The sequence below is a fragment of the Pelmatolapia mariae genome, linkage group LG7 (genome assembly GCF_036321145.2).
Source record: "Pelmatolapia mariae isolate MD_Pm_ZW linkage group LG7, Pm_UMD_F_2, whole genome shotgun sequence".
NCBI lineage: Eukaryota > Metazoa > Chordata > Actinopteri > Cichliformes > Cichlidae > Pelmatolapia > Pelmatolapia mariae.
This window is the reverse complement of record NC_086233.1, coordinates 35,476,268-35,546,964: the sequence shown is the minus strand read 5'-3', so window position 1 is coordinate 35,546,964 and position 70,697 is coordinate 35,476,268. Positions and strand designations below refer to the sequence as shown.

Here is a 70,697-nt window from a genome sequence, read left to right as displayed (position 1 = left end):
TACTTTCTGGCTCTTTCTGTGGCTCCTTAATGAGCATCATAACTTACAAAATGATCATTTTGTTTTCTTTAAAACTCGACGACAGCGTTTAGGAAAATGTTCACTACCATCATAAATCAAGAGACCTGTAGGTTCATTTTCTCATATTCTCCTGTACATTCTGATGTTTAATGGCCTCCTGAGTTAGAAATATGGGATTAATGTCAATACCATCCTTCCAGCCCTCTCACCTGGATGCTGTTAGTCTCCTAAAATGAGACTGTTATCTCTTAGTGGCCAATACTGCTGCATCCTTCCATGAAAAATGGGGATTCAAGTAAACAGTGCATGTATCATCAAATTTTAAGAGCAACTTTAACTAATGATAGAAGTCATGTATATGTATAACCATGTATAATTTCTGCTGCATGAAGTAGTTCTGAAGTTTGAAGGATTCTTAAAGTGGATATGCAACATTTCAAAATGAAAAACTTTGATTAATATTCAACACATCCAGAACACAAACACATTCATATTCATCCTTGCCTGACATTTCCTCATTTTATTTAATTGCCTCTGCTGTATATTGTTACAAATGTCTTTCCTCCTCAGCTTACAACCACTTACAAGACATTGCAGAAGAGCATGCACAGATTGAATTAACTGGCTTTTAGAATGGAGACCGTGACCCCACGAGCAGACTTGGATGCAGAAATGACTAAAGATACAGCTCACACAAGGTCTCGGTTTTCACCCCAGCAGGCAGAGAGCAACAAACAACCATCAACTAAAACAGCTTCCCTTTACAAACTAATGTTGAATTATAAATGAGAGGTTGGTTGGGAAAAACATATTGAAATATTGAAGAAAAATTCACCTTGTTAATGTGGCCATTAAGATCACCATAGAAACAAGATGTTAGATGTCAGATGTTACCCTTGTGCCAATGGGGCTTTTTAATCTGTGCTAAGTTCATCCACTGGGGAAGAGCACTAATAAATTAGTTAACAGTTGAGCGATTGCATTGTTAAACATACGGTTTAATAATCATGTTTGAATTTGTTACAGTTAAAGGCTTATATTACTAAATGAAGCAAAAGCCTATGATACAGTAAGCGAGAGACAGAGAGAGAGAGAGAGAGAGAGAAAGAGAGAGAGGGGGGGGAAACACTTGGATGCAAAGAATGGTGTGAAACAGGGAGGGACGCTGCCATGAAAACCCAGCTCAGGAAATACCTCCCAACTGAGGAAACAATGAGCTCTGCTACTGCAACAACTCAGTAAAAATGGTTAAGATAAACAGGTTAGGAGTGCTATGTTTCCAATCTGGCAGTAGTTTATTTATTACAAACCACTTGAGTTTTGCATTGTGGAGGGCACCCTGAAGTAATTAAGTGCATGTTGTTATTCATGCAAAGTAAGAAGATATGTCAAAAGTTGTCAGTATTCCAGTTATCGGCATAAAAACTAGACTGAAAATGAGTGAAAAAGCAACCAGTGCCCCCAAAAAGCTTTGAAAGATCATGAAAAAGCCAAGAGACAGACATAATTGTTCTTTTCAAACTGCTCAGTCTAGCTGTAACTTAGCTGCACAAATCTAGTGATAGTTCAAATCTCAGCGCAGGGAAATTTGATTAATGAGGCAAACTGACCTCTACAGGCAATATTTGATGCTGGTGTGTTTTGTTGCTTACAGTGAATTTCCTGTTTGGCCAGATAAAGCTTTCTGCTTAGCCAGCATTAGCTTAAGTAATAAAGTGGACAACTTGGCATTCGTTGTAGCAGCTAGCTGGCTAACATTATCTCTAGAAAAATGCTGTCTCTAGCCACAACAATCTTCATTGTCCTTAGTTAGTGATCAATGGACTCCATAAGCTATCATAAACTACTGCTGCTCAATGATGAAAATGCAAACAGATGTGATTTTCTTTAAAAAAAACAGAAAAGAAAAAAGTAGGGAACAAATAAAAAACAAGCAAGCAAACAAAAATAGCTAAGAGGCTGTTAGAGGAAACTGTATGTCAGTGTGATACAAGCCAATTTAAATGCTCCCATTTTCATATTAACATTCACATCAGAGTTATTAGTAGTGAAATACTGAAGTACTCCTATTCGTTAAGTTAATCACTGAATAGCATATTACTTGTGCTACAAACCACTGGATTAAAAACATATAAACTATTAGGAGGTAGATGAGGGGAGCACCTTCTGTCTGAGGAACGAAACAGCTTGTTTAGGAATAGATCAATTTTAATTACATGTACACCGATCAGCTCAGCAGCCACAACTGATCCCTAGAAGGTCAGCTGAATTGATTATCTCTACACTGGATTTAAGGGAACCTTATGAGATTAGGTAAGATCACAATCTTATTTCCTGCAAGAATTTCTTTCCCAAAAGGTAACATGGGTAGCACAAGTGCATGTTCTTCTGCAAGGTGGCATATTTTGTAGAAATATGTGACTATATAGCTAATGAATGTTGTCTCTTGGTGTGTGTTTTTTTTGACAAGAAATGTTTAGATAGAATGAAAGATAGATAGTTAATGAATATAATTCATATAGACTGTCATGGGCCTTTGACCCAACATTTTGAGTTTTGGAATGTTTTGAGTTTTCTGTGAGCTCATGAGCTCTATATCTAATTCTTTCAACATTACAGTGTCTCCCTTTGGTTCCAGTCTGCGTTCCTCATTAGGTTATGCAGTCTTTAGTTATAATCTTTTGTGATCCCTTTCTGTTCTCCCAGTCAGTCATGTCTCCATGTTTGTTCATCCCCTGTCACTGTGTCACGTTCACGTGTTTCAGTCGTGGGTTCAGTCTTTGTTACTTCCTGTTTTATTTTAATAGTCTCTTGTCCCGTGTGCATTATGTTCAGTCCTGCGTCCTCTTGTCTCGTTAGTCAGATTCCATCCAGCTGTGTTTCCTATCGTCCTGATTACCTGGCGTGTATACACTGTCTGAGTGTCCACTTTGGTCTTTGTTGTGTTGTTGTGTAATCCCTCGCACAATGTTTTTTCATTGTTTTTTGTCTTATTTTTGTACTTTTAGTTAATATAACCACCTTTTAGTTTAGCCCTTGTGTTTCTTATCAACTTTTTGTGCCAAAATCTAACATAAAACAACAAAAAAAACCAACATTAAAAATGTGAAATCAGTGTCGTGTATGATTTAAACTTAGATCTCTGATATATGTGGTAAAGAGTCATCAACCTATCCAATCTCCCAATGTCCACTTTTCTTTGCATTTTAAAAGTGGAAAATAGTTATTCTGTGAACATGAATGCGAATCATTACATATTAGATTAAATATATTTAGGCAAAAAAGGTTTTGACTATTTGAGTTATGAAGTAATGTTATTATGGCATGTTCTCATCAGAGGTGATGTGAGCTGTAAGGGAACTAAAAACACGTGTGAAAAACAATTACCTAATTACTGTCACTGGCATCATTAGCCACATCTATTGTATTCTATTGTCTATGTATCCTGTTCATGGGGTCTGTAGGTTTTCACTCTTTTAAATAAAAAAAGAGAAAAATATTCAATATACTTCAGATATTATTTATGATAATTATTATCTATAACAGTGAGTAAAAGTGTTCTAAATCTTGCTTGGCTGTGTCTGACTGGTAGGAACAGTGTTTGCAGTGCTAAATAAAATGAAATACAGTTTCTGTCCCTACTTAACTCATGTAACTGTGTATCAGATAAAGGATCATTACTTACTGTGTCATAGTCGCCATTTGCTGGAACGAGTGTGACGACCATCACACAGTCCAGTGACCAGGTATCGATGACTTCACACATCATGCACTACAATTTTAATGCCTTGAGTTTAACAGATTGGACATCCCTATCTTGTTTTTGTAAACCAGATGGCACGAGAGAGGATGTTTATAACTTACACTTTCATACCAAAAGACTACAGATGGGTTTTTAGGTCAGTACAGCTAGTTTTGAATTCTGTGCCACACAGTTTATTGAAAGTAATAAAAAATATCAAAAATTAAAGACCTTATCCTTTCCTAAAAGCTGGATGCTGTATTTTTGTTATCGCCTAAGAACAAACGTGGTGTTAAACAATGAGGAAATGCTGAAAGGTAAATCTCAGTTACCGCTGGAATCACACAGTCAAATTCCAGAGAAGATTGCTGTCAGCTGTCTGCAATAAAAACAGACTTCCACCTTCACAATGTTTATATGTGTCCCAAAACATCCATACAGGCAGATTTAAGAGGCAGATGGAAAATGTCATGGATTGATCCATCCTTAATAACACAGGATGAGGACGCGTGGAAATTGCTTTCCCAAGCGACATAGACAATATTGTGCTTTGAACATTGAGAGAAATTTTCCATTCCTCTGAAGGAAAACAAAAAGGCTGTGCTATGACTCTGACGTTTTCGTCTTCCTTTCATTGTTTACAAATGAACCAGAATGCATGGACAAAACTACAGTTGGAGAAATGACGACTGCTTTTTTAAAATTAGTGACTAAATGCAAAAATCTTTGTGGAATCTATTTTTCCTTTGAATTCAGTTTATTTTTAATTTTTCCATATTCTTTTCTTTATAATTATCAATATTCACCATTTCAATTGCTGTAGCAAAGAACTTCAGAAATCCTTAATAACTTAGTTATTTCTTATCTTATAATCACCTCATTTGGTTGATGATTAAGCTTTTCTTTAAATGAGATTTTACTTGCCTGGGTCCACACTATAGACTGTATATTAAAGATGGATGAATCCACTGTAAAGTTTGCCCTAATGTTCGGGTTTTAGTCACCAGTTTTTTGAAACTTGATCAGATCAGCCAATGCCAGCAAACTTTATCAGCAAACTGCATCTAAAGCTTTCAATACAATGTCAAAAATAGCTGCTAACTAAGAAACTAATAATGTAAAAACATAGTAGCAATAGTAGGACAGCAAATCAGGGAAAAGTTGACTTAAAAGGATGAGAACAGGAGCTTAAACTGTAGGCCATGTCCCTCAGGGTGTCCTGTGGAAGTTCCTTTGGGAGTTGGCTGTTGGACTGCCAGTGCTGCTTATTGTCGCTGATTTGGTTCATAAATAAAGAGAGGAGGACTCTGTGTCTTCAGGATCTTGTAACTGCTTTTTGCAAACGATGCAGTCCTATTGGCTTTATCAAGTGGGGACCTCCTGCTTTAATTTGGCAACTTTGCAACCGAGTGCAAGGCAGCTAGTATAAGGAGGAACAGCTCCAAGTCTGAGGCCGTGGTTCTCAGTCAGAAAAAAGGTGGCGTATCCGCTCCAGTTTGGGAATGAGTTGCTGCCCCAATTGTATAAGCTAAAGTAGCTTGGGGACTTGATAACAGATGAGGGAAGGATGGAGCAGAAGAGTAACAACAGACTGGAGCAGGATGCTGAACTGATGTGTTATGGTGAGGAGAGAGCTTGGCATGAAAGAAAAAAGAGAAATTTATCAGTTGATCTACATCCCCACCCTCATCTATGGCAAGGAGCTGTGGGTAGTGATCAGATGAATGAGATTGCCGATACAGCAGTGGAATTAGCTTCCTCCGTAGGTGTATGGGCTCTCCCATGGCGATAAGGTGATTAACTCAGTCATTCAAGAGGAGCTCAGAGTAGATCAGCTACCACTTCACATCAAAAATAACCAGTTTTGGGTGGTTCTAACTGGGATGCTTCCTGGATGAGACGTTTCAGGCATATTCAGATGAGCCCCACACTGGAAAAAAAGAACGTGTTCTATTTATTTAATTCAATAGTTGCACACAGATGTTTTGCTTTGACAGCAACTTGAACAACTGAGATAAATTAACACTTAATTTTAAAACATTAGGTAATTTCTGTTTAATACACCCAAGATGCTGACAGAAATCCAAGAGATGGCCAATCTCCTTTTTTCAGTGCACCTCAAAATTCCTCGAAGTCCCCCCAGAAGAGCTGAAGCAGGTGGCTGGGGAGAGTTAGGAATGACGGATTGATGGATGGATATTCCGATTGCCAAGGATTTGGATTAGGGTTATGGTTAGGGCTCGAGTTGTCACACAACTTAGATCTCAGAGGGTTAAAAAATGTGGAAACATGTTAATAACACAGTCTGGACCCATTACAGGGAACTCAAGATCAAGAGGTTGAGAAAAAAAGGTCATCACATACAACTCTGCACATTCTTACTCCTTTTCCTTTATACACATGATAGTTACTCTTAACATCTTGTGCTCAATCTGCTGGAGATGAGATTGAACACCTGCTGAAGGTATCAAACAGCAAGACAACAAAGAAAGAGCTTCTGTTTGATGTCAAACTTAAAATGACGCCTGTGAAACCAAACAAAGTCACAGCGCTGACACCTGCTGCAGGTTCAGGAGGGTCAGACTGAGGCTCTAAGATTTATGAAAGGATTGAAGAGAGAGAGGAGCGAGCAGTGTCTGATTCAACAAAATGCAGAATAATACAGTGGTTTGGGCCTAATAATAGTTACAGACCATAATATCTCTTAAATCACTACTTGTTACACATTTTGTTTTCTATGCTGAATACTGGAAAATTTAATCTTCAACAGCCTGCTAAGATTTGATAAATCAGGTTAAGATATTAGATATGATACTGAGGATTTATCCTTTGCTTCAGTTCAGTTCAAATGCAGGATCGGAGCACTTAAATTCATTAAAACTTTGCTCCGGCCTCCAGTTGGCAAAGTTAATTTAATAAAGATGTACTCATAATGAGTCTTGACTTCATTACTTTTAGAGGAGCCCTGAGCTGCACACCGAACCATCACGACTTCACAGCAGAGGCTTCATTTGTTTACTTGCGCCTCCAGAAGAGACACTCGTGCATGACCAGGAATGTGTGTTTCACATGAACCCATCAACAGAAGCTTGATCACCAATGAAAGAACAGCTACACGTTCAGAACTCTGTAACTACACAGTGTGCTGCGATAAAAGAAGCAGGAGAGTATTATTTCTTACATTGCACACTCCAAAAAAAACTAAGGATTCTTCACACTCAAATAAAAATTATATAGTAAATTTGGTTAATTTATTTAAATAATTAAGGAAAATGTGCAATAAATGTGTATTAACTGAATGTATACCAAAGTAAATTTAATTTGACCATATTTAATTAAATGTAAGATTTTACATTGTACACACACAAACACACACACTATCATTATTATTATTATATACAAATATACAAAGCTTAAAGATAGAGTACATGAAATTACTGCATCATCCACTTCCTCCATATGATGTATAAATGTGTATGTGCTTCCCCCACAGGGACAGGATGATGAAGTTATAATTTTTTTAAAAAGCAGTTGAGAACTTCACCTTGATGAGAGGAAAGCATCTTTAATTCAGTTTAAAGATAGCCCTTGGATGAGGAGTGAAGACATGTTAAATATGCCTTCCCTACCCAAGATGACAGCTTTATTTATTATTAGACCTTGGTTAGCTAATGTTTTGGACCTCAGCCTGATTGAAATGCTTGGGCGGGGCCTGAAGAGAGCGATGTATATACGAATCCCCGCAAACTTCAATGAAATAAAGCAATTTTGTAAAGAAGAGTGGGCTGAAACTCTACACAAGTAGAGGGAAGACTTATAAACTCATACACAACAGTTGCTTCACATTTTACTGTGTGTAAATGCCTTTGACCTGCCAGGGTGGCAGATTACAATTGGTTTGGTAAAATCTTATGCATTTGCATGTTTGTTGTGCATTTGTCCCTTTTTGAATAAGATCAATATTAAATTTATGATTAAAGGAAGCAACATAGACTGAATTAATTTGGATGTTTTCCAAAGAAAATGTCATCCCATCAAAAAGTGCAAAAGCTGCTACACAACACATCTCATTAAATATAGTTTATGTACTTGCTCTTTATGAGTGAAACTCATAACAGAAAATTGAAGATTTGCAACAATGCTTTAAAAGTGTCAGTTCCTAGAAACAACCCTGAAAAAGATGAAGATTTATTTCCTATATAATATATCTTTAAAAATCTACTGTGAGCCCTGTTCTGAGTTTAATGCCTCGTTTTCTGAGCTGAACTCGTTAACAACAGTTTCAAGAAAGGAAAATTCAATAGACGAGGAGGCTTTATTTCGCCTTTGCTTCCCGTGAGGTTGTGAAAACCCATAACGTAATTCCTTTGACAGCAGAACGCCACAGGCAGCCCAGCAGGGGAAACACGACGGAACAGTTCAAGAGTGTATGGATGAAATTTAATCCACACTCTTCACCTCCTCCAGTATGCAGGCTGATTTACAGCCAAGTGCACTTGGCTGCAGTCTCTGGAGGTAGTGCAGTAAACCAAGCTGGAGAACACACTAGCATCCAAACAGTGTTTCAGTGGATGCTAACAGTGTTAAGGACAGAAGCACATTTTGTGCAGGACAAAATGTGCTTCTGTCCTGCACATTTTTAAGTGACCACTCAGGGAAAAGTTTAATGCTTTGCTCAGCAGGTTTTGCTGCTGGTGTTTTGAGAAATAACCTCTAAGAGATGATGACAAATGTGACTAATATGTTCATTCAGAGGGGGAAACCTTGAGCAATCAGCCGTCAGGGGAAAAAAAACACCTATTTTTGTTGGAGTTAAGATGACAAAGTTTGAAAGTTATTAGGACACACAAATTGGATGCCTCACTGTGAAGAGAAAAGATCATTAAGCATTATGAAAGACTAAAAATACTTCTTTATTTTTGATTCCCCCGTTGCTGTATATTTATGAATTAAGTAGGTACTTTATAGAACTTTGGATTTGTTTCTTAGGGAACTGCCTAAAGGAGTGATTCCTACTTCCCGTTATGCATCTCAATAGCATTTTTCTCTTCATTACTACCTACTAAAAACCCACATCAATCAAACTCTGTGAGTCTGTCCTAGTTTTAAAACATTTCTGCAACACTTCCAGGATATATCTTTAGATTTATGTAGTTTTATGTTAAAATATTTCAAAGTAAGACTGTTAAAATCACAAGTTTTAAAACTTTTCCAACTTCACTATACCAGCAAACATCCTGTCACCTGTCAATCTGCTGGGCACACCTAGGAGTCTTTAAACTCCACCCTTTTGACCTGCTAGGCCTTTTACCACTGTACTCCATATATAATGTAAAAGGCTATTCTGTCACTTGAATGTATGTTTGTGTTACATTACACCATGTATTCCTATCTTTAAAGAAATGTTAATACTAAGATGGTGGATGCATTAGTGACATAAGTTGATGTTATCCTAAATTAGTGAATCCTGTCAGTAGCATGATTGTATTGTAATATGAACAGTATTTAAAAAAACCACACAAAAATATGTAACTCCTTTTTTGTTTTTTTTTGTTTTTTTTCCTTTTTGTGCAATTTCTTCCATTTCTCTGTATTTTACTGGTATGCAAAGTCCTCTGCTTTAGCCAAAGTGTAATCTATCAGAATCCATGGGGATTCTGGAGGCTCTGTTGTGGCAAGCTAAAATAAATAGTAATAATCATTAATTTAAAAAATATATATGATGACAAATATATTTTGGGTATTCATATGGAAAAATAGAAAAGCCAATCTTTGTCTCAGTTTAGATATTCTTCATTGGACACAGATGGAATTATAACATGATCTCCCCAGATATTTAAACTGTGGCACAGAGAAAAAGCCACAAAGGCACATTAATTTTTGGCTCACTGTGTGAGAGAGCATCATTTCTTGTAATTAGTTTTTCAGGCCAGAAAAGAAATTTGACATGTAAACTTGTGAAGAGTTATAAAATATTCTGCATCATCCAAACTCATCATGAGAATTGTCTTGAAAACGTCCTTTGAGGAACTGAGCCAGAAAAAATGTAAATCTCAACAGTACTGTGCAAATGTTTTAGGCAGGTGAGAAAAATGCTGTAAACAAAGAATTCTTTGAAAAATGAAAGTGTTAATCATTTATTTTCATCAATCAACAAAATGCAGCGAATGAACAAAAGAGAAATCGAAATCAAATCAATATTTGGTGTGGCCACCCTTTGCCTTCAAAACAGCATCAGTTCTTCTAGGTACACTTGCACACAGTTTTTGAAGGAACTCGGCTGGCAGGTTGTTCCAAACATCTTGGAGCACTAACCACAGATCTTCTGTGGATGTAGGCATCCTCACATCCTTCTGTCTCCTCATGTAATCCCAGACACACTTGATGATGTTGAGATCAGGGCTCTGTGGGGTCCATGCCATCACTTCCAATACTTCTTGTTCTTCTTTATGCTGAAGATAGTTCCAAATGACTTTAGCTGTATGTTTGGGGTCGTTGTCCTGCTCCAGAATACATTTGGGCCCAATAAACAATCATTTATATTTCTCAAAGCATTCTTTGTTTACAGCATTTTTTCTCAGCTGCCTAAAACCTTTGCATTGTATTGTATATCTGAGACGTTTTGTTAAAACAAATACAATGACTGGCCACTCTGTTAGGTACACCTGTTTAGCTGCTCCTTAACCTAGATGTAATCAGCTGAGCATGGCTGAAACTAATTGCATTTAGGCATGTAGACATGGCCAAGATGACTTACTAGGGTTGAATCAGAGTAACAGAATTGTGGTGAAAATGTTACTTTGAATGTAGAGTTGTTGTGGGCTGGTCTGAGTGTTTCAGAAAATGCTGATCTGCTGGGATTTTCCTTCACATTTACCTGTAGGGTTTTTAGAGAATGGTCCAAAAAAACAGAAAATATCTAATGAGCGGCCATTCTCTGGGTAAAAAGCTTTTTTGATGACAGAGGAGAACGGCCAGACTGCTTCAAGCAAATAAGAAGGCAACAGTAACTCAAACAACCACTCATTACAACCAGGCTATGCAGAAGATCATCTCTGATTGTACAACACATCAAACCTTGAAGCACATGGGCTACAGAGGCAGAAGACCACACCAGGCACCACTCCAATCAGCTAAAATAATGAACAATAGATGATCTGAAAAAAAAACATTGTCTGGACTGAGTATGGATTTCTGCTGTTACGTTCACGTTGTTGGGTCACAATTTGGTGTAAACAACACGAAAGTGTGGATCCCTTCCATCGTGTAGCACCAGTTTAGGCTGGTGGTGCACTGTTTAAACGCCACAGCTTGGTGTTGTTTCTGACCATCTCGATGTCTTCATGACCACACTGTACCCATCTCCTGGAGTCTACTTCCTGCAGGATAACACACCATGTTACAGAGGTCAAATCATCTCAAACTGGTTTCTTGAACATGACAATGAGTTCAGTGAAGCAGTTTGAAATGGCCTCCACAGCCAAAACATCTCAATCAAACAGAGCAACAGGAGATTCAGGATGTGCAGCCACATAAAATCTATCATGTCAATATGAATCAAACTCACTGAAGAATGTTTCCAGCACCTCGTTGAACTGCAACGAAGAATTGTCAGTGGGTGTATATGTGGCTCTGTCTGTTTATAGAGAAAAAACAGTTAAGTTCAAATAAAAGTTAAATAGGATTTAAAGCATCTTCAGTTTCTATTCTTGAGCTCTTCCCTCTTTTTATTTTCTATTAAACTGAGCTTCTTCTTTAATGTCATTTTTTTTTTCATTTTCAGAGTTTGTTCATTCTGAGTAATTGTTTTCATTATATTGAAATATGCCACTTTTCATGTTTTAGCTGCCATAATTATGATTTCCCAACTTTTATTTGTTTTGGGGTTTTTTTGTTTAGATATGAGGAAGATTTCTGGAACTCTTATTGCTAGAAGACCACTTTTCAGCACCAGCCAATAAATAAATAAAATAAAATAATACACCTGCTTATTGTGTGAGGCAGCAGGCAGCTGTGGGCCCCTCATACACACCTCCGTGTTCCTGTGTCGCAGCAGGCCTTTGATCAGGTAATTGCCCCTCGGCCCCGGAGTTTGCATCCCCCATATGTCTCTATGGCGACCACCTCTTCAGCATCCATCTGCGAGCCGCCTTCACACCCCTTTTAAGATGGACTTATATGTTATGAAGCCACAAGTGAAGTAGCACCTTTTCCACTTAAGCTGCAACCTATTTGTGAAATCTCACATATGTGTGTGTTTATTTTTTGTCCCCTCTTTCCATGGGTTTGTCCATACATCCGGCACATGCAAAAAGCTCACACACACACACACCTCAGTGGAATGATGAAATGCATTTTTTCAGACTGCAATAAGGAAGCTTTTGTTTCACTCTGAATGCTTTGATGTAACACCCATACATGCATGACACGACATGATCAGAATGCAGGTGGCGCTCATAAGGAACCATTTCAGGACTCAGGAGTCTGTGTGAAGATGCTGTGCGGAGGGTGACATGTTTCAAATGGAAGGGATTAGATCCTGTAAGGAAGTGAGGTGCTTTTTTGACAGATTTAAATGCACAGCTGCCCCTTTAAATGTTCATTTTTAAGACCACTTTCCTCTTTAATGTCTGCAAGACCACATTTCAGTTTAATTCATTCCTGCTCTTGTAGAAAGAAATTCTCTAATTAGAGACACTCTTTCATCCATTTAAATATTCTCATTATATTTAGCATTAATTTATGGCCACATTTCCCAGAAATTCAGTTTCATCTATCTAATTTTCTCTGGGATTGATGTTAATACAGTATTCTGATTCTGATTTAAGATTATTTTTTTTTATTTAATAAACACCAAAATGGCATGACTCTGTAATGAGTCGGCCTCCAACAGGTCAGCAGTGGATGGAGAGGTAATTTAGTCATATTCAGACAGACGGATTAAAAAAAAAATCAAATCCACATGTGGAAGCTGCACAGTCACATCCTTAACTGTTGACAGCTTCTGCTGGGAAAAGTGTCTCATTATGCACCTTGCTTGAGGGCACTGCAGTAGATATTTAATGCCATCATTTGCATGCGCATGCATTGGTAGTTTATAGAAGCTGGGTGACAGTTATCATCAGAGACAATGAAAATCCTTCAGAAGTTGAAGGTTATGTTATTGTGACTAAATCCCTTTCTGTTTTGCTAATTGCCACATTATTGCATCCATTATTATTGCATCCATTATTAAAGTATGTAATAACTTACGGTGTAGCAGAGCGACATCATAGATACATGTCATTGTCCATAATTTAATGTCCAAAAAATTGTCGTCTTAGTTTGTTTTTTTTTAATTTTCTGTTGTTGTTTTTTAATTCAATTAACAGACCCCACAAAATGCTTCATATTCTTCTTCTTTCTTATTTTTTATACAGTAACATATTACAACAACCATCGCCTCAATGTTGTAATGTAAACCATCGGATTAAAATAACCCTAAAATTTTGACTGGCACCTGAGGAAAGCATCAAATTTCTAAAAGCTGGAAACACTATATTATTGATTTTTTGCCTAGTTAAAATGTTATTTGTTAATTTTAAATATCCACAGCTTAGCTACTGGAAACGTGGATTCACAGTTTCAATTCAATAAATTCTTCCTGACGCAGAATTTAAAAGTGTTAAAATAATGACTTCAGGGGAAAAAAGTATTACAAAGTTGTTTTTTTATTGGACATCAAAGAACAGGATGAGCAACACGGAGCTTGAATCAAACGATCACAGCTTTATCTATGCATAGGCTATAGACATCTCTGGAGATATTTAACGATGGTGATGAGCGGCAATAATCATTGTGAGCCCTCAGTTCTTGTTTCAGAACAATCTGGTCGCAGACTGTTGGTCTCTTTTTCACCTGGATGTCTCCAGATCAGCCCTCAGTGATCCGGTGAGTCTTGGTGGTGTCCCGGGCGCACACGCACGCGCCAACTTGAACCATCACGGTCTGCAAAAGTGACACTTGATGATTTTCTTGAAAGCGCTCTGAAAATCTTTGTTGAAGTACGCGTAAATGATGGGGTTCAGTAAAGAGTTGGAGTAGCCCAGCCAGTTAATGACATCCTCTAGCCAGCGGGGCATGTAGCACGACTCCTGGCAGAAAGGCATGACCAGGGCGACGATGAAGAAAGGCAGCCAGCAGAGGATGAAGGTGCCCATGATGATGCCCAAAGTCTTCACCGTTTTGCGCTCCCGTGCCAGCGCGATCTTCCTCTTCGCCTCCGTCGCTTTCTCGTGCCTGCTCTCGAAGAGCGGCACGGAGCTCGGGGTGTTGGGCAGCGGCAGGTTGCCTTTGGAGTTGCTGTGAACTTCGATGATCTCCAGAGACTCGCCGTCTTCGGCGTGTCTCACCGCGCCGTTGACACTCGGCAGCGGCCTGGGCTCCACGCTCCTTTTCCAGCTCTTGCCTTGTGCGTCTCCTTGGATCTTTTTATGGAAGAGCGCGGGAGAGAGCGCCAGGCAGGAGTCGGACACTTTCTTCTTCTCCGTTTTACGCACCGTCCTCCTGATGCGGAACCGGGCCGCTTTGAATATCCGCCCGTATAAAACCAGCATCAGAGTTAGCGGGATGTAAAAAGCCCCGAAAGTTGAGTATATTGTGTACCAGGGGTCTTGCCTTATCTTACACTGCTTGGGGTTCGCCCTGTCCTCTGCCATGCTGCTGGGCTGGGAGCGCATGATCAGCATAGGCGGCACGGAGATGGAGAACCCCACTAGCCAAGTGACGCTGATGAGGACCGCGGCTCTCCTCGGGGTCCTCTTCTTCATATAGTCTATGGGCTCGGTTATGGCCCAGTATCTGTCCAGAGCGATGGCGCACAGGTGCAGGATGGACGACGTGCAGCATAGCACATCCAGAGAGATGAAGATGTCGCACGGAATCTGCCCGAGAGTCCACCGATTCAAAACCTGGTAGAGCGCCGCCATGGGCAGCACCAGCACCGACACCATCAGGTCCGTGACGGCAAGAGAGCCGATCAGATAGTTGGCGACATTCTGGAGAGAGCGCTCCAGCGCGATGGCTGCAACCACGCACGCGTTCCCAAATATTGCGCACAGGATGAGCGCGCCGAGCAGGAAGGATGTGACCACTTGATAGCTGAGTTTCACCTCCTCGTCTTCTGGTTTTGGAGCTTTGTTTGAAGAGTTGTCGAGTTGAAGCCAGGCGGTCGTGTTGTTTGTGCCCTCCATCGTTGGGCCACTTCGATGCGACTGGAGAGGTTCTACTCTGCAGAGCGCATGGCACGGGAACACCGTGAAGAGCGCATAGCGGTCAGCTGGTCTAAGCTTGTCAGCTGGAAGAGAGGCTGTAAACTGCGAGTGTTGGCTGCTGATGGAGAATGATGCTGCGGTTTTATACCGGTGATGGAAAATGCGTCATTTCTGTGTGAGGCTGTAACAGAGGCATGGTTGTGTCTGTTTAGTCCACAGCGCAGGCAGTGAAGGTGTAGGAGCTGTGAAAAAAACACAGTAGTTTCCTTTTACTCCGTGGTCTCCAGACTGCAAGTGGATTAAGATTTATTTATTTATTTAAACTTTATTGAAAAAAGTGGATTTGCTCATTTTTGCATGGCCTAAAATTAAAATCTTTTTTTAATTTAAAACAATTTCAGTTATTGTTTCAACTCAATACGAGTTGATATGAAATATGTTTTTCTTCCTGTGTATTTCATTTGTGGCAGTCGTCTGCTTTCAGCACCACGATCAGCGCAGTGCAGTCAATCTGAGATGTCACACTGCCACCCGGCGTTGATTCACTGTCACAACACATAAACAATTATTACATTTTTGTTATCTTAAGCTTCAAACGCCTTCAAAATAAAAAGTAAAATAAAATAAAATAATTAAAAAGTTTGGCCATTGTGCCAGATTGTTATATTATTATGACACTGTATTATTTTCATTCAGTTGTTCAATGTTGAAAACGAAAAAACGTCAAGTACAATATAAAAAGTACTGCTTTGCTGCACCTCCACGAGCTTTAATGAGAGCCTAAAATCTTTGAGTAATTCCATATTGTTTCCTCTATTTGATTTGGAAAAAATTATGTCATTAATTTAAATAAATATTTAAAAGTCATGAAAGTTTAGCTGGATCTGTGACAGACATAAACATTGGACAACCAAACAACTTTAACAGGGGGGCATTTTCCCTACATCACTTTTCTGTTCCATTAAAGGCAAAATTAACTTTTATTTTAAGTATCTTTTATGTGTGCTGTTGCACTTACACACTTTGTCCACAAATCAGAGGTTATAAACTCAGATGCACAACAGCAAAATTACATGCAAAACTGGAGTGCAGGATGAGTTCCTGTATAATTAATAAACTCATACATTGTGTCATCTGTGTCACAGGTTACACAATGTCAAGTATAAACAAGGATAAACATCCTGCTTTAAATCATAAATTACCTGCATTAGTATACAACCATTTGCACTCACTGGCCATTTTATTAGGAATACACATGGCAGGAACTTGATGCTTTTACCCATGCAGACATGGTCAAGGTGACCACCTGAAGGTCAAACTGAGCATCAGAATGGGCAATAAATGCAATTTAAGTAACTGTGAAATGTGGAAAGGGTGTTTCTTAGGTCTACGATTGATCTGGTTGGTTTTGAGTATTGTAGGTTTATGATTCTTTTGGGGTTTGAATATTGATTTATGGTCAAGCTTTCTATCATTTTTTCTTTTGAGTTTGTTATTATTGCTTCTTGCTTTTTAATTTCTTTTTTATGCTTCTAGTTCTTTGTTTGTCGCTTGATGATGTTAGGTCTCTTTCATGTCCATTCTGTCCAAGCCTCATCTTTGTGTTTTGTCCTTATTTTTTTCTCAGGTGAAGTCAGCTTTTTCTCAATGTTTACCTTTCTGTCCTTGTGTCAGGTTTTGTGGTTTGAGTCCGTGTCTCAGTGTTAGCTTCTGTTTAATTTTGATAATCTCTTGTGTTTTGTATTAAGTTCTTCTTCCCTTGTCTATTCTTCTGTGATTAGCATCAGCTGTGCTCCCACCTGTTTTCTCTTCCCTCATTACCTGGTGTGTAGTGTGTGAGTCTCCCCTTGTCCTTTCTTATGTTCTCCCTCTATGTTGTATCCTTCTGTTCCCTGTATTTTTAAGTTTTCCATGTGTTTTGCTCCGGCCTTGCTCCATGTATGCTTTGTTCTTAAGCTGAGTTTAAGTTACTCTCCCAAGTAAGTCTCCCAAGTCCTGTGTTTCGGTCTTTACCTGTCACATAGCATTTCATTACAGTTAGCGCCAGATGAGTATTTTAGAAACTGGTGATCTACTGGAGTTTTCCTGCAAAACCATGTCTAGGGTTTATAGGGTATGGTTCAAAAGAGAAAATGCTTTGTTGATGCCAGAAATCGGAGAAGAATGGCCAGACTGCTTCGAGCTGATAAGACAGAAACAGTAACTCATGTAACCACTGTATGCAGAAGAGAATTTCTGAATCCAATCAAAGCTTGAAGCGGATGGTCTACATCAGCAGAACACCAGCCAGCTAAGGACAGGAAAGTGAGGTTTCAAAACTGGAAAATGCAAGACTGGAAAAACCTCACCTGCTCTGTTAAGTCTTCTGCTGAGACATTCACAGGGTAGGTCAGAATTTTGCATCAACAACATGAAAGCATGGATCCATGCTGCCTTCTATTAAAGCTCTGGGCTGGTGGTGACTTTTTTTCTTAGCATACTTTGAGCACTTCCGAAGGACAAAGAGGGTAGCATATTGTGGAAAGGAGAGAAATTTTCTCAATGTGCACAAGTGGATTAATGAAGTCACCACACACGAGAACACCTGGAGTCACAGACGAGAGCAGAAATTCACAGCACTGCAGTTTTTTAAGTCAAAAAAGGAAACTAGTATTTCTCAAAATCTGACTTTTATAGTTTGTATCCTCAGTCACACTCTTTCCCTCCATTGCTGCTGCAGGACTAAGCTTGATCTTTGTGTGCGTTGCAGCGTGAGCGTTTAAGTCTGTCATTACAAAACTGTAAGAATCTCTATGTTTTACTCACAGATGTAAAAACATATCAGTAGATTTCATCTGAGGGGACACAATGACCTTACTGGACTCCCAAGGCCAACCCATAAAAGTAACATAACACTGTGTTTAGCTATTAAACAAAATCAGTTTTATTTTGTGATTTACAAATTAAATTGTTAAAGAATAAATTAACATCCCGCAAGTCTGGTGACTGCTTATTCCTCAGGCTCAGAGTTAAATATAGTTTTGTATTTTCTAATAATTTGTTGTTATTTTATTTGATCTCTTTAAAATTTAGTTCAGTTCCATTTTAGTTTTTGTTTGACAATGTTTGGTTTTTAGTTTAGCATTTGTTAGTTTCTGTCTTTCCAATTATTGCTGCGTGCAATGACATGTCATAGTTAAGACTAGTAGAGGTATTATTAGAATAACACAATTTTTGAAAGTGTGTCATAGTATTGTAGACATCCAGAGTCTCAGTAAACTTGTCTTTCAGTGACTCATCAGGCAACTTGTAATATTTTTTTAACCAAACTAAAAATTACTTAAAGATCTGTCCTCTATATTTTCATTTTATTTTAGTTTACAAGTTCTCAATTTTTTTATTCAAGTCTAGATTTTATTTCTGTTTAACGAAAATCTCTTTTTACACGTGGTTTTAGATTTTAGTTTAGTTATCTACAATAACTTTCCTCAGGCTTAATAAACACTGAAGTTGAAGCGACAGCAGCGGCCTGCTGCGCTTTTCTTTTCTTTACGGTCCTTTTTGGCCTATTAGACGTCCCGTTGAGCGCTTTTCATGACGTCACAGAGCTATTTAAACTCCTAAAGCCGAGAAATACTTTACTTTGTTTTATTAGGGTAGCGTGTGTACCTAGCAAAGACGTCTATCTTAAGGGTAAGCTTAGTTTATAACAGTTGTCGAAATGTTCTTCGTTGTATTTGGACCGAAGCCGCTGTCGTTTAATAGGGCTCAGTAGCTAACTAGCGGCACATTTTATTGTTTTACTTGAATTATATGTTTTTCTTATTTCATCGAAACTGTTAACTTTAAACTATGCACGTTAAGCGAAAAGAGGGGGGGAAACCCGTAATGTTGCCCTCGTAGTTTAAACATCGATAGTGAGAAGTTTGGTTGTCCAAGGCTGACTGGTGATCTTTGTGTTGCCGTCCACAGATCCGTTATTTTCATGTGTGTTGTGCACGCCAGCGTGCCTGTAGAGTATCCTTTCTTCTTTTAGTGACTATTTAAAGATTGTTTGGAGCCGCAAAGCACCTGTGAGCGTTAAAAAATAACGTTAAATAAGAAATACTTATTACCACTAAAGTTTGGAAATTGCTGTGGTACAGCAGCCAAAACATGAAAAGGCCACGTGGCTCAATATAGCAAACATTATAACAGAACTACATAAAATAAAAAATACACTAAAGGTCATTTATACAAGAGCTTAAAAAACCCCTCTAAATAAGACACAATAAAGAGCTAAAATCTAGAATAAGTAGCACGTATTGTGCTATGAGGCGGTAACGATACTTTCTGTAGTGTTCATCTTCATCTCCAGTAGGTGGTGTAGAGGGTTATCAGATCAATAGCTCACCTTTTGATCACCTCTTTGTCAGCTGATCGAAGAATCCATATAATCCATGTGACAATAAAAGTGTTTTGATTTTTGAAACATCTCATGTCCAGGATTCATCACATTGCTTCTCAGTGCTCAGATTAACGTCCCTGTCGATCCAAAAAGTCCTGAAGGTGAGTGAAGTCGCACAGGTTTAACTTAGTTAACTGTAAAACCCTTGTTCATCCATATTATTGTCCAAATGCTTAACAATCCTTCTGATGACTGCTGTAACAGCTCCCGCACCTTCCAGGATTACAGGCCTAGCTTTGAGTCAGTTTAACTTTGCACCTTAAATACCAAACAGTAATATCCACGTATTTGCTGCAAACTATAAATTTATTTTTTTTTATCATCAAAATGAAACAGCTGTGGACCAGATGGAGCCTATATCTATTTGCATGTGTAGGCTACTTCCAAAGGGAGTAGCTTTAAAATGATGTGAGCCACTTCAGATCCTATCTGGATCCACATCAGCAAGCGATTGAACTAATTGATTTCCAGCCTCCAACCTTTGACTCAGAAATCAATCTCTGTACATGTGGTTTTCCTAATGTCTATAGAGCATCTGGAGGAGAGATGGGAGGAGGGCTCTTCAAACAACCAATTGTTTGTATTCACAGCTGATTATTTCAGCTGACAGTTTGAATGTCCAAATATTTTTGTCATTAGTTTTGTTTTGATTTGTTTTTTTGTCCTTTATTTGAGAGTCAGGACCAGTGCAGGTGAGTTCATCATTATGTATTGACAGCCTTTGTCACCATGTACAGATGGAGGACCCACTGCAGGAAAATATGCAGAGATCCATGCTGCGCTGCAGGAAGTGTCGGAAAAGCATCATAGACTCAACATGTTTGTTAACGGTAACAGTTTATTTTAAAATCCTAAATGTGTTTTCTTTCATTAACTTCATAGTTTACTTTAGGAGACGTTTTATGGTATTTGATTGGGAAATTAATGTGTGACAGAAGCTAAAACAAAACGCACAAAAAAGCAAATTTGGCCAACTCTTTTAATGCTGCTTCAGTTCATTGAGGTTTATGGACCAGACCTCAAACTAATAGAGCTCTAGTCCACAGATGTACAGAGGAGTTCATGGTCGACTCAATAACTAAAGGTGCTTAGGTCCCATGGCTGCAAAACAAGCCCAAATCATCACCACCTCCACCACTGGACTGTAGAAAGTCGTGTGAAAACATCCTTTCTCACATGGCACTAACTGGCTATCAGTACCTGATAAGCTGTTTTTACATGTAAACCGTCTCAGCTGTCTGTGTGTTTTTTGCTTTGGAGCAGATTCCAGACACAGATGAAGCCTCTGCTGATGTTTGCAGTATTTGGCACCTCGATATTGACACATTGCCAGAGTGGATTTTGACCTCAGTTCACCAAGTAAGTGTGACCAGTGTGAACAAGGATAATATGTCAACATTTTTTTTAAAGCTGTGTTCACTGTTATTGTTGGAAGAGGAGCGAGAAACTGAAAAAAGTTAATCATTAAGCTTTGTTCCTTTGGTGTTCCCAGACCCAGTGGACTGCTGGAAAACTGAACTGCCAGAATTGTAGAGCTCGCCTGGGAGGCTTCAACTTCATTAATCGCAGTCAGTGTCCCTGTGGCACTGACGCCTCCATTCACTTCAGCAAAAGCCGCCTGGATTACGACCACAAGCACTCCATCCTGATCGGCCAGCCTTTAAGGTCGAGGCTCAACAGGGGACAGATGGACGTTTCTCAGAATCACGAGGAGAGGGCTGAGTTTAACACGACTACACTGGATAGATTTCAGGATTTTAACTGTGCTGCTACAATGCCTCATGAGAGTCCTATGGAGGCCTCAAATCCACAAACTGATGGACAAACTCCTGTAGAAAGAGAAAATGCTCTCTGGAAGAGTGTGCCAGCTTCCTGTGGTCGTGATTTTTACCCTGATGTTGTCTCACATCCTGCAAGCGAGCAGCTTCACACAGATGGTGAAGCCTCTTCATCTGTTTCTGAGGGTACGCAGCCGCCTCTGGATCAGCATCTCCTGCTAACTGAGGAGGGTGTCGAGTCTTCTGTAGAGACTGCAGCTCTCTGCGACGAGGTTTCTGATCCTGCTGTGTTTCTCAGAAGGAGATGGATCTCTGACAGTGTCTCTGAGCATGAAGAAGAACCAGTGGTATATTCATTTTTTTTTCTCTCTCTCTCTGTTTGGATTTATTGTAAACGGTCTTTAACCTGCCAGACCACGTGATGTCTGATTACGTGTGAGTACAGAGTAGTAGAAGTAATGGTCAAGTGAATTCTCGACTCTTTTACTGACTTTCATCCCAAAACCACACTGAGTATTTCCAGTGTTCAGAATGCATCTGAATTTGGGAGGGGGGGCTGAAACCTTGGCAAGGTTATTTCCCATTTTCAGTCTAACTTAGCAGCCAAGAGAGTTTTAAGGCACGGTTAACCTCATTCTCATACAGCAATGTATGCTGTAGCCTACCATAGCTGGTGGGCAGATAACTTCCAAAGTGAGCAGCAAAGTGGTCCAATGGGATTGTCACCTACAGCAAGAAGGTCCTGGGTTCAAATCCAATGACTAGGACCTCTGTGTGAGGTTTGCATGTTTTCCCCATGTCTGCGTGCTCTGGCTTCCTCCCACACTCCATAGACCAGCATGTTGGGTTAAACTGTGATTCTAACTTGGCTGTAAGTGTGAATGTGGGTGCAGCTGGTTGTTTTTCTCTCCGAGTTAGCTCTGTGACAGATTGATGACCCTGTGCTCCCAACCTCTTGCCCCCTGATAGACTGGAAAGGCTCTAGCCCAAACTTGTGGTTAAACTGTCTGCTTGCATACCAGTGAAAAAAAGAAAATTCACTAGCTGATAGATTCTGTTGTTTGAGCTGCTAAATAAGTGACACATGTGTGTTATTGTCTCAGCCTCAAACCTCTGTGGGCTCCCCACCCTCAAACAGCCTTAGCAAAAGAGAGAAGAACCATCTGAAGAGTGTGAGACGGAAACAAAGGAGGAGAGAGAGATGGCTGCAACACCAGAAGGAGAAAGCACTGGTGAGAGAGCAAAGTTCACACTGAGTTAGTGTCAGTATGAAGGATGCAATCAAGTGGCAGCTGCTGTGGCTGAAAAAGGAAGCCAACATAGAAGTGCTGAAAACTGCAGCTTCTCCAATGATTCCTTCATTCTAGCTCAAAAAGCAGGGCAGTCACCATTATCATGGTAAAATACCCCAAAACATTACAGCATAAAAAATCTGTTTGGCACAGAAAGGGGGCTTTGGCCTCTGTGGATAGTTTTCCCTTCATAACAACTCTATTTTAAGACTGAAACTTGAGGCTGTGGCTGCTTTATCTGATGGGGCTGATAGCTCTGCTGGACTTCACCTCGGTGTTTGTATGTTGGTGACTTTTAGATGCATTTTAATAAAATGATCTGATTTGGCTTGCTGTGTACAGATGGAAGACCAAATGCATGAAGGCCGTGCTTCAGTTGTGGTTAGCAAAAATCTGGTGTTTTAGTAGTCTGCTGTTTGGCACTAATCAGCTGAAGTGCGTTTCCCTGTGGTGTGCAAAAGTCTGTGAACTGAAGCGACATGGTAAAGAAGAGTGTGCCAAAATTCCTCCACAATGATGTGAGAGACTGAGTCATACAGAAAATCATTACTTAAAGTTGCTGTTGAAGGTGGTTCTAGATGCTGTTGAATCATGGAGTGTAGTTTTTCATATGACTGCCTGGAGTCCTGTGAAAACTTTCAGACATAACTGTATCCGTAAGTGTAGAAAAGCACTATATAAGAACCAGTGCCGTTACCATATGCATGTAATAATGAGCAGGACTTAAATTATTTTAGATACAAGATTCAAAATGTGATCTGGGCAGTTTCTCCTCCAAAGTATGCTTGTAGAAGCGTTTTTTTCCCTCCGCTGTTTGGGAACAAAAAATAAAAACTCGGATGTTTATGTCCAGGCTGAACGTGTGAGAGTTTTGCTGCTGGATGATGATGATGATGAGGAAGAGGAGGAGGAGGAGGAGGAGGAGGAGCACCAGGAGAACAGGGAGAACCTCACCTGTGCCGTCTGTCTGGATGTCTACTTCAGTCCTCACAGAAGTCAGGCCTGTGGTCACGTCTTCTGCGAGCCATGTCTTCGTGCACACGCCATGAACAGCGGAAAGGACAAGACCACCTGCCCTCTCTGCCGGGATGTCATCTTATACACCAACTTACAAACCGGTACGTTTATTAGCTCGCTCTTTCTGTTCAGAATAGCAAACATTTTCTGGTGAGGATATGCTCTTTAGTTTGTCCCCTGTTCTGTCTTCTTCTTCAGAGCTCGATCAAAGGGCAAAAACCCTTTTCCCAAAACTTTACGAGGCTCGCAAGCGTGAATTTGAGGCTTCGCCGTGTGCATCATGGCCTCTGCCTGAAGGTGAGAAGCTTTGCTGTTTAGTTTAATTTGTTTTTATTTGACTAGGAAGTGTTTCCAGTGTAATACTGTGACAGAAAAGTCTGGATTATCCAGTTTCTGTGAAGGTTGACAAAAGCAAAAATGCATGAAGTAGTTTTCAATCTCAGCTCACATTGCATCAGGACCTTGGTTCTGAGGAAGCAATAAATGGTTGCTTTATCGCCTTGCTTTAGCGTCTGTAGGGTATTTTATCTTTACACAGCTGGTTGTAAACTGTTAAAACAATAACTGAAACTAGTGTTAAAATCAGTATAGTTAGGTTTGCAAACCAGGTAGAGCATTCCTCCACTTAAAAGCTTTTAGTCTCTTATGGTGGATAGATGATTCGATTCAATTTTATTTATACAGCACCAAATCGCAACATCAGTCACCTCAAGGTGCTTTATATTGTAAAATAGACCCCACAATAATACTGCCTGTGATAACTGTGACACCCAGAGAAAGAAGCATCAGAACTTAAAGTTTTGGAATGTGACCACTTCTGATTTGACAATAGATATTTATGTCTATGGGAAATATATAATTTTTAATTCTTTAAATGTAACACACTTATGTACACTTGGGGTTGTGGTATATGTATGTATTCACTTGAACCTCTTAGCTGTGTGCCTGAGGTGACCATATTGGAGTTACTCCCTCTTACTCACAAACAAATCCAAGAGAAGATGACACTGTGTGAAACGGAGGAGTGTGTGGAGCAGTCTGAAGCCTGAGCTTCTGGTTTCTCGATTAGGGCATAAAACCATAATTATGTTTGTTTTGAGATCATGATTATTTACCACTATTATGCTCACTTTTTTTCTTTGAGCTTTAATTAAAATTCAAATGAAATAATCTCAAAACGTTAATAAATAAATGAACTAAACCTTTCACAGCAGCCTGGCAACGAGTGAATCTGGACTTTCTTGGAGAAACAAGAGTAAAAGAAAAGTTTGCTGAAAGACAAAAGGAGTAAATTATTGAACAGAATTCAGTTCAGTCATTTTGTTTTAATACTTGTTATAAATCCAAATTAATTACTCAGATAACCTCTATTATTTTTACATGTTCAGACATGCCATGTCTAATGTGTGTATCTAGCACTGGAACAGTAATATAACCTAAAATAAGGGAAAAAACCAGAGTCCCATTAAAAAATGTCTGGTTTTCTAACTTGAATTCTTTATGTAGAGCTCCTTATGTTATTACAGATCAAAAGTAAAGGAAAGAAACTGATGAGGGATTGAAGGATCTGAAAGTTGTGAATAGACTCAGGCAGAATTACCAGATGAAGGTTTCTGGCTGAGGAAATGACGCTTATCTGCCGAATGACTTGAATATTTTCATATGTTTGTCTGTTTCATCTAAAAGCTAATCATTGTTTTATAGGTTTAATATTCTTCCACTTTTTAAAATTCTGCTCTTATCAAAGGTTTACTTGTGTTTGGGTTTTTTTTTCATTAAACATGTATCACTTTGTAAAATATAAAACTTGTATTTCTGTTGTTTAAAAGAATAACATTTTGAACCTCGGCACAAATAATGACATTACACACAAATTTTGATTGGTCACTAAACGTGGAACATTTCATCTCTTTCTCATTAGGTATCAGAGACGAAGATTTTCCCGTGCTTCATTTTTACGGACTGCAATCGGACCACATTTCATTAAAGATATTTTTTGTCATCAGCTACATCCTGTGCTGTTTCCTGGTTCTAGCGTTCCTCTGGTTTATCCTATTCTTCTATTGGTTTAGACCTTATGGTCTAATTCCATCATGTTTTGCAGGTTACGCCTGTTGAATCGCATGTCGGATGTTAATAGAGTCTGGGAATACTTCCAAAACAACAGAGGGCATGTGAGACATTTGCAGAAATTGTTGGGAAAAGTTTACAGTATTGAGTGTGATTAGGGTTTAATAACTACCTAATTACTTTAAAAATCTTCAGTCTGATGATTTTTGTCATGCTAACACAACAAAGCACAGAACTGCAAAACTGAGCTTCTTGTGTCATGTTCAATAAGGTCACTTGACAGCAATTTGAATTTTGAATGCCATATTTCTTAAATTAAAAGGTGACCAAGCTTTGAGGCATCACCTGAAGACGACCGTATCAGTGTTTTTATTTTTTTCAACCATGTGCTGGTCTTTAATTTCTGTCTGTCATGTTTCACAACAGATACTCGTATGGATGTAAAAAAAAAATTAAAAAAATTGAATGTAAGTACATATCCTAGCTCTGTGTTTGTGCCTTGACTTATGTACACTTCATCCAAACTGTGAAGCACTTTGTGTTTTCAAAAGTGCCATCCAAAGATCTTGCTGCTGTTCTATTTTCTGTATTAAATGTACAGAGACACGCTGCTTCTGTGAAATGTAATCCATACCAGGAGTCTCAATAAAGGTTAGCTGGCTGGTTTTTGGTTGAAAATGTGTTTTTATTTATGGTTTTTAACTCATTGGAAAATGCAAAACTATAATAACTCTGCTCGGCACACCTGTTTTTGGCACTTTCTCTCATTCTTCTCAGAACCTCTCAAGCTCTGTCAGGTTGGACGGGGAGTGCTGGTGCACAGCAGTTTTCAGATTTTTACAGAGATGTTCAGTCGAGTTAGTCTGGGCCCTGACTGGGCCACTTAAGGGCGCTCAGAGTGGTCCCAAAGCCCCTCCTTTGCTGATTTAGCTGGGTAAAGAGAGACAAACACCTGGTCAGGAGCAGGTTTTAAATTGTGGTTTAAAAATGGCTGAAGCACCATGTAATTAAATGATTAAAATTCTCTGCTGTCGCAATGTCGTTCTTTAGTAAAACCACAATATAAAGCACAAAATGTGCATTGCGTAGTTGCATGCATTAATGTGGTGATGGAGAAAATCTATACATGTTCTTATACTTGATTCTAAGCTAAATCAGTATCTGCTGACAAAGTAAAGCCCTAAATCACCATATTAATGGTTTTCTGTCCCAGTAGATTTCTGCATTTTACTGTTACATTTGTTTTATTCATTACAGATTTTTATCATCATTAATTGTGAGTCTGATTGGCGTAGGCAGTACTCGGAGAGCATTTTGGTCAGAAGAAGTCACATGACCTTGATATTTGAGCATACATGGCGCCTGCAGCAGAGAGCCTGGTTTAACAAATAAAGTTGATAACCACCATAATGATGCTGGTTATTTCAGACTGGGGTCTGAGGTTGCGTCAAGCTAGCTTAAAGCACAGGAAGCTGTAATCTAGCCATCAAGTGTCTGTATTTTGAAGCCTAGTTTCTTTACATACAGTGACATAAAAGTACAAAAGATGGATGAAGTTACATGATTCATTGGTTTTGTAAGTCATACTTTGAAGCCTTGAGATGAGCATTTATGCTGACAAGGTCTTAGTTTCTTAAAAAAAAAAGAAGTTACCCCATGTCTGATGTTGGGGTTGTTTCCAGGACTCCTTTTTTAATAAGGTGGCACACTGGGGACTAAAAAGAACTTAGCTTTGTACTTTACACAAGTTTTCACCTGTTCTTTTGTAGTGAATATCTTCATTTAAACCAGGGATGTCAAACCAACTTAATGTCATAGGCCACATGCAACCCACTTCGACCAGACCAGTGAAAGGGAGGTGGGCTGCTGCCACCACAGTCCACTTCGCACACGCCCCTGACTGATATGCATAAGTAGGTAATGAGTTTAAATAACGTGCGTCTCGTGGAAGAAATCATATCGTTTGTCCTGTATGCACAGAAACGGTTAATTTTCAGTCGGAGGGTGACGACTTGTTTTGCCGTTGGCTCTCTCTGTATCCTCCACACACGTGAGCGTGGGGCGGAAGACGGAGGAGCCTCCCTGTCGGCCTTCAGGAGGGGCTGAAGGTGACTCTCCGCTCGGCTGGGATGCGGAGGGAGCTGGGGGATCTTTTCTGATCCTGTTCCGGGGAACAGTCACGCACCGCTGCGGGAGGGGGCTTTAGGCATTAACCAGGGGGAAAAAAAAGAAAAGCCCACACCCAGCAGCGTCTGCGTGTCGTCTTCTTCTCCACAGAGGACACAGCAGCCACCAGAAAAGAGAGGGCATCCCTCGCTGCGTCTGGCTCGGCTCCGGTGGTGGGTGTGCATGCATGTGTTCTGCACCGTACGGGCGGAAAAAACGCCCAAGATCCACAGGGAGCATCTTTCCGCTCGGTAAAGCGGCGCAGACGGAGACGGATCGCCGGGAGAGCACTGAGGGGGCTGTGGACGACAGCAGGATGGTGGGTACTGAAATAAGGATCGTAATCATGTCTGTTAATGAATAACTTGAGCTCAGCTCTGCACCAAAGGACAGATTCATGCGTGTAAATCCGACTTTTTCACGCGCAGGTGCAGCAGCATTGGCGCATAATGGATAAAAAGCGTCGCGATGAGCCGCATTAACACTGTGTTTGTTGTATTTGAAATCACACACAGTAATATCGTGTCCTTCCTGATCGCGTGATGGTTTGTTTTCCTTAAGACTGTGCAGGAATTCAACACCCTCGTAGCGCTGTACCGGGAGCAGGTCATCTCCGTCGGGGAGATCTCCGCCGACTGTCCTTCTCTGCGGGCTCAGATGCACCACACACGGTCCAAAGGATGCTCCATGGCCCGGGCTGCGCACCAGGACCTCGCCGTCATCTCTGTTTCGGGGTTAGACACTAGTTTGAATGATAATATTTTTTGAAGAAGAAACTGTGGCTCCCTGATTTATTGAATTTATTTTGTCCTTTTTTAAAGTTTATGAGCTAAAGTTTATTCAGGTAGAACAGGTGAGCATCACAGAGTGTATTTTAAGTTAAATCAGTAAAGCAACAATTTTGAAAAAGGAGTCAATGATAGATTTTATCCACAGTTAGTCATACATATACACATATTTTATTTTATTAAGTGAAGGTTAAATATGCTAGATACTAGGTGTTCCCAATCAGGGATACATACAAGCGGGATACTAATCAATCAGTTAACTAAACAACTACAACTGATGAGTTAGCTTTGAGCAGAAAAGGTAACAGTTAATGCAAAATAAGACTTAGAATATAGACAAAATAAATTAATTTGTGACTGAAATAGAAAAGTAATGATCAAAATAAAAGTTAGTAATAAAATTTTGAAAAAGCACGATTAGAAAAATATTACATGCATTAAACAGTTTAATATAAACTTAACAGAAAAACATGGCTAAATTATGAATGAAAAGTTATAGATTATTCTTGATATGAGACCACAAAAAGCTGAAAGAAAAACAAATAAATGGTTTAAATACAGTAAAAATATAAGTAGAACTTATTTAGCTAAAAGTTTGTCTAGCAGTTTAATTGTTATGTATTGGTGTGGAATAACAGTTGAAACTATTGACTGTGAGTGTCTGATTCTCCTCTCCTTAATGCTGCAGTCCAGAGGACGGGGAGATCCATCCCGAGATCTGTCGGCTCTTCATCCAGCTGCAGTGCTGCCTGGAGATGTTCATAACGGAGATGCTCAAGTCGATGTGCCTGCTGGGGGTGCTGCAGCTACACAGAAAAAGTACAGTCACAGTAGTGAACACACGGTGTGATGATGCCAAATTGCTGAGTAAAGATAAAAAATAAAAACCGCCTGTGGCCAGGTGTTTGATCGTCTGCAAGTGTAGTATTTAAAAGCTTTAAAAATCAAGTGTTACTCCCAACTGATTTCATTTCGCTTTCAGATAACAAGAATATTATTATTGTTGTTTTAACCACCTTCCAAGCGCAATATGCTGCTACCATGGATATTATGTTTTGGTTTGTTTGGGCTGTGTTTGTATAGTAGGAGTAATTGGATATATATGCCCAATAACACACAGTACAGATGTTTGATGCAGCTTGATGAGATGCAGACTTTACAACCCGAAATCCCAAAAAGACCTGAGTGGATGTTTGTGGTTCAACTTATAAATATTTCTGACGTATATGGAGGAAAAAGTTCCATGTTTTCCAGGCAGTTGTGCAGCATGTCTTGCATTTTGTGCTAATGGCTCAGTCACACTTGGAGTAAAAGTAGAACACCGGTCTCCTTGTGACTAGTATATCACCAGGTGGTTGCTTGGTGATTGCAGTGATTATTCTTCACTTTCATCAACCAGTTGCAAGTCGTTGCAGTAACCAATTGCTTGTTCAGAGGTGACAAATTCACCTTCTGGGGGACCACTTTTGTGCACAGGTCACCTCATGGAAGCTGCTGTCTCCAACCAATCTCACTCCGATTTGTGAATGATCACCGTGTAACAGCAGCTTTGATCAGACACTGTCACTGTGCAATTAAGTTGCCATCCTGCAGCAACTACATCACTACTTATACACTACAGTGAATTTCTGCACCAGATATGCTTTGAAGACAGCAGTCACTGTGAGTGGTTGCAGACGTGGTCCTCATCTTTGAAGCAAAGGCAGCAAACTCAAGTTCATTGCACGCTGTTAAGCTAATTTGTTTGCGCTGCAGTCTCCAACTGCTGTTTTCTATAGTGTGAGAGAAAATCAGTTTAGTTTGTTATTATTTAATCCTGAACTTAGTTGAAGAGTATATGTAGTGTTTTGATCTTACAATGCCTCCAATTTTAATCTTTCTCCAGATCAAAAATATGTCCACAAACAAATAAGTTTAGATATTAATAAGGAAACAAATTAAATGATAAACAAGCTGCAAATACAGTTTGTTTTTGTTTTGTTTTTTACAGTACAGCCTTTACTAACTATCACATTATGTTCTGTTTTTCCCACTGTATAGAAGGAAAATATAAACTTTTGACACTTTTGGGATTTACTGCTTCAGAATTTGGGTTTCTCCATTATTGAACTAATTAAAGTCCTTTTGAAAAAATATTATTAAGTAAATTATTAAAATACAAAAATTTTATGCAGTTCATTTACATTTAGTCAGGAATTCAGATTGACCTACTGTACTGGACCCTGATCTAGGAATAATTTCTTGTAATCTGTCATTCATTTATAGTTCACTTGGTAATGAGTTCAAACTGCATTTGTCCAAAAGTGCTGTTTTTGGCTTAAAACACATTTAAATACATATAAATATTAAAGCATTTGCTGAATACTTGTTTTGTTTGCTTATAGTTATTAAAATTAATTATGCTGAACATCAGTAGTTGATAGCTAAGGGCATAATGCAATAAAATATATCATATACTATTTTTATATACACAGTTTTCCCCAGCTCACTGGGGCTTTAGGGGTGACTGCACAGGTTTTGTCCAAGTGCAGTAAATGTTCCTGTTACTTCTAAAAACTGTTTGGCTTAATGAAAAACTAATTAAAACTCTAAAAGTTAATTTACTGCAAAACTGGTGATTTTATTTTGGATCTGCCTGAAACCTCACTGTTGGGCACCTGAAATTCTTATATGCAGGAAAACTCCTGATATATTTAAATGTTATATGTAAATAGCTGTTAAATAAACGTCACAACTTTCCCATTTTAGATTGCAGTGGAGCTGTCATTTTGTATTGAAACAGTAGGGGGAAGCAGAGTGCTGTATTCACGTTCATTACATTTTAAAAACAGAATTTAAAGAAAATGTTAAAAGGAAGAAATAATTTTTGTTAAATATTAAAACTAAAGTATTTAATTTTCCTGAAATCAAGAATTGCATTCCAGATGTAAGTGTTTTATAGTATGTGAGATTTCTTTGTCAGTCGTGCTTGAGTGCTGCTGTATTTGTGTGGTTCTGAAGGAACAGACTCGGAGCCAAAGGTGGATTTCAGGCTGGACGAGAGCTCAGATGTTCCCATCCTGGAGGACCGATCCTCCTCTCCCATCGACTTTCCTCAGGAGCAGTGGCTGGTGGGAAATGATATTGAAAACATAGAGAGGTACACTCACTGCACTTGCTTTTAAATTTATATTCTGAAAATGTTTTTTCCAGTATCAACTCTATTTTTGTCCAGGATTATCTAAACTAATCATTAAACACTGCTGGTTCTTTGTGTGCAGAGATATGCGAGAGATGCGAAATCTACTCAGCAAACTCAGGGAGACGATGCCCTTGCCACTGAAAAATCAAGGTATGTAATATTTGTTATAAGTAAAATATATGTAAGAGAGTTGATAAAGAAGAATGGAAATCAGAAAAGTCCTTAAAACGTTTCTCCAGAAGGCATTTGGCTTGTTTATGTGGGCAGCTGAAAATTTCAGAAGGTGGAGATTTTGGAGCAGGTTAGCTTCTTATTTTGGTCGGCACCCTCTCAGTCCATGTGGATATAAAACTGACTTCACTGTGGACAGTGACTCTGGTGTTCTAGCAAATTCCAGTTCATGGTAGGTTTGAGCCTTGTTGGTTCCTGGGTTTTTAAAAATGTTGGTTCCTAGTTGTTTAGAAATGGTTCCAGATACCTGGGAACTTGAATGTGACGTCACTCCTGCCTAGTGCCTACAACTGGTAGTTTCTCTGGAAACTAGAAGAACGAGGGCAAACAGGGGTTGTTTTGGGTCTTAGCAAGGTAGAGCCATTCAGGTAGCACTAGCAATACAACATAATACTTGTGGTTTTGCACTGCTGCAGCAAAATCATGGATAAAGCCTGGTCAGTGCTCTGTGAATGGCTTATTTAGGGAGCCATAAATACACAACAGTGCCAGTACAGATCAAAGGTTTTCTTTTCTTGGAGGGCAACTCAGGGTTGCCGGCGTTGCTTCGACTTTCCAAGTGGGAAATGCGAGTTGGTGTTCTAGATTCAAATTCCAACTGGCAACTTGGAAATTCTGATTTCTGACTTATTCAGGAACGTAGAACAAGAGACTTTGCCAAGTTGTTTAAGTTTACACTTCTCTTTCTTAGATATTCATTGAATTCCTTGGACATTCCCAATCAATACTCTCTTGACTGAGTATTGGTCAATCAAGTGAGTGCTGTCCTTTTTTATGCTGGCAAAGAGAATCTACCAGTTGTAGTTGGTCATGATCACTGACTGACTGATAGCGGTGTCCTACGACAACAGCTTTCGGACACCTATAATGCCGTGCTGAGATGCATTCCCAGGTGATTTAACCACCATTCAAACACTGACCCATATGACCTTACCAACATGATGGGAGGGTTGGGCACCAACTCACAAATCTCCTGACAATATGCAAACATGCCCTGCCATGTCTGGGTATGTCGGAGCGACCTCCAAGGTGGCAGTCAGACTAGAGTTTGAAGTTGGAATTTTTGAGTTCCCAGTTTACTTTTTCAACTGGAATGCCACCTGTCAATTCAGATAGCCCCACCAACCCCAACTTAGCAATTCAAGCTGGTGCAGTGCATGTAAACAGTAGTAAAACTGTAAAAATTGTAGTCTGTCACTGTCTTGTATTTATGATTTGCCACGTGGAGAGCATTGACCAGGCAAAACCAAATCCCGTTTTTTCTTTTTTGTGATGTAACTCCCAAGTTCTGATATTTAGGAGGTGACCTCTGACGGTGGACTTTCTCTGGCTGTGATGGAAACAAGATAACATGTTTGTTTGTTGCAGATGACAGCAGCTTGTTGAATCTGACTCCTCACCCACTGATAAGGCAGAGGAAGAGACGCTTCCCTGGACTCTGCTGCATGGTGTCCGGCTAAGAGTGTGACAGTAAAGGACTTTCATTTTAATTTGTTTTATTCAATAATGTCTATTTATTTAGAGGCACTTTAATATTATTTAATCCCATCCTTCATTTTTTTAACCAATATCTGAAATTGTAATCTTGCAGTATCTGTTACCAGGCTCTATTTGTCCTCGTCATCTTGATATTTACTGTTTCAGACTTCTCAGCTCATGTGTTCAGGCAGCTTTGGTGCTTGAAGTTTCAGGATTGATTTTTCAAATGTATCTTATTAAGACATTTATCTTCTAAGCTCTATATACCTGAGAGCGCGTAGGCTAACTGTTGGTAATATTGCTTTGCCATTCTCAGATTCAGGTTCCATCTTGTTGGGCTTTAAATACAGAGATATTTTTCTGGTTCTTTTTAAAGGTGCTATTTATGACATACAGAACCACTGGGTGATGTATTAGAGCACCAGCAGGTCAGCCCAAAACAAAGGGCCCACCGTCAGCCACACCCTGCTCCGTTTAGATTTTTTTTCTAACAACCTGAAAGTGTGCACTTGAAAATAAACAGAAAGGAAATCCAGCAACAGCCACTATCAGATGCTAACAAGGTAAAATACACAGATGAAATAATGTTAGCTTCAGTTCACCAGTCTCTTCTCTGCTCACTCTGTTCCTGTTTCACCAACACCGCACAGAGCAGATGCACATGGTGAAACAGAGAGCAGAGGAGAAACCAGAAAAAACATGTCCTAAATTAAGTAAATGTCATGAATAAAATCTTTTTTTTTTTTTATTTGGTTTATTAGAGCACTTAATACTGCACTTTGGCCAGTATTCACCTTGTGCTGCCATCAGAGTGTTGGCAAATTAATAACTTTGACCAATAGTAGTTGGTAAAGATTGTTGCATAGAATCAATTTACACTTGCTACGTTATTTTTCAGTTCTTAAATTATAGCATGATGTCATGCTGAAAGACTTTTAAACAGTTTCATGCTGTACAGTTATTTTTATAATTAGTATTGTAGAATTAAAGAAGTATTTTCCTGGGGAAAAAGTACACAATTGAAAATTTAGCTATCTACTATAAGCCCAAAATTTGGAAATTGTTTTAACCCCCTTTTTATTTTTGCAATAATGTGGAAACCATTAAAGGTAATACAGGATATGAACCCTTATCACCCAGATGAAAGTCCCTTAATTGACCTAGCTGGCTAAAAGTGCACTAGTTCTCCTAAAAAAGACCCATGATTGGCCAAAGTCATCAATGGTTAGATTTTCTAAAGCCTCCAATTAGAGTCCAGAGTAGGTGAAGAAGCCTAGTTCCCCCTCAGACCATTTGAATTACAATATAAAGAAAGTTTATTATGGATTGTGTTATTACTGGGATCCAACATGTTGTCTACCAAAGCTTAAAAGTGAGACATCTTTGATTTTTGTGTTTGTTTGTTTGTTTGTTTTGGGGAATTTTCTTCCCAATCTTTGTGTTTTTACATAGCGAAAGCTAACAAATGTACATATTCAGGCTATGCACAGGCAAAGTCAGTTTTCAGCTATCTCTAGTGTGCTTGTGTCAAACTGCCATGGTTGAATGTGTCACAATGTGAGGCTGGTGAGTCTCTGTATACCTGTGTGGTGTAGGTTAAACAATTCATCTACAGCCTTATGGCGCATAAACATAACTGGCTCCTATGATATTTGCATTCCTCTTACTGTAGAAGCTAAAGGATTTAGAATTTATTCAACTATGTGTGTGTAGGCTTAAAATAAGCTTTATACCAGGAAAGAATGAGCTGTTTAGCACACAACCTGAATTTTGCCTTTTAGATTTCATCAGCCTCTTTGTTTTTCCCCCTGATATGTGTATATGTTGACGCTGACAGTGTTTTTCTAGGGGAGTTTTACTGAAGTTTAACCTCCAGCAGATGATGGTTTTGTAATGGCTTTGGTGGTGTTTTCAGCAAGGGCAGGTCAAATGTTCCATTGACAAACACTTTAAAGCTGCCATAATGGTTACTCAAGACCCCTGGAAGATGAATACTAACCATTTTCCTGACTTTACCACTGTTTTCAGTTTTACAGTTCCATTAATATCAAGAAAAAGTCCAAATCAAACATATTAAAATGTACAAACTATCTAAATAGGAAGGACGCAACAAGAAATGTAATGTTTGGAAGTGTGTCCAGGGGATAAAGCCAGTTGATGTCCATGAACTTTTCTGTAGCCCCATTCTCTGGCAAAGTCACTATTACCCTATAGTAACACTGTCACATTAGAATAAAGTGTTACTCTAGTTTTAAGAAAATCCATCCATCTATTTTCCGACACTTATCTGTGTTTGGGTCACGTGAGCAGCGGTCTAAGCAGAGATGCTCAGACTTCCGTCCCCCCAGCTACTTCCTTCAGCTTTTCTGAGGGGACACAGATTCATTCCCAAGCTGGAGGAGACATCTCTCCAGCATGTCCTCAGTATTGCCCTGGGCATAGGGTAGGGATGTAAATCAGCCAGGAAATAAACAGCTTTGCTTTCAAAGTAAAGAAATGCATCATAAAATAAAAAATTAAAAGTAAATCATTTTGTCATTTTGCCCTTCATCCTAGTAAAACAACAAGAGTACTGAATCCAGTTTTGTGTAAGAATGATGTCTTTTAATATCTTGAAAAAATATCAAACTTCCTTTCATAATATTATAGTTATAGTTATTTTCCTAGCTGTTGCACTAAGCTAAGCTAAGCTGTCAAGGATGTATTTCATTCAGTAATCTGGGATGTTATGCACACTGAAGCCTCTAGGGGACACTAGCATTATCAGTCTAAAAGAATAGTTTTGACGGGAAGAAAATATTAAAAAAGCCGCACACACAAACACGCAGACAAAATCCATATGAAGCATTCTACCAGAGCCATTTTCCTCGCTGAATGTAACGGTCATCTGTGTTGTAAAGTAGTGTTTGTGCTATTTATTACTTTAGTGTAACATTGGTGGTGTTTCAATTCAGGAATGCGTCGTTTTATTTTTGTCAGGCATGTGTTTGACTTGTGTGTAGTTACCGTGTCCTGCAATGTAGAGAAACACATTTAAACTTATGTACAGCCAATAGGACATTTTATAATATGAATAAAGTTTTATATACAAGATGTTTTTTTGTTTAATTTTTAACCTAAAATGTTTTAATATTTTGGGCAGCAGACCAATTTGCTTTCTTTCTGTGAATGAGACGATGAGGTGGTAAGTATGACTCCGTGTTCTTAGATTACCTACAAAGCTGAAATCCAGATGTGCTTAGCTTAGTTTGGCATAAAGAAACTTGCTAATGTAAGAAAATCCATGTGTCTAGATGATTACACGTAATTGGCGAGTAAAATGCTCGTCAGTGAGCCAATTATCAATTTTTTATCAATTTACTACACCAGTAAAAATCTCCTTCTGAACCACCTCCAGCAGTGCGAGAGAATAGGGTAAATGGTCTTCAGCCAGGAACCACCTCTACCTGCTGGTTCACTCCCTACCGTTCATTTCATCCTGGACTAAGATCATTGTCTCACAACTTGTAATTCATCTGGAGCCAGAGCCAAAAGCTCCCCTGCTCTGCCTCCTACACAATACCTTGGACAGTTCTTCTCCTACTCTTGCCACCCATGACTCCAAGAGATTTCAGGAACTTCTGTGTGGATCTTCCAATGAAACGTCTCTATCCATCTTCCACTGGGAAGATCAATGCTCTCCACTCTGCTTGTTAGCTTGCTGCCAGGTGCTCTTTTCTCTCAAAAGCTGCCTCTTACAGAAACTCAGCTGTACCACGGACCAGAGCATGATGTCTGGATGCAGTGATGTTATGTTGATCTCTCTGGGGAACTTCAGCTGCCTGCCAAGGGCTGCTGTAATTTACCAATGACCTCCTAATGACAGAAGGGACCTCAAATGCATGGGACAGCTCGGCACTTTGCTTCCCTGTCGGACAAACTGGATCAGCTGCTGGGATGTGATTGGCTGGCCCTCTTTTCATCTGGTCTGACATTTGGTATAACAAAGAGAAGGAGAGAGAACCTACCCAATATAGGTGTCTTTAGACTGTGAGAGAAAATCAAAGTACCCAGAAGAAACCCACATTGGCAAAGGGAGCACATGCAAACTCCACGATGAAAGGCCCCTGCCAGCAAGCACTGCATCATCATAGTGCCCAAAACCCACCACATGAGAAGAAAGAGTTAATTTGCATATTAACAGTTTTCTCAGTTAATTCAGTCTTTTTTTCCTGTTATATCAGAAATTTTACTTTGTTGTCCAAGGATTCAATCCCAGTTTTTCCCTGTGCACATTTAGTAATGCCTTTTAATTGTAATGAATTAAACTTCTCCAATTATACAGCTGAAAACAACGTATGAAGTTCTGTTGTTGCATTTTAGTTTCTCTTATAGCGTTGCACAAGAACTATGTTTGGTGCCAGATTGTGAAAACACTTGGACAACTAAAGAAAGTGTGGGAAGACAATAAGCGTACTCCCCCCTTCGCTATCTATATCTGTCGAGTGTCAAGCACTGAACATCTGGTTTATGTCTGAGCAGCTGGGAAACTCCAGAGCTTTTTACTTCCCGTAACAATGAGGACTTTATGTACGCTGATTGTTGTGGTTATTTTTTTAAGTAGTTTAAAGTTTTTGGGCTCTGATTGGTCAAAGTAAGTCCAAATATCAAGCAGTTTTCCAAGAGAAATAACAGTGGGAGGTTTTTTTTTTTATTCCTGCTTTCAGGACCCTCAGAGTCACATTCAGCTCTGCCTGCAGTGCAGAGACCATTTACTCCGCTTACACTTAACTTTACCTCAACATTCAGCCAAACAGGTTAACTACAGAATTACACTTGCTGAACAGGACATCACTGGTGAGTCTGATTTTTTTCATTTTTTTAAAGATGTGCATTTTTTAAAAAAAGGGAAAATACATTTTGCTGCAAGTTCGCAATTCATAACATCTGCTTGCTTTGTTCTTTTATTTCTTTATAGTTTTCACTTACTTTAGTCTTATGTTATATTCATATAATGTGTAAACCACTGTGTATTAAATATGATAAAGCATGTATTTGCCTACAAGAAAAAAGTTTCTCACTTGCATTAAAAAGGAATTTTGTCCAATTGCAAAACACCACTTATGATATTTACCTGAATGAGTAAAAGGAGATTGGGGACTTTCAATAATGAGCTGGGAATTACATCATCTTCAGTGGAGGTGAAACCACTTTGAGTTCCCATGATGGCTCCCTCCAGCAGCTTGGCCCTGCTGCTGCTCCTCAGCTGCATATCAACCGGTCTGGGCTGTTTCTGCGACCGATACTCCTGGAGCTCCTGGTCTGCCTGCTCCAGCACCTGCAACCATGGCACACAGAACAGAGTGAGGTGAGACACCAGAAACACGAGCGTGCCAGCGCACAGAGCACAGACGGTGAAACCGATATAGACGCAAGCGATAGGTGAGAAAAGTGTATGATGCTGAGAAGAAACACAGGTGAGATGCAGCTTATATATCACAAACAGGTGGGACACTCTACAGAGCGCATATGTAATGCCTATTTAATACAAAACAGATAAGATGGCATGCACAAGTGGACTTTTTAGGATTTTTTGCTTTTTTTTTGTTTGCTGTTAAAGCCAAAGTAATTGTGCAACACTGTAAATCAAAGATGAATCCCTTTCCTCTCCCATTTTCAACTGCTGTAGTGAAATGCACATGATGCCAGCAGATGCTGCATGTAAAAGGATTTCATACTTTTTTGACAGGCAGTTTCAGCATGACGAATATTTCTGGAAGAGCAGCTGCCTTCAGTTATGTCAGCGATACGACAGCAGAGCTTGCAACCAGCACGCCTGTCCAATCAACTGCCTGCTCACTGATTTTGGGCCGTGGTCCGACTGCTCGCCCTGTGCCAAGAAACAGGCAAGGAACTCGCGATCACGGTGTAAAATAGTGACTCTCCTCTTAACTCTACATTTTCTCCACAAATTTCTAAACAGCCACATTATTGTCCTTAGATTAAATGGACAACAAAAAAAAATGAAGGACTAAAATAAGACGGTGTTTTTGAAAGCTCTGAAAAATACAAATAAAGGGTTTTATTTTTAAGAAAAAGCCTTTCATCTAAGAAAATATTAGGTCTACATAAGATTGAGTAACGTAGATGAACATTTTACCAAATAATAAACATAAAAAGAGTTGAATATATATAAAATAGATTTGATCAGCATTTGGGTCATACTGAGGGCATCAGTGCTTTAGGTAACCAAATAGTTGGTTACTGGCTAAAGGGTGACTCCATATAATATCAAATATAATATTTATCCATCTGTTACTGTTACAGCATGAAGAGCTATCTCTGCTACTACATCACTGCTCGTAATGATCATTGTCATAAAAATATACCTCTATTTGTAAATGGCATACTAAGGAGGAGTAATGCTATATAAATGATGAAATGAGCACTTGCCAATGCCTTACTAATACCTTGATAATGTTTAATAGTGTGACATTTTTATAAAGTGCTTATTTGAGAGTTAGATTGGAGGAATAAATTAGTTTATAATGGAGGAAACTTAAAATCTAATCTAATATAATCAGAATGATCACCGGCCTCATTCTCGTGTCACTGGCACAGTTTCGGACCCGGTCTGTCCAGAGGCCGGCTCAGTTCGGTGGATCCGACTGCAGCCCCGAGCTGACAGAGGAGAGGCAATGCTATCCATCCACAGAGTGCAGGATAGAGTCTGTCAACTGCAGGGACAACTTCAAGTGTGATAACGGTTAGTGGTATATTAACATAAATGATATCTACATAAATGTTTCACAGTAACAGAAACAGCTTCACATTCTTCCTGCTGCAGGGCGCTGCATTAACTCGACGCTGACATGCAACAGACAGAACGACTGCGGGGATAACTCCGATGAGCGGGACTGTGGCGAGTTCACTGTTGTGTGTCCTGTAGAGAAGAGAGTGGCTCCAGGGTCTGACCTGGTGGGGAATGGGTAAGCTAAAGGTCAAAAGGTCACAGCTGAGATCCTGACTCATGCCAGTCCTCTTGCATTCCTCCCTCCTGTGTTCACATATTATGTTCCTCCTCCTCAGTGCTCCAGTCATATTTCTACTTGTAAACAGATAATTACCGTTTTGTTTGTGAGGCTATCAAGCTTTGAAAGCAATTCAAATATGAAAACAAAGGATCTGACGACTTGAATTTTTTGGTTCATACATAAATATAGAAGCATAATATTTTAAACATATCACAGATAAATGAATCCTTGAAAATTAAATGTTTAAATCTTCACGATAATAGTGAATATCATAAAAACATTTATAAACACAAAACTCTGACATAAATATTAGGGGTGCAACGATACTCGTATCGATATTGAACCGTTCGATACAGTGCTTTCGGTTCGGTACGCATGTGTATCGAACAATACAAAATTTTTAATTTATTTTATCAACTTTTCTTCTGACGATGCTGTGGATCTGCGTTCGACTACTCCGCCTAGGCTGCACTGTCGAGCGCAGATCCACTGAGCGCAGTGCAAGCTAGCAAGACAGAAGCTTAGCTCATTGCAACATGGCAAATTGAACCTCCCCCACCCTCATTCAGATCTGGCCTTTGGAACTATTTTGGTCTTCATGTGAAGTATGACCCTGAAGGTAAGCGCGTCATGGACAAAAGTAAAACAGTATGTCAGATGTGCCACGCAATGCTCAATTACATGGGTGGGAACTACTGCGTTAGCGCAGTTTGCTCGTTAAGGTGTTGACGCCGTCCAGCCCCACGCACGGGGCGATCCGCGGTAGCTCGTTAACGGAGATTTGCCGTGTTGTGGCGTTAATGTCATTTCAGATTAACGCTGACAGCACTAGTGGGAACACAATGAATATGACTGCACATTTACTCCGACATCATCCTAGTGCAAAGACAAGTGGAAGCAGACAAAAACAACAAGCACGCATGCTACAAACTTTACCCGAGTCATTTAGACAGCCGTTAGCACATGATTCTCCTTATGGGGACCTGATATGTTTAATATGCTGCTGAGAGTATACCCCAGAAGAAGCACATAGTATAGCTTTTATTTTGGAAAGAGCCATTTCTCTGTAATAAACTCTCTTTTCCAAAGATGAGGGATTTCTCCATCAGATATTTATTTTTTTTATTACTTTGTCGTTTCAGCAACATTAAATTTAAAAACTGTACTTTTGAGTTAAAATATATATTTATAATTTTAATAAATGACAAATTAAAAAAGCATGAACATTTTTTTGTATCGAAAAAATATCGAACCGTGACACCAAAGTACCGAACCGTGAATTTTGTGTATCGTTGCACCCCTAATAAATATGCAGAAAATGCTTTCAGTGCTTTTTATTACACTTTATTCCAGTTTATTTATTCAGAAATTTCAATATAAGCCAATAATGACATCGGCCTGTGGATGTACTTTTAGACTTTAAAATCAACTTTTTTCTTATAAGCGAATGAGATTTGACTTTCCTCCGATTTGTGTTCGCGAAGGTTTGATGTTCTCGCCCAGGAACCGAGGGGAGCAGTGCTGGACAACATGTTCATGGGAGGAACCTGCGTCATTGAGAGGCCTCCAAGCACGTTACTCTACCACCGAGTTCCTTACAACTTTGAAACTTTGAAGATCAAGGTAGGTCTTGGTATTGGAGTCTTGCATTCATATGGAGCTGTTGTCACTTGCAGGTAAACAATCAGCAGTGACAGTCTTTACAAAGTCATTTTACTTGTGTCACTAAAGTGGGTGCAATAGAGTCAAATCCTACCCAACTGGCACTTAATGCAAACCAGCAGCAGCCCGATCAAGCTAACACATGCACTGCAGGGCTCGCAAAATTTCAAAATCCCTGGTAGCCCTTCGGGCAGGGACTCTTCAGTTTTTGGTAGCCCAAAGTAAATTTAAGTAGCCTGAATAAAAAAGGGAGCAATTTTTTTTATGTTTTGTTTCCTGTTTTGTTTCCGTTACAATATTATTGTAACGGAAACAAAACATTAATCAAAAAATTGTTGAAACACAAATTACAATATTGTATACAAATTACAATCATCAACTCAAATACTTGGTTGTAATTGAACAGAAATTTCTATGAACTTGTAAGAACTGTACAACAGGAATCAGTCTGTGTCAGATCCTGAATTTGAAATTTCCACTGAAATCACAGGTAAGAGGCAAGTGGAACCAAGATCTAGGACATTTGCTTTTTGAAGTTTGCAAAGACTGCTAAATTTTGCCAGTGGTAGTTCACTCTTTCCAACATAGTAGGCTGTTCTAAACAGATTTTTCAGGTTGATTTTTAGTATGTTATTTGCAGACTGAGCAATAATCCATTTCTTGCATTTCACATGGGTTCTAATGGGGACCTTTCTTAAAATTACTGGTCCCAGTAACAAAGGCACTTGTCGACTCAGAAATCGAGGGAAACCAACAACACACCCGGCAGAACATTATGTTATTTACACGGGTGCACATAAGTGGTCCGCATGTGCGCATTCGCTGTCAAAATAAAAGACGCGCACCAGATAAGAAGTTGCAACGCGCGTTTGCGTACATATAAAAGGCACTGTTTTTGTCCGCTAGAGTGGGATTTTCATGGCACATTCTGCACCAAATCTCTGTGCATTCATCATTTGTTTAAAGCCAGCTCACCTCCTGCAACCACTTTTCCTAGAATACGCGCTTCTTTTGTGGTTCGGACTCCATCTGACATTTCTTTGGAGGTGGAGGAACACCAAAGTAATTACTTAAAGGAGCTTCTTCGACATCTTTAAGAGTTCTAAACAAATGTCTGTCCTCCTCCAGAAAATCTTATGGACGCAAACACGCGTTGCAACTTCTTATCTTGTGCGCGTATTTTATTTTGACAGCGAATGCGCACCTGCGGACCTCTTATGTGCACCCCTGGTTATTTAGCTTGTCATATTCCAGCCACAGAAATTCTTTTGTCCATGAAACCATAAAGCTGCACTTTCTTTTTGCCTTATAGTCTGATTTGTCATAACTTTTCCGTTTTGTGGTAAGCTTTTCTTTGGCTGTCACTTCTTCACCCTGACCTGTCTTATTTGGCTCAGCAGAACTAAAATATATATCCTGCTGCCTTTACACACGCACTCACATAACGCTCAGCGATTCTCTGCGCGATCAACCTCTCACATGTTTAAGCTTCCTGCGGGAGATTTCACTTGTCATGTTTGATAGTAAACTAACGATTGATAAGATGATGTCAGAGGAATTGGTGCGCAAATTATCGTCACTCACCAATCAGTACTGTCGCTCTCTATACACAGTTCGCGCGATTGCAAAGTGAAAGCAAAAAACAAGCGCAAATTCAAATGCGATTTCAATATGTCACATATAGGGCTGCTCGATTATGGCAAAAATGATAATCACGATTATTTTCACTGAAACTGAGATCTCGATTATTTGATGATATTTATTTAACAATAACAATGTATTGAATAATGGCTTTAAAGATTGTCAAAAAAAATAGTATAAAATAGTGTGCAAATACTGATAACAGTGCAAATGTTTGCAATAAAAATAAAATGTAAACATCTATGTTTAGTGAACTTTGCAGTGTTGCTCTGTGGTGCAGCTACGACACCAAAGTTTACACACTATGTCTACTTGATCCACGTCTGACTCCGCGAACCCATAATGTTTCCACACCACTGAAGGGTTTTTTACCTTTCTTTTCAACCAACGGCAGTCACTCTCCTCTCCAAATAACTTCTGCTTAGCTTTCCGAGCTTCCCTCTGTTAGCTCCTCTTAATTGTTGTGCCGCGTGTTCGAAACGCAGAGAGGTGCGCTCGATTTGCCACACGGAGCAGCGCGAGAGTAAAGCACGAGGGAGGTGCTAATAATCGGCTCAGTCATTTTTAATGATCGTTGAAAGCCCACATCGTAATTTAGATTAAAATTCGATTAATTGAGCAGCCCTAGTCACATATTGACAGTGGTTCACCGATGCCAATGACATATTTACCCAGCTACATTTCCGAAAGAATGCAAAAGCATTGACATATATTTTTCCTTCCTATGATAGCCCGACGGGCAGGGCAGGGATAGATTCTGGTAGCCCGACTGGAAAAATCGCTAGCCCCGGGACGTCGGGCTAGCGATTTTGCGAGCCCTGCACTGCCAGGTGCATCGGGCAGCCACCTTAAGACATTAACAGCATTGTCAATGTAATCTTTAAAAAGTGGAAAAGCTGAAGTGTTCCCAGCAACTTCCACACTTGTTAGCACCTAAGGAAGCTCACATTGAGTTGTACACAACACTGCTTGACATACGTTTATATAAACTGCTTGTGCAGCACAATGTCATGATGTGACGAACGACCACTGAGCAGCAAGGCTACAATCACTGCAGGCAGACACACGAGTTAATGGAGCCTGTTCTTTTATTTTTATTTATCAAAGCTTGAATTTACTAAGCTTAACCCGGCAGTTCTGTGGAGCATTAGTGACATATACCAGCAGCACTGTCTGGGTAATTGGTAGCCCTTTATACCGTGCTGCTGATGAGCCACACTTTTCTCAAAACCTTCAGGGGTTTTTCCACACTCCAAAAAGGCAGATAAGCCACACAACCATTTGTGCACCTTTATAATTAAAGCTATCACCCAAAAGTATCCATAATAAATACATTTGCATTAAAACCGAATAACCCTAGAAATCCCAAATGACACCTAAAACCCCCAAGCGACTCTCCAACCAAACTTCCCACTTGAGCTCTACCAGAATCTTTAAATAGTGTTCAGAGCCCCGGGGACACATTTGCTCAAACACATTGTAGAAGACAAAAGAGAGAACAGGCAAGTGATCGCTACACCACATATCCACTTACACTAAGATCCATGTTCATAATAATTGTGCAAATGCATTACCTGCACTTTTCTAAACTACATAATAATCAACTACATTTGTGACAAGTACTGTCTCTTTAACTTACAGCATCTGTCCACCGTACGCCAAGTAGCTACTCGAGTGCAGAATCACACAAATCATTAAAATGTTCAATAAATAATCAGTAAATATTTAAGATCTCTAATGTGTACGTATGTTTCTTAATGTGCAAATGGTTTCCTAAAGTGCAGAGTGCTAACTAAAATGCAAATTTCCCCAAAAAGGCATCTGTTAATCTCTAAAACAAAAATATAAATTATTCTAGACAAATAACGAAACGCCTCTTTATTACATGTGGACATTATAGAAATGATGTACAGTATTTTTTATTGGTACTTATTAAAAAAGCACTTTTTGCTTAAACATTATGTGAAACATTCAATCAAACCACTGCTGTGCTCAGCCCAAGAAAACATAACAAAATGTGTTTTAAATGGAAAGGATGGTGCATTGAACACCCTGCTATGTTACCCAAGAGTTGAACCAGTGCACCGCCTGTTTTATATGGCAGGGTTTGAAAAGTCCCAGGTAACAGATGTAGTTGTGGTTGTTTAGGTTGGAGAGCCAGAGGACTTCAACACTGAGCCTCAGCCACTGCGTGCCGAGTCCATCGATTTGAAGACCTCCCAAACGACGCCTGGCAGCAGCACGCAATCTCGAGACTTGTTTTTCTTCCCGATCTTTTTCTTCAGTGCATCGTCTAAGTCGCACTCCAGTTCTAAAAATGAAGCTTTTGAAGCTTCAAAGAAGAAGGTGAGTCCAGAAAACACTGGGATGCACTCGCAAATCTGACGTAATTTACTTTTGAGAAACCCAGATTCACATTATGCTTTCCCTCATTTTCTAATCATAGATGTAATGTTAGAAGGAGGAAGAAATCTGTAACAACTGAAAATAAAATAAATAATAACAACAAAGTTTGATCAAATGGACCAATGCGGCAATGCCATGATGATCCATTTGGCAAAATAAATCCATTTGGTATCCTTGTTGGTCTTCAGACAACAATTCTGATGGCTAAAGATCCAAATGGGACAGACAAAAAAAAAAAAAAAAAAAGAAGGAGGAAGAAAAGAAAAAAAAAAGAAAAGACACGATGTTTACATTGTATAAAAAATATCTGCATTAGTAGGATCTGAAACACAGTCCCCACAAAGATAAATAGGTCAACATATGTGCAGGAACACATATTTCTTTTTTATCTGTATTTTTTTCCTTATGATCTTTTCTTCTTATTCATTTCCTGGATGTTCTTCTGTAGGACTCCAAGTTTATCAGAGTGAACCAAGTCCTTCCTGTGTCAACATTCAAGATTCGGGACCCGGGGGACCTCGTCCTGTCACAGCCTTTCTTACAGTTCCTCCACGCCCTTCCTCTCGACTACAACTACGCCCTCTACAGGGAAATCTTTCAGCGCTTCGGGACACACTACTACAGCTCAGGGACACTGGGAGGCCACTATGATCTGCTGTACCAGTACAGCAGAGAGGAGCTCAAGAGTTCAGGTACAACAGCACAGCCTGGTGGACAAAATGGAAGATGCAGCACTGGGCACATACAGTAAACTGAAAAATTAGATAAACACTAAAAAGTGGAAAGAAAAAAAATTAAGGAAACACTCAAATACCACAGTACAACACAAAGTCAGTTAAACTTCAGGGATATCAGATCTGTCCAATTAGAAAGCATAAACCACTGTGAGGACATTTCACCTGCTTCAGTGCAAATGAAATTAACAGCAAGTGCACTAGAGGAGCAACAATGAGACATGACATGTCCTTCTAATTTCTGGTAGCTTGCGTCAGTACCTTCAGCCTATTCAGGTTGTCCAGATCTTCCCAGATGACAGGGGTTAAGTTTGGTTTCTCCCAGCACAGTCTCAAAAGTGTCGAGGAGATACCTGTAGAGCACTGATGAAAGACCTGGACCAATATCTGCTCCTTTGTGCAAACAGGAGCAGGAGGAACACAGCCAGAGGTTGACACAATGACTTCCACGTGGCTATTTGTGAATTTTTCTGACCAGTCTGTCAGAAACATCCTTCGGTGGCTCCTGTGCTCACAGCCCAGCACCGTGCCTCTTGACTGGCATTTGCCAGAGAACGCCAGAGATATTTTCGAGCAAGTCTAATTTTTTTTTTTACATCTGGTTAAACGAGGCTGAGTAACCATTCCTCCAGTTTTACCTCACTTCCATCCTGACCAGGCTTTATATTCTCAACATATAGGGGAATGGGGGAAAATACGCTTTGACCTGTTCACTCCTCAGAAACACTTTGGATGATGACTTTGACGTTGTATATCATATCATATCATATCATATCATATCAACTTATCTTGTTCAAAGATGGTCATCCAGAGGTTTGATTTATAAACTGAGTGTCTACAACATAAAACACACAACAGCTTGTTTTGATTTCCTGCATTTCTGCATTTCTTGCTCTTTTTCTCTCTTGCAGGTGTAACTGAGGAGAGCGCGATAGACTGCCTGGGCCGAGAGACCACCTGGACTATCATCCTCTACACAGAGCACAGGCGTGAAAACCGATGCTCTGACAACCGGATGACTCAGAAATATGAAGGTAACAATAATACTATATTTCTGCCTCACTGCCTCAAAGGAGAGCATTGATTTAGTTTCTACCGTGTTATCTTCTTCACTCTTTCCCTGCACATTTCTTTTGTCCAGGCTCATATGTTCAGGCATCGGAGAAGTCTTTCTCCATGGTGAAAGGAGGTCGAGCTAGAGAGGCAGCAGCTCTGGCCTGGGAGAGGCAGGGCGCCACTCCGGATAAGATATCCTTCAAGAACTGGGCAAAGTCTGTCCTCGAAAACCCTGCTGTCGTCGATTACAAGGTTAACTGTAGTATTCTTTCCTCAAGCATCACAGAAATAACCATCTACAAAAAATCTTGCACTTACATCTGAGTCGGCGTGTCCAGCTGCTTCCCCTCATAGATCTGGTTCGAGGAATTCCTTGCGCTTCCACAAAGAGGAGGCACCTGAGGAAGGCCCTGCAGCAGTACATGCAGGAGTTTGATCCCTGCAAGTGCGCTCCCTGTCCCAACAATGCCAGGCCTGTTCTGTCCGGCACAGAGTGCAAGTGCGTTTGCCAGACTGGCACCTATGGAGCCAACTGTGAAATACGGGCTCCTGATTATATTTCAGGTATATCTGGTGCTCACCTGGTTCAAGTTATAAAAACACTGTTGCTGTGTGATGTGGAAATACTTTGAATTTAAAGTGTCCTTAGTGATATAGCATTGATATAACAGTGGGTTATTTCACAGTGTTCATTAAAGTGAAAGCCTGGGGGAAGGAACTGCCTCTGTGGCGGCTGGTCTTCATAAACAATGCTCTGTAGTGCTTGCCTGAAGGCAGCAGTTTAAACAATTTGGGAAGATCTGCAGACTTGACTGTCCGTTGCAGTCTGGCTCTGTCCTGATGTATGGCGAAATGAAGCTTGTAGGCTAAAGCGCTTTGAAAGGTCAGTGAGACTAGAAAAGCACTGTTTGACCGGCAGTCCAATCCACAACATGAAAAGATCCTGATCAGTAACGGAGCTAAAAATTAGGATCTTTTGTTGTTTCTGGTTTTTATTTGTAGACTGAGTTCTGCTAGCCAGTCACATTTTTTTTATTTGATTAAATCCAGGATATCTATTCTAATATGCCCCTCATTTTCTTAGGATCAACTTCTTATTTTGAACTTTGAATAATACTTCAGGAACTGCTAGCGAGTCTCAAAACCTTGAAGCAAACACAGTTAAGATGAAACACCGATTCTAATCAGCTTTTACTAATATTCACACTGGAAACATTATCTGCTTTGCTACATCCACAGAGGCGGTGGATGGTTTGTGGAGCTGCTGGGGGTCGTGGAGCAGCTGCGGGGCCTCCATGAAGAGACATCGGACGAGGCGGTGCAATAACCCCGCCCCTCTCAAAGGAGGACAGCCCTGCAGTGGTCCAGACAGACAGGAGGAGGCCTGTTACATCTCCATCTTCACAAAGTACTGTTTTTATTTTATATATCAGAATAAGGAAAGGTTCTGTTAACCTTATATTTTCGCTGCTTTTACCCTGACACATGGACATGAGGATACACTGCTGCTCCTGTACAACAGCTGATTGTTTATTTAGACTATTTAGAATTACTGGAGGCTCTGATTTGTGTCTCTCGTTCAGACAGGAGACCTGTGACAATGATGACGACTTCACGATAGGCTGGAGGGACGAGCTGCCACCTGGTGTGCAGGGATGTCTGCGGCCAAAGAGCCCTGAGAACAGCTTCCTCCGGGTAAAACCAGACACGCAAGCTGTAATGCGTCAGATTATGACATATGCTTTATATAGACGCTCATAACTGCATTACATTATTTTGTGACAGAAAGCGAAGCAGTATTATACCTTTGGTGAGGACGAGGAGTTTGAGTGTGTCACTGGGTTTGATCTCGACGGTTTTCAGTACATCAACTGCCTTCCTGATGGAAGCTGGAGTCAAATAAGTGGGAGATGCATCAGTAAGTCAGTTTTCCCATTAAACCAGTCCACAGTTATCTTAGTGGTTCGCCACAATTGTCCTTAACGCACAAAAAAATGACAAACTGCTTAAGGATTAGCTGCGTCTATGTGATCCTGTAACCTTTAGGGAAGATTTGCCTTCCCCCTGACATCCCTGATGACACAAGTCTGTCTCCCAGCAAAGACGAGTACAGAGTGGGTGAAGTGGTGCGTTTGAACTGCAATGAGGCGGGACTGCAGCCGCTGCCGCGAGGTTCCTACAAGTGTGGTGACAGTCTCACCTGGGAGCCCCCAATACCTGCTGAACTGCGCTGCACTAATGGTACACTACACTGCTGGAGAAAACGGGGACCCTACTGGTCAAATTCTGATTTCTGACCTGCACTTTTTATTCATGTGTATTATTCATTAGATAAAGCTCTGACTGGTTGGAGATACTCACCAGTCAGTGAGAGCAGGTGGTGATGGTTTTAATGAATAAAATGACATACACAGTTCTGAAGCTTTAGCTATTTGACAAGATTTCATTAAAAAACAAAACAAGTTCCAGGAAGCGCCCTTTAAAAGTAAAAAATCTTATCTGATTTGAAGTTTGGAAGAGGTTCCATTCAAGATCAGCTTCTCAGTTTTGTGCACCCACAGTGAAAAGCCTCCTTTGCAGTTTTTACATTTTCCAAAACCACCCACTCAGATAGATTGGAAACTTTGGCAGGACATTCCCAATGTAAATGGTCAGAAGATTGTGCCAAAAACAGATTTTCGGTATTTGTCAAAAACTGATTGTCAAACATATCTCTCATGAATTATATCAAGACATTTTGAGCCAGAAAGAACATGCCAAACACAAGGTAGAAGTTGTAATGAGTTTTTGACAAAGTGAATTTTATTTAGCTATCCTTTATTTATCGATGTATGGAGGCTCATTGAAAACATTGGAGGAATTCCAGGCAATTATCTACAAACCTCAGCAGCGCTGGTGGACATCTGGTCGTTTCCCAGAGAACCTTGAACAGCAAATTGGCAAAATTTAAAGATTTTGGATTTATGTGGACCTGTTCTCAGAACTTTTTATCTCAGATTTCAAATGATTTCAAATTTGGCATATTTACATCATAATTTTTACACTTTGGTCTTTTTTGTTTTTACTTCTGAGTAGTTTAATCTGTTATAAATGATCATATCCATTAACCTGCTGACATAGTTTCGGTGGACAATACTTCGTTTATGCTGTTTCTTTGTATGTGCTGTGTGTAGAGGAACCATTTGTTCCTGATGTTCAGTGTGGTCCAGGACAGATGCTGCAGAACTCTCGCTGTGTCTGTGTCCCACGAGAGAGCTGCCTGTAAGTATTTACAAATGAACTGGTCACATTTCAATGGATTTTTCCATATAATGTATGTACTTTTACTTTTACAACAAACCTCTTTGAATGTTTGAAATGTGATTGACAGCCCTGTGTGTGTGTGTGTGTGTGTGTGTGTGTGTGTGTGTGTGTGTGTGTGTGTGTGTGTGTGTGTGTGTGTGTGTGTGTGTGTGTAGTTCACAGCCGGAGAATCTCTGCATCCTGAACGTAGACCTCGGCGTCACAGTGTCAATGTCGCTCTGCTCCTTCCAAGCTGGTCGTTGCCACGGTGACCCGTTGTTTTTCGTCAGCAAAGCTGCGTGCGACGCGGGCACTTTGGACAAATTGGAGTGGGCCATGTTTAGAGCCAACATGTCCTCTAAGAGCTCTGTTCAGGAGCCTTGTGAACTTGACACTTGCTATGAGTGGGAGACCTGCTCTGGTGAGTTTCACCTCACAAGACTTTTAGCTTAACAGTATAAAGCACAAATAACTGACCTAATGTTAACTCACGTCTGTCCCGCAGTGTTTAAGAAGTGTGAGTGCAGAGCTGCTCGGGAGTGCCCCAGAGTGAAACAGCACATGTTCTGCATAAAGCTGACCCGGCTCCAGAGGACTCGCAGCATGGACCTTTGCTCTATGGCAGCGCTTAAATGCTCAAAGTACGAGTTTGAAATTCTCAATGAAGGCCAATGTGAGTCGTGATGACGCTGTTAAAGCTTTTCTGCTGCATTATACTCACCAGCATGAGTCATCTAACACTGAATGTTGTGTTTAAAACTGCATTCAGCACATATAGTTTTAGACCTTGTTGAGCACCACAAACATAAATTTAAAGACACAATAAACAACAACATGGTGTGAACTTTGACATAAAAAAATGATTTTCAAAAAATAAAGAAATATTACACAGTTACAACTTTTATATCTGGTAAAAGTAAAAAATGAAACTCCATTTCCAGGAAATGTTTATGAGGTTAAGAGGTGCTTTTAAGGCTTGCATCATCATAACTTCCTGGTTGCAAAATTTCTTTAGTTTAAACATTGAGTGAACATGCCTGTGAGCACAAAATTTGGGGGAAAGTTAACAACCTCTCCCAAAGGAATAGGGAGAGGTTGTTAATAGAGCAATAGACTAGGCTGAATTGCAGGTTAGAGTGAAAAACCACAGCGAGCTTCAATGAGCTCATCTTTATTTTGTTCTGAGTCGCTGTAATGCCCTCTGAGTTGCATGCCTCTCATTAGCCTATGAATATCAATAGCCTCACTTTAGTGATACTCTATAATGAATGAAGCAGTTTAAAAAAAATCTGACTTATGTGTGAAGGAGGAAGAAAGCAGCAGCAGTCTGTCAGTCAAATCTAAATCCAGGTATTTTTACCCTTGTTAAATGTGCTTCACATGCAAAAATAAAAGCATAAAATTGTAACTTTGTTTTTATTTTCTCCTGCAGTACTTTCTCATCCCTTGCCTTTTTTTACACTGTCATACACTGCAAATTAATGTGAATATATCAAATGGCAGCAACTCTGTGCACTTAGGCATTTAGACATGCTGAGGTATCAGAATAACTATCAAAATCAGGAATAATGCCGAATTAAGTGACTTTGGAAGTGGCTCAGACATGCAAGGATATTATAGAGAATGATAAAAAAAAAATAGAAAATAGTTAGTGAAAAAAAATGACTTGATGATGTCAGAGATCAGAGGAGAATGGCCAGACTGTTTTGAGCTGAGAGGTAGTAACAGTAACTCAAATAACCGTTCACTGCAACGAAGGTATGCACAAGAGGATGTCTGCATGCACATGTCCAGCCTTGAATGAGCAGCGGAAGACCACACCAGGTACCACTCCTGTCAGGTAAGAACAGGAAACTGAGGCTACAGTTCCACCAAAATTAGACAATAAAAGAAAAAACACAGCCTGATCTTATGAGTCTCGATTTCTGCTGAGACATTTGGATGGCTGGGTCAGAATTATGTGTAATGGCTCCACCAACAGCAAAAATAAGTCCTTTGATTATATGATACAGTAACAAACAAGTTTTATTAACTTTCCGTATGTAACTAAAACAAGCAATTAGATTAAAACATTTGTGTATGTACAATGTCAAAATTTTCAGAGAGAAAAAGCCAAAACCAGCATCTTTATTATTGGCAGGGATCAATACTGATCACGTTGACCTGCTCTCCAGCACATCGCCTGGCCCCCGCCTCACATTCAGTCATGGTCACGTGAGTGCTGCCATCACCGGACCTGACGCAGAGTGGAGCAGAGTCTTTGGGGCATTCTGATGCATTCCTGCACACGCATTTCCTCTCTGATTCTGCAGTTGAAAAGCACAATGGTTTTATACAGCATCCTGGTGCAGTCACATATACATCCTTCTGTTTTTGGCTTTTATTTTGAGAAAAGAAAAAAAAAACTCTTCTATAGGAGACACCTTGACAGATTGTCCCCGGCTGGCAATCCTCGCAGGATGTAAACCTCTTCTCTGGCCACCGGCAGTCGCTGTCACTGGTTAACACGAAGTTCTGGCCCATACACCGCAGAGCTCCGAGCTTACAGACATCTAGCACCATATTACGGTTTGCACGAAGTGTGGCACACAGCTGCAGAGAAGTCCTAAAAGAAGACAATACACAGAAACAGACAGAATTTGAATTAGGTTTTATAAATAGATGGAGCATTTCCAGTGTGCTAAATGCAGAAATGGACATCAGCTTACGTGCACTGATTCGGCATTTTACAGACACACTCGTTCTTTCCCAGAGTCTCCCATAGTTTACATGTTAGGCCGGAAGGAGGAGAGGGAGCTGTGGGGGCTGAGGAAAGCATACAAAAAGCAGGATTCAACCATATATTAAAGCAGATATAATGTGACAAAAGGGTCCTAAAAATTGACTGCACCTTACCAGCCCACCACCAAAATGCAGCCAGAAAAAGTTATTGAGTAGAAAATACTGAACATATAACAGCTAGAGAGACAGAAGTCACCCTTAGAGAGCAAAAAAAAGAAGAGCAAGATGAAATGTATTTACCTGCTGTACAATGAGCAATGGCAGGAGAAGGAGACCACTGCAGACTGGGAGTGCAGATGATCTCCGACACCTCTCTGTCCATCACTGAGCCCTCGGGGCACGACAGGGACACACTGTCTCCAATCTCATAGGCTTGTTTGGTTGGTGTGGCTACAACTAAACTGCTGAGTGAGGGAATCCCACATGTGGAACCTGGAACAGGAGGAGAAAGCTTTTGAGCATCAGGGAGTGAGAAATACAACAACACTGAACTTCCAATACAGTTACTAACAATGGAAAAACTTAAAACATGGAGATCTTTAAGGTTTCACTCAGCTCTGGGACTTAATTTTACTCCATCTTATGAGGCTGTGTAGGGTTTATGATCATGCTGTGTGCCCTGTTCAGCAGGTTGCTATGTCCAAAATTCAAGTGGATATAAAGCAGCAAGGGGGAGGTGGTAGAAATGAGGTAAAAACCTGCTGGTTCCCACAAACTGTACACAAAAGATGGGCATCGCCACCAAAGACGTCACCCGTTGAAGTTCTGCTATGAAGCATCCAACCATGGTTGAGGAGCATCTCTGACTGTTAGACTGTTCATATGCTAACAAGCATATCTAGCTTATCCTCCTTTCTGGCCCTAGAAATAACGATCATTTACAAAATTAACTTCAACTTTTATTCAGTAAGACCTGAAAATAGCAACTGAGTCCATGCAGTCATTAAAAAAACGTTTCTTTTTGCAACCGGAGGAGTCGCCCTCTGCTGGCCATTACAAAACAATGCAGGCTTCAGAAACTCCATTAATGTTGACAGCAATATCCAAAATGTAATTCAATTATCAAAGTCTTATTTGAATGATTACCCTCATTACAGATGAGAGAGAGAGAGAAAGAAAGAGACTTGGGTGAGCTACAACTTTTCTCAACAGAAACCACCTGAGCCTGTCTTATGTTATGTTCTGTAGGTTTTTTACTTTCAGTGGAAGTAGCTGCATTAAGTGACTTCATCCTCACTCTGAACGCCCTTACTCCCAATCTGAGGCTTCAGGTGTACATGATCCCCGTGTCAAAAAACACAGCACCCACAGCAGAATATAAAACAACAAAATGTAAGGAAAGTTTCTTCAATCTCTTCTGAGCAACCTTTGATTCATGACGAGCTGCTCAGATTTCACAGATATGGGTCAGCGTGAAATGGGCTGCTGCAATAGGTCAGATCTGCTAACTGTCTTTTAGAAAAGAAAACACATCTGGTCGTATATTTATTTTGATAGCTGACAAAAACACCTAAGAAAATAATTCTCACAGTCAGGATGGACCAGTTGTTGAAGTGAGTGGACTCAGGCCCCTTTGAACCACGCACAACACCAATAATTTCTGACTCTTTTATCATCTAATCAGACAGCAAGAAATTTTTATCTGAAGAAAATATCGTGGTGTCTCAACGAACAGATAAGGCAAAGCTTTGACTTGGAAATTACCTCTGCATTATCTCAGTAAGTAACAAAGCTGGCTGTAGCCATCCAGTTCCCTCTTTTGCTGTCTGCACAAACCGTTTACCTTAATGCAACCTGCCTAATTGTGACTATTGGAATAAATTTAAGCTGACTGCAAAAAGAAGCCTCAAAGCTCCAGAAATCTCTGCACAGGAACACAAAATGCTCATGTGCCAAGGTGTGAAGTAATGAAGTACAAATACGTTGTTGCTGTACTTAAATAGAATTGTCAGGTACCTGAACTTTACGTTCTTAGCCAGTGGCTACATTCACACAGCAGTTTCTGGGATAACCTGATAGCAAAGGAAACAATGATACACACACACAAAAACCCCCCCCCACAAAACATACTTTTACAAACCCTCGGTCCTGTAGTCCACTTCTGGTTTTCAGCACATGTTGCTACTGCATTTCCACTGAGGTAATACCAGTCCACGCAGGAGTACTCCACCGTGTTTCCAACCAGGTAAAAATCTCTGGGATTCTAGAAAAAAAAATGACAGGAAAGCTCAATCATCCTCAGCCTGATGGACTTAAAGACGATTCTCAGTCCCAAACACCAGAGGTTCAGAAGCCTCAACAGCTGCTTAGCCTCACCTGAACAAATCCATTCCTGAGGTTTGCAGGAGGCCCACAGGTTTTTGGTGGAGTTACAGAAAGACTGAAGCACTGGGGCTCCATCATCCTGAGAGCAAACAGTTTGCAGTTAGATGACTCTGATACTCCTAAATGAATGTCACTGGAGTGGATTAGTTTGGAATATCAAAATCACAACTTGTGGATCCAAATCATTAAGGACATTGCAAATAACCTTTAAAACCTTGAGATTGAAATGAATGAAAACTTTTGGTTTTGCTTTTTAAACTGTTTCATTTCATTTATGTATTTGCATTATATTGATTAAGTTACATTTACCAGACTAATAGTTAAAAAAAAAAAAGATTCTTACTGTAAATATTGGATGTCTGGGTCTTCACAGGGCTTCTGTTCCACCTGCAGTCCCGTGCAATGTTGACCACTTCTGCTGGGGGCGGGGTTATTGCAGCTTCGGGTTCTTGACCTTTGACCTCCAGAGCACGATCCCCAGGAAGACCAGCAGCTCCAGCTGCCATGGATCACCCCTGAAGAAAATCAGGAGAGCTTCAGTTTCCAGTTCTGTCTTGTTTGGAAAGGAGTTTGGATGGCACAAGTTCTGACCCCTCTGGGTTTTATGGCTGGTTACCTGGTTGTTCTCCAATCACAGCTCCATTCTCGCACGCTCGTCCTGAGGTTCCCGGGCGGCAGACACAGCGACATTCGGAGCCCGTCAGCAGTGGCTGGCCGTTGTTCTGACACGGCCGGCAGTGACAGGGATGCTCCTCCGCCAGGTACTCCTCTGTGGCCCTTTTGAAGTGGAGCTTCTTCAGTCCTGCACACTGCACTTTCTTAACCAGCTCATACAGAGGGCGCAGCTGAAAAAACCCAAAGGTTATAAGGGACTTAAAAACATTTAAAACAAATACACATAATCCTTCATCAAGGAAGGTTATTTATTATGAAAAGAAACCAAATTGTATCTCCTTAAGTGCAAACGCATAGCTGGCAGAAGCCAAGCCTAAACTCTAAACAGTAATTTATAAAGGCAACTCTGCAAAAGATCACGTCTCACTTCACTGAATCCAAACTCTAATTTTTCCCTTCCTGTGAGTCTCTCTGTTTGAGTTTCTGCCCGAACCAAAGAGTCACTTTATTTTTTTTGCCTATCCTGTTGGTCCACTTGATTGATCTTTATTATTGTTATTATTTATTTATCATATTTTAAGTTATTACAGAATGGACAGATATGAATGGGGGATAGAAAGGAAGAAAGAAAGAAAGGTGGGAAAGAAAAACAGAGGGGAAGAGGGACAGTGAGAGAAGACACTAAAAAAATCCTCTGGATCACCTGATGGAACAAAAAAGAAAAAGAAAACAAGCAAAAAGAGAACAACACAGTAGGGAGACCACAGCAACAACCTAGATAAGTAGAGTAACAGAGTTACTGAGCAGCATGCAAGACCGACAGCGCATGGTATGCTTTGAGGCAGCAGCCAAGGAAGATATAGTGTGTGTCTATGAGCGCCCGCGTGCACACCTGTGTTTTCAAAAGGTTTCTCCATGTAACTATCCGCTAGAGGGTGTGGAGAACCATAGCCCTGCCCCCCAGGGCATGAAGCAGGCATGGGTATGGTGAGGGGAGATAGGCCCCCACACCAGGAGGGGCCTGAGAAAGAGTCACTTAATCAGGATGAAGCAGACAATAGAAAGAAAGCAAATTCACTCTTTTCACTGTTATACCTTCTGGTTTATGACTTCAGGGAAGTCTTTGACAGATGAAGCCCAGTTATCGTAAACTTCTCCATTAGCTTCTGGGTTTTCCAGATCCAGAACACTCAGAGCACCAATGAGTCCTATATCTCCTCCGAACACATTGACCTTAATGGGCATCTTGTTAACACTGCTTCCTGTAGAAAGTAAGCTGAGGTTAAATCATTTATTTGGTTTCTTTGACCCTCTATGGGCCACTGCGTATGGTTTGAAAGTCTTGATATAAAAACCTTTCACCCACCGTGGCTGCTTGATACAGATTTTGTCAGTTTTTCACAGACGGTTTTGACTTTTTTCCTGAAGAAACGGCGCTTAACTTTCCTCCAACACCTCTGGTAATCTATATCTGTCGTACCTTTACAGAAAACAAGCCAGGATCAAACAGATTATCTCTAATGTGTGTGCATTATTTTAAATTGACTAAAATGCCTGGTGTCATTAATACCGAATATTCTTACTGGTAGATGCAAGTGCCTGACGGTCTAACTCCAGCAAGGCTTGGTATTCGCCTCCAAGTGAGCCCTCGGAAAGGTAGTGTGTGCCATACTTCTGGAGCACCTGACGGTAGGCCGAGTAGTCATAAGTGAGGGGCAGCGAGGACAAGGCCTTCCAGAAGCCTTCGGACAGAGTCAGATACTGGGGGGCAGAGTTTTGAAACTGGGCCAGCTCCACTTTATTCTTCAGGATTATAAGTCGGTAGGCCTGGATGACAGATGTGGAAGGAAAAACTTGAGCAAGGTGCTGACAGAGCCGACTGATCTGAGCCTAGGTACAGTTTGTTAATCTCATTGGAATTAAAGAAAAGATATAAACAGTATTTGTGTATACACACCTTGTTGTTAGTAACCTCCTTGTGAAACGTGCGCCGGTCGTGCACCAGAAAGGCGTTGCTCTGGATGTGCTGCATGTAGGACCAAGAGCTCTCATAGGATTCGTCGCTCTCGTCATTGTCTACTGTCACCTGCAGCACAAACATCAGAGTTCAGCATTTCCTAAAATCAGACGACAGCTTGTCACATCAGCTCCGTGTTGTTCAGGCTGTCAGTCAGCTCACAACTCAACAACTGCAGGCTGGATTTCTAGGGAATTTTCTGCAAACATTTATTATCCCAACAGTTGGACAAATCCAACAGAGTTTTCCTCAAAAGACCATCATCCAGAGCAAATTTGTCACTTTGAGTGAACTTTTACCTGCAACTACTTGATGTCAAATTGAGCATTCTTTTATTATCTTCATGGGTTATTCATAGGCGTCAGCTCACCAACTTTATTTTGCTTGAAAACTACAGGCTACTGTTTGACTCACCTCAAAGTTATATCTGAGGATGTTGTGTGGCAGTCTGTACAAGACTTTATGGTCACCGCTAAACACCTTCCTACACTGCCCTCCAAAGCTTCGAGTGTTGATCACACCTGCTCTCAGTTTCCCTGTTAGCACATCATACCTGTACAACACACACACACACTCATCAGTTTTACACCAAACTGCAGTCTCGAAGGCTAGCATGGAGACAAATTGTTGAGTCCAAAACTTAAAGGAGACCCCACTGAGGTTATGCAGTCTACATTCTAGACACATAAGTTAAATATTCTCCTTCCCAAAAATCATATTCTGATCTGCAGTCACATTCCTGGTGTTGGGAGCTGTAGCTACTTACCCTCGACCTGTGAAGTCAGAGTTTGGAGGTGTTTTGTCGAGGTCACACGTGGCCAGGCTGTTGTCTTCGCCGCAGTTTCGCTCGTCCAGACCGTCCTCACAGTCCTGGTCTCCATTACACACCAGAGACTGGCTGATACACTGACCTGCATGATGGTTTCAGTAAAGAGGTTTATCCACAGATTGCAAAAAAAACCAAAAAAAAAAAACGCTGTAGAAGGCATTTTAATTATTTGTGATACTTTTGTTTACACTGCAATTTACCAGAGGTGCAGCGAAACCTGTCTCCACAGCCTGCTTCCAGTGGACATCTTTTCTGTGGGAAACATGTTTGTGTTTGAGTGGCCTCTCCTGAGCACGGCACACCGCCAAACTGGGCATACACTTCCATGTGTCGAGTTCGTACCTGTAAACAAAGTGATTCAAAACATGAATACTGCTTTTGCACGCGAATACTGCTAGTGCACCCTATGTAAGCGTGCTTATTGGCATGCTCACATGCACTATTGAAGCTCAATTGCCTACAATTGTTGTTTATCAATACACTGCTTTGAAACCCACTTCCACCCCAGTTCTTCCTTTTAGCTAGTATCTGACTTCATAAATGTCCAATCCTTGGTCACTCACTCCTGCTCTGTTTGGTGATGACCTTGCTTCTGCTAAAATAGAAATATTACTTCTCCTTTGACTGCAGTGGCTCTGACTAAACTGTAGCCATGCAAGTGTAATGAATAAATGGAGCGCTCTCACTGTGTTTCCTCTCACAGTCCTGAGGCCTATCGTTTCTGTTGGCCTGAGGATTACACAAAGTGCAAATCAGAGTCTTCGTAATGGACTTTGGGGATCAGGCATCACTGAATATGTGACTGCTGTGTAAACAATTTGTGTGTGTACTATATTCATTATATCACAGCAAAGGGACAAACTGTGCAGAAATAATGCACATCTGAGGACAAAACACTGATCTCTAAAACATTATACTTTAATAAGGCTTGGCTTTAAAGTGAAGATCAGAAGAGACAGAACAAAAAAACAAACTTGCGGTGTGATCTTTGCCTATGCCTCACCAAACATTTTTTGCATTATGTAACAGTTTGTTTAAACTGGGGGTCAAGTCTTTGTGAAATTCTGTGCCAAAACTAAAGTAAATGTAAAGTTTGTTTTTAAGTTCCTAAAGATATTATTCAAAAAGTATGGCCAAATTACCCATACAGAAGATGCACGTGTAAAAATTAGATTTCGCTTCTAGTTCTCAAAGTAAAGCTAAAGTGGAAGTGCCATAAAGCTGGGGCCAGCAGGGGGCGACTCTGGCATCTTTTGTTGTATAGAAATCTATGTGAAAAAACAGGCCTAGGCTGTAAAACGTTTCTGTATGATCTCAATAACTAGTTTTAAGCCCTATTTAATACAACATGACACTAATAATTTAAATTATCACTCCATGTAAAGCTCCTCTTCAGTAAGAAGTGCTGTATAAATGCTACTCTTCAGAGTACGGAAGGGCAACTGCTGTTCAACATTTACACACGTCTTATTTCTGACTCCATTTTTGTTTATAACTATTTCTGGCATGTGTGATTGTCAGCTTCCCCAGTCAAGTCTGGGGCTGTAGCTTTTCTCCCTCCATGCAGTGCCAATTTCAAAATTGCAGTTTGGCGTTCAGCTTGAGGTTTCACAACAGGACTTCTCAAATCAATAGTTGATTTGAGATCCCATCTTTTGTATACAGTCTATGGGTTTAGAGCTGATTTAGGACTGGAGAGTTGATTCCGAGGCATTCCTTGTGCTTGAGTGTCCTTGAGCAGGAGTAGAAACACAATTACTCGTTAGAATTTACAGTACATCAGGCTAAAAGGCACTCTATTTACATGCAAAGCATTTAGCTACATGTCTCTGCTGCATGTAAGTGAATGCTGAAGCAGTTCTAATGTACCTTTGTACTTGTGCAGCCATCACACTCAGACCAGTTTCCATAAGCCCCCCATCTGCAGTTTACAGGCTGCTGACAACTGAGGATGAGGATGGGACAGTGTATTCATTGCAAAACAGTTATGTTATACTATATTATTTAAAATGAACAGATAGTAGAAAAACCTTTGATAATGAAAAAAAAAATCAAAACTATGATTTTTGACAAACAGTGTACCAGAGATATGTTTAACAGCCGACAGTGTCAAAGATTTCTGCATGTGTGCACCTTACCAAACAGGAGAGATGAAGGCAAGTGACAGTGCCAAAGCAGCAGCCAAATTCAGCTGTGAAAAAAATGCAGGGAAAGGGTTCATTTAATGTAAAAACTCCTCATTTTTCATTATTTACCATTAACAAACTAGTTATGCTCAATTAGCCAAAAAATACCTCCCAATTATTTTTAGATATAATCTAAATTTGATAAGTGCTTACCTTCATGATGTGCTCCTCAGAGTTCAGCCGTCTCCTCTGGACTAGCACAATAGCACTCAGGCTCATATAACCAGCTGGGGAGGGTTGGAGGAGGGTTGAGGGTTGGTGGTTTTTACTCATTAGAGTTCAGGAATTCCCACACTGAAGAAACAACCACAATTCATGAGCCGTGAACAGAGACTTGGCGTTCTTTTCCACAGCTTCCATTTCTCCGCCAAACTTTGTGTAGTTTTTTATCTGTGTGTCTGTTTCCAGTAAAATATGTGATAATCCTGTTTGCCTTGGGAACAACAAGAACGGTGTGCTGTTTTTTGTCCTTTTTTCATTGTAGGAGAAAAGCAGCAGCTACGTCACAGCTGTTTATCCTGGCTAAGGCTTCCATAAGCTGAGTCAGCATGATTTAGCCAAAGGTCACATAGACCCATATTTGAAAACATTCGATTTTTTTGTTGCACAATTCATGTAGAAAAGTCCCAGGTATTAAATCCAGGTATAAGTCCAGTTGCCTTCATTTCAAGTACTTAAAACTCCCATCAGAGTTAGAACTTATACAGGCAGACTGGATTATAGCTGAGCAGTGGTCTGTCATTATGCAACAAATAACTGCAAGAAATAGTTCAAGTCTTTGGAATTAACCAGGATTTTTACATTAATTGGTGCTAAAATGACGAAGTTGCCCTTCCGTGGTCTAAACATAATGTGTAAGGCATGACTGAGAAAGCAGAAATTCTTTCACCTGGTGTGTAAAATCAGTAGATCAAGAAGATATTATGTGTGAAACTGAAAAATAGAAAAGAAAGATCACAACCAAAAAATGTAAAAGTTTGCTTATGATGTTTAAAAGCACAGTAGCCTCTATTTTTGTCAGCCTGATGGAGCATAATAATAGAAGCTGTAGTTCTATTGTGCTTCAGCCTGTGTGCACACTTGGTCCTCTAGAGGGCACTGGTTACCACTGTGACAGTATCACAAACCTGTGCTGTAGTGGTGCTTGATGGATGCTCAGGACACAGGACTATAAATTCTTGCTCATGCCTTTTTTCTTTTTTCTTTTTTTTTTTTTTGAAGTATTGTCATTGTGGTGATTAGTATTTTGAATAATAATATAACTCTAGCATCAAATGTGCTAGAGCATTTGCGCTTACTATTTTTTACATACTATACTGCTGAGTGACTGTCTGCTGCTCGTCAAATACATTTCATTGCAATGTTGACCCTGTGCTAACTTGCATATGACAAATAAAAACTGAAACTGAAACTGAAATGTCTTAGAAAGATTAACATGTTTTCTTTCCCTAAACCTTGTCAAAGTAACATGAATATATGGATTTTACACACATGATACATAAGTGAACACTCACACTTGTACAAACAGGATATTCACCATAGGCCACACAACACAGCACAGACTCACTTTGCACGGCAGACACACTCCACTTGAAGAACTACACATAGGAACCAGTTTCCCATGAGGCCTTTCAGGGGGTGACTTCCAGGTGAAATCCAGGTAACAGTTTAGTAAAATAAGAAGGCATGTATGCAACAATAAACAAAACAAAAAACTAGTATAGAGGTAATTGTTAAATATTTTGGGGACGTCTTTATTGAACCTCTGTAAGTTATGCCAAACATATCTTCTTCTTTTTCTTCTTCTTCTTTCGGCAGTTCCATTTAGAGGTCACCACAGCAAATCCTCTTCCTTCACTTCACCCTCTTCTTGCATCTTCCTTTGCCACACCAACCCTCTGCACGTCCTCCTTCGCCACATCCATGAACCTCCTCTGCGGCCTTTCTCTTTTCCTCCTGAATATATCCACCACCCTTCCCCTGCACATTTCTAAACCATCTCTATTGGAATAAATTCAGGATTCTTACTTTAAAATACATCAACATATGAAAAAAAAGTCAACCTATTCAATGCATCTTGGTAAAGTTTCAACCACATCTGCTCTTCATCCGACCAAAAACAAAGCAGCTCCAAATCACGATGATACTGATGATAATGATTTTTATGAGATTCTTTGAGTTACTGTGATTGAACTGTGAGAGCAGTCTAAGTATATACCTGGTGAAAATTTCAACATATTAAATTAACAGGGTGTTCTGTGATTTTGTATCCTCTTCCCCTGAGAGTCTAATATCACTAACATCAGGCTTCTTTTATAACCATAGCTTTTCACCTATATTGACTGAGTTTGCGTCCTATCTCAAATATCAAAACTGCAGAATATGTGTGTGTCTCTGTGTGTGCTATGCAGAGCATGTGGAGAGTGCTGGGTGGTTTGAGGGGTGGTCTGAGGACAGGGTCAAAAACAAGCTGTAGCTGACATATGATTGGGTAAGGACTCACATGTACTGCTGAATGGAAAAGCACTGAAATGTGACTCCACAGGCTGGGAGGCATTCGCTCTGTTAGTCCACATGTAGAGTCCAAGCTGAAGCTGAGCTTTTTTCAGCCATTTGTTAAGTTTCTCTCACAGTTTCTCTCCGCACCCACGGCAGCTACCAATCAGCTGTAAGAGCTTTATTAAAAAGGTTGACCAATGCACGTAATCACGTAAATATATTGAATTGTTTAGATGATACTGTGTTATCCATTTTTTTCCAGAGCATTTTCAACATTGACAGAAAAATAATGACATTTTTTACTTGATCTGAGAGTTCTGGTTACTGTGTGCAAGTTTTATAAAACAAATAAAGACAAATGCACATGACACACTTATGATTATTACAAAGGACAAAAGGTGAGAGTGAAAAAATACAATAAGAATCTGTAGCAGACTAAGAAAATACTAAAAGGTTTAGTTTTTTTTGTAAATTTTGTAAATCAACAAGAAAAAATTGTTAAATTGGGAAGAAATAAGGCAAATGTTTTGGAAAAAAATTGGTATATTACTTACTCAAAAAAATAGAAATATATAGGGAAAAAATAAAGATCTAGCAAATTCACATGAAAGCATTCACATGAAAAAATATGAATTTGGTCATATTCAGGAGACAAAAAGTGTCATATTTAGGAGAAATTGAGAAACACAAAAACAGCAAATTGAGAAAAAACATGGCAATTTTTTGCATTTTGCAAGAAAAAATTGTCAATATTGTCAAATATTGACTAAATTGAATTAATGAGAACAAATGCAGATTTATTGTTAAATATGTGACAAAGTTATTAGAAAAACCTGAAAATTTCATGAGAAAAAAACTTTACAAGACAAAAGCTGCCAACAAGGCAAATTCGGGAAAATAAATAGTAAATGTCCACTTCTCCTAAATTTCCCAGCATTTTCTTCTCTTGCCCTAACATATAGGATCTCAGTATTTGTGACTGCCACCAACTCAGTACACTTAGGCATGTAGAAATGGTCAAGAGGGGCAGGCTGCTGTGTGTATTTCAGAAACTACTGATCTAGTTTTCCCACACAACCATCTCTCGAATTTAGAGAGAGGACACCGAGTAAGTGGCAGTTCTCTGGGTCACAAGTCCTTTTCTCTGGTAAAAAAAAGTACTTGTTGATGACAGAGTTCACAGGAAAATGGCCACACTGCTTCGACCGCAAGACATCAGAAACTCAAATAACCCATCATTACAACCAAAGTGTGCAGACAAGCATCACATGTGGTTCTTATGCAAAACTTTGAGGCAGATGGGCTACAGCAGCAGAAGACCACACCAGGTGCCACTCTTGTCTGCTGCGAACAGGAAACTGAAGCTACAATCCACACAGGCTCACCAAAATAGATTTCTGCTGTGACTTGGATGGAAGGCTCAGAATTTGGCATAAACAACATGGATCCCTGGATCATTTACCAGCACAGCCTACCTGATCGTTGCTGACCTTGCCCATCCCTTTATGAGCACAAAGGAGAACGCACCATGTCTCAAACTGGTTTCATGGACATGAAAATGACTTCACTGTGCGTAAATGGCCTCCACAGCCACCACATCTAAATCCCACAGAGCCATGAAGACAGGTAGGAGCAAGGTGTACCTAATAAAGTGTCCGGTAAGTGCCTTCTCACTGTTTTCCTGCTGTTCTCAGACCCCACCGGTAGATGGCGCCACTCTTTGCTTCTCCACAGCGTAAACACATCACAGCTGCTGCCGACTGACACACAGCGAGGCGTTCTTCGACAGCGCTGCCAGCTCATCCCGCATTCTGTGAGCAAATACAAAAATAAAAGTAACATAAAAAATCATCACGGCTCGCAGCAGAGATAATCCGGAGATAATTTTTTCCTGAGCGAAGTAGGAGTTTTAGTTTGTTTGTTTTTTTCCTTCTTGCGTGCGTTCGCCTTTGCTACAGCTTTACCCAGGACAGCAGTGAGACCTCCAGGACCGAGCACACTGCGGTGAGTTACCTCTCTCACGTTCAGATGTGTGTTGTAACCCACGCGGATCTAAAAGCCACCAGTGGATCTGGGAATCCCACACGCAGTAGATTAAGCCTTGCTTGTGTTGTGTGCGATACTGTCAGAGCTTCTCGTTCACGTTTTCATGAGGTAAGACTGAAGAGGGGAAAGGACACAAGTCCGACTGTGTAAACAAACCAAGAAGTAATTATTCTGGGACTAAACGGGGTTTGTAAGGGTGCTGCCACCTGCTCATTACTTTTGTTTAGAACTACTTTAATACTAATTTAATTTTTACTTTGGTTATTTATTATTATTATTTTGAGAAAATACTAATTAATCAATTAAGCTATGTAATGTTTCCAAGCAAAAATTCTCTAGTCATGTGGATTTCTTTTCATGTGTCTTTTCGTGAGGATTTTCTCGTTTCCTTCGTCTTAAATGAGTAAACTGAACAATTTTTAGGTTTTAGATCTTTACGAAACCTAAAAAAGTTTACTTTTTGGATTGTCACACAAAACAGAACTTTGTGGGGGGGATACATAATAAGAAGAAGCACATATTAATCAATTCGTTGATTATTGGAAAAACAATTAAAAAATAATCAAATATTTGGCAATGACACTACTTGTAACTTGAAAACCTAAAAATGAAATACTCCAAATGCCTCATGGATTTTAGGAACGTTACAAAGGGAAATGATTAACTCATACAATATGGTGAATTGCAGCGCTGCATTCCATTTTTAATATCTTCAGCTAACATGTAGTGAAAATATATTTTGATAATATGAAAGTTAGAAATGAGGGGTGACTCAAAACTTTGGCACAGCACTATGTGATTATATGACTCTGAATGCAAAGTGGCATCAGATGCATCTTGTTTGAATCAGTAATTTTTGAAAATGCATCTAGAACCTGTCTAGGCTCCTCTCGTGGCAACCTTAAGGGACTAGACATAATAGTTTAGAGACGTTCAAAAGTGTGCGTTTAAGCTCCTATAATTAACGCTGCATGTCAGGACAAAAACCGTTAAAACCTGTGGCAAGGTGCAGATAACAGAGAGGGTATGAAACCATTTCTAAAGCTCTGAGGGTTCCTGTGAACACGTTAGCCTCAATAACTCAAAAACTAAAGATATTTAGAGCCACCAGTAGTAACTAGGGCCTCAAAATAGCCTGGGATCCCTCTACCACTCTAACAGAGCTTTAGCGGTCATCTGGAGTACTTGCTGGAGGACTCTTGGATTTCCAGGAAGAAGATTCTCTAACTGAATGAGTCAAAAACTGAATCATCTGGGGAGAATGCTAAGAACTAAGGTTGACAATGTCTCTGTATTTTACCAGGAAAATAGGAAGTAGGTGCAGAGATTTATTGAAACATGCAAATGCAATTATTCTTGTAATTTCTTTATGTAGTTTTCAGGACTACTTCTCCGGGTTTTTCAAGGGACGTTCAAAGCTCTTTGCTCTGTTCCATTGTCTGCTATCTTTTCTATCCAGGTCTGCTTTTACTGCACTGGCAGTGTGTTTTAGACTGTCATGCTGAAAAATTGAGCATATCAGATGCCTTCCAGATGGAATCAGAATGGTAGATCAAAATCTTACTGTACTTCCTTCATTCATAATTTCCTAATCAACTTTAACAATATCCCCAACACCGCAAATTCATCCCCAAACCATGACTGAGCCTCAACACAATGACATGCAATCTTGTTCCTCTTTTCTGAACTCCATGACAACAATTTGAACTATCAATTTTAAATTTGGATTCATAAGACCTGTTGCCACTGTTTTTTATTCCAGTTCTTGTATATTATGGCATACTTCAGTATTTTCTCCCTGTTTCCCTTGGAATGGCTTCTTGATAACCAACCTTACACTGAGACAATTTCTGAGAAGCTTCAGTGAACAGTAGATGGATCTGCTGAGGACACAGATGTATCTTTCAGGTCCTGTGTCAGGTCTTGCTGGAATTTTTCCTATTTCTTTACGGCATGACTTTTAGATACTGTTTAAACAAACAAACAAACAAATAAAACAAAATTCCTCTGAAAATGATCAGGTACAAGGACTGCACTGAAAGTGAGTGACATCCTGGAGAACTATTCCTCAGACCAGTTTAAAGAATTAGAAGAAAGTCTGGTTTTTAATGAATGGAGGGTGGAGCTGGAGATGATGTGCTGAGAAGAACGTCTTTCCAAAACATCTCGAAGCTGAAAGGAAAAACAGACTTCCATGAAATATTGAACTAAGAGGCTTTTCTTAATGAGAAAATTCTCTTCTTATTTGCAGGAATAAAATCTCATTTGAACGTGGTTGAATGTTTTGTGAAGTAACTGAGTACAAAGCCTTAAAGTCTTAAACCTAAGGTGGAATTCCCCTGCCTGTCACGGTGTTAAGTTTCCTGTTTTCATAAAATCTGACAGCCCTGTCCTAGTTAAAAAAACCAAAAAAAAACCCAATGCAGTCTCACCCAAAAGATATTTTACTGTTTTGTTTTCGTTTTTTTAAGGTCCTGACATGTTTAAACTGAGAAAATGTATAATTTGAAGACAAGTATGAGTAGTTTTAAAAGGGCTGGAAAATGGAGTTAAACCTGTGCTTACAAATTGTGAAACAGTTTTAGTTCCTCAGTATAAAATGACCAAGGTTTTAATATCTCATCATCCACATTGCATGATGCCATTAAAAGATCTGGAGAAATCTCTGTGTGCAAGCGCCAAGACTGAAAATCAGTATTGGATACTGTTATCTATAGTCCCACAGACAGCACTGCATTAAAAATAGGCATGATTCTGAAACCACTGTCTGTGAGCACAGGTCACTGTGTCATCCACAAATGCAGGTTAATGCATTTGTTAATGCATTAAGTGTCATCCACAAATGCAGGTTAATGCATTTGTTCATGCAAAGAGGTAAACATGATCCAGAAACACTGCCATCTTCTCTCTGCCAAAGCTCATTTAAACTGGACTGAGGTAAAGTAGAAAACTGTTCTGTGGTCAGACAAACTGAAATCTCAAATTCTTTTTGGAAAACATCCTCTGGGATCATCTGGCTTTTTATCAGCACTCACTTTAAAAGCCTGCATCTCTGATGGTATGGGGCTGCATTATTGTCTGTAGGCACCACCATCAATGCTTTAGAGCAACAATGCTCTCATCCAGATGATGTCTTTTTCAAGGAAGGCCTTGCATATTTCAGCAAGACGATGCTAAACCGGAAGCTGCAGCTATTGCCTGCGATCCAGATCTACCCTAAACTATTTGTACGACAAAGATTCAGGACCGTTGAGCAGCTAGAGTCCTATATGAGACATATGGGACAACCTTCCTCTCAGCTATTGCAGATGTTTATAGACTCGTTAAAAAAAAGAGTGGATGCTGCAGAGTAGTAAACACAGCCCTGTCCAGACTTTGTTTTTAAACGTGGTGCTGCATTCAAATTAAGCCAATATTTTTTCATAAAATTGTACATTTTCTCAGTTTAAACATTTCATATGCTTTTCATTGTTCTATTGTAAATAAAATATGGGGTTGTGAAATTTGCAAATCGCTGGACTTTTTATTTGTATTTTACAAAGTTTCCCTGGATGGAAAAGGAAAGTTGATAGTATTTATAACCTTTTTTTTGTTTCAAGTAGGGGTGGGCGGTATAAACGGTATACGGTAGAAACAATATGAATTTGGCCAACAGTAGAGATTTTGACTATACCACTCTACCTCGATAGCGCATGTTGATGGTGTTATCAAGCCTGTTTTGGTCGAAAGCATCGCAGTGGCTGCAAGCAATATCATCTGTAAATTATGCCGGGCGGCAGTAATAGCAAAGAGAAGAAGCACGTTTTGGAATATGAGGAAAACCAAAAACTGCGCTTCCTTCACTTCCGTACCATTGATTCATCAATGTTGAATTCTCTCGCAGCTGCTCTATTCCCATGTTGTTGCAGTATATTAATGACTAACCTCGTATTGTGGATGGATTATCTCAGTTGTTCTCCTGATTGAAGTTTGGTCCATTTAAAGCATCCTGGCATGCAATTGCATTTGTCTCTAACCATCAGGAACCAGTTAACTTTTATCGAGTCGAAAAAGGTTAGCGTTCATCCTCCAGCTTCACTGTGTTTATGTTATGCTAACATAGCTGTGTCGCTAGCGATCACGTAGCACATCATTATATACCAGCTAGTCCAACTTCAGTAAC

At 39.9% G+C, this 70,697-nt stretch overlaps 6 protein-coding genes across 9 annotated transcripts in view; 4 read left to right on the top strand and 2 right to left on the bottom strand.

Annotated features, from left to right (window-relative positions):
• LOC134631020 (uncharacterized) overlaps positions 1-3,135 on the top strand; it is a 7,106-nt gene extending 3,971 nt beyond the window's left edge. For both annotated transcript variants that reach the window (XM_063478912.1, XM_063478913.1), the window contains one exon: positions 1-3,135. This exon is cut by the window's left edge and continues 1,529 nt beyond it. The gene's annotated coding sequence lies outside the window, so the exon portion shown is untranslated.
• Positions 3,136-13,483: 10,348 nt separating this feature from the next.
• LOC134632217 (5-hydroxytryptamine receptor 1A-beta) lies at positions 13,484-15,118 on the bottom strand. The gene has a single exon (XM_063480870.1). It carries the CDS (start codon positions 14,992-14,994, stop codon positions 13,744-13,746), a length of 1,251 nt encoding a protein of 416 aa, XP_063336940.1. The 5' UTR covers positions 14,995-15,118; the 3' UTR covers positions 13,484-13,743.
• A 3,461-nt stretch (positions 15,119-18,579) lies between these two features.
• LOC134632215 (E3 ubiquitin-protein ligase RNF180-like) lies at positions 18,580-26,255 on the top strand. 2 transcript variants are annotated; one of them, XM_063480868.1, is made up of 9 exons: positions 18,580-18,687; positions 19,480-19,542; positions 20,179-20,271; positions 20,705-20,800; positions 20,934-21,566; positions 22,323-22,451; positions 23,365-23,629; positions 23,727-23,825; positions 25,450-26,255. In XM_063480868.1, the coding sequence occupies exons 3-9, from the start codon at positions 20,179-20,181 to the stop codon at positions 25,644-25,646; spliced, it is 1,512 nt and encodes a 503-aa protein (XP_063336938.1). In that variant the 5' UTR covers positions 18,580-18,687; positions 19,480-19,542; the 3' UTR covers positions 25,647-26,255. The 2 variants fall into 2 exon arrangements, with proteins under 2 accessions (XP_063336938.1, XP_063336939.1); XM_063480869.1 differs by lacking the exon at positions 22,323-22,451.
• Positions 26,256-27,593: 1,338 nt separating this feature from the next.
• c6 (complement component 6) lies at positions 27,594-52,069 on the top strand. The gene is made up of 22 exons (XM_063478911.1): positions 27,594-28,083; positions 28,326-28,498; positions 29,241-29,371; positions 31,553-31,691; positions 38,082-38,101; positions 38,685-38,790; positions 39,172-39,328; positions 40,044-40,188; positions 40,270-40,411; positions 41,941-42,079; positions 45,908-46,105; positions 46,614-46,857; positions 47,811-47,933; positions 48,041-48,207; positions 48,294-48,519; positions 49,195-49,363; positions 49,539-49,650; positions 49,741-49,873; positions 50,002-50,196; positions 51,129-51,216; positions 51,414-51,658; positions 51,743-52,069. The coding sequence occupies exons 1-22, from the start codon at positions 27,952-27,954 to the stop codon at positions 51,919-51,921; spliced, it is 3,363 nt and encodes a 1,120-aa protein (XP_063334981.1). The 5' UTR covers positions 27,594-27,951; the 3' UTR covers positions 51,922-52,069.
• Positions 52,070-53,244: 1,175 nt separating this feature from the next.
• c7b (complement component 7b) lies at positions 53,245-62,224 on the bottom strand. Its single transcript, XM_063478910.1, has 18 exons — positions 62,144-62,224; positions 61,943-61,995; positions 61,674-61,749; positions 60,005-60,146; positions 59,742-59,886; positions 59,390-59,528; positions 58,916-59,044; positions 58,542-58,785; positions 58,325-58,438; positions 58,054-58,220; positions 56,960-57,188; positions 56,687-56,858; positions 56,335-56,422; positions 56,089-56,221; positions 54,259-54,450; positions 53,946-54,042; positions 53,661-53,842; positions 53,245-53,543 (listed from the first exon to the last, which is right to left on the bottom strand). The coding sequence occupies exons 1-18, from the start codon at positions 62,207-62,209 to the stop codon at positions 53,368-53,370; spliced, it is 2,544 nt and encodes an 847-aa protein (XP_063334980.1). The 5' UTR covers positions 62,210-62,224; the 3' UTR covers positions 53,245-53,367.
• Positions 62,225-66,175: 3,951 nt separating this feature from the next.
• Positions 66,176-70,697, top strand: part of LOC134632214 (growth hormone receptor-like) — a 33,927-nt gene continuing 29,405 nt past the window's right edge. The window contains exon 1 of one of the 2 annotated variants that reach the window (XM_063480866.1): positions 66,176-66,493. The gene's annotated coding sequence lies outside the window, so the exon portion shown is untranslated. Of the gene's footprint in view, positions 66,494-66,560; positions 66,644-70,697 lie in introns of those variants that run through there. The other variant, XM_063480867.1, reaches the window with a different exon arrangement.

What these genes read in the sequence shown, in the direction of transcription:
- LOC134632217 (XM_063480870.1), bottom strand. Translation starts at nt 14,994, where the DNA reads ATGGAGGGCACAAACAACACGACCGCCTGGCTTCAACTCGACAACTCT.
- LOC134632215 (XM_063480868.1), top strand. Translation starts at nt 20,179, where the DNA reads ATGGAGGACCCACTGCAGGAAAATATGCAGAGATCCATGCTGCGCTGC. An exon ending in ACTCAACATGTTTGTTAACG is followed by an intron (nt 20,272 to 20,704) that starts GTAACAGTTTAT and finishes GCTTTGGAGCAG; the next exon opens with ATTCCAGACACAGATGAAGC. An exon ending in ACCAGAAGGAGAAAGCACTG is followed by an intron (nt 22,452 to 23,364) that starts GTGAGAGAGCAA and finishes GTTTATGTCCAG; the next exon opens with GCTGAACGTGTGAGAGTTTT.
- c6 (XM_063478911.1), top strand. Translation starts at nt 27,952, where the DNA reads ATGTGTTCTGCACCGTACGGGCGGAAAAAACGCCCAAGATCCACAGGG. An exon ending in CAACTTCAAGTGTGATAACG is followed by an intron (nt 40,189 to 40,269) that starts GTTAGTGGTATA and finishes TTCCTGCTGCAG; the next exon opens with GGCGCTGCATTAACTCGACG. An exon ending in CTGCTGTCGTCGATTACAAG is followed by an intron (nt 48,208 to 48,293) that starts GTTAACTGTAGT and finishes CGGCGTGTCCAG; the next exon opens with CTGCTTCCCCTCATAGATCT.
- c7b (XM_063478910.1), bottom strand. Translation starts at nt 62,209, where the DNA reads ATGAGCCTGAGTGCTATTGTGCTAGTCCAGAGGAGACGGCTGAACTCT. An exon ending in ATGGCTGCACAAGTACAAAG is followed by an intron (nt 60,147 to 61,673) that starts GTACATTAGAAC and finishes CTTTGTTTACAG; the next exon opens with GTACGAACTCGACACATGGA. An exon ending in GCCGGGGACAATCTGTCAAG is followed by an intron (nt 53,544 to 53,660) that starts GTGTCTCCTATA and finishes TTTCAACTGCAG; the next exon opens with AATCAGAGAGGAAATGCGTG.